The 72,089-nt window shown below is 34.0% G+C and overlaps 3 protein-coding genes across 3 annotated transcripts; all 3 read right to left on the minus strand.

Annotated features, from left to right (window-relative positions):
• Window positions 1-3,019: 3,019 nt before the first annotated feature.
• Window positions 3,020-10,606, minus strand: LOC142234585 (uncharacterized). The gene is made up of 2 exons (XM_075305750.1): window positions 10,385-10,606; window positions 3,020-4,221 (listed from the first exon to the last, which is right to left on the minus strand). The coding sequence occupies exon 2, from the start codon at window positions 4,202-4,204 to the stop codon at window positions 3,263-3,265; it is 942 nt and encodes a 313-aa protein (XP_075161865.1). The 5' UTR covers window positions 4,205-4,221; window positions 10,385-10,606; the 3' UTR covers window positions 3,020-3,262.
• LOC142236004 (uncharacterized) lies at window positions 4,287-9,359 on the minus strand. Its single transcript, XM_075307254.1, has 2 exons — window positions 5,816-9,359; window positions 4,287-5,575 (listed from the first exon to the last, which is right to left on the minus strand). The coding sequence occupies exons 1-2, from the start codon at window positions 9,357-9,359 to the stop codon at window positions 4,287-4,289; spliced, it is 4,833 nt and encodes a 1,610-aa protein (XP_075163369.1).
• Window positions 10,607-17,428: 6,822 nt separating the features above from the next.
• Window positions 17,429-37,386, minus strand: LOC142236352 (odorant receptor 67d-like). The gene is made up of 4 exons (XM_075307600.1): window positions 37,075-37,386; window positions 26,188-26,708; window positions 18,251-18,440; window positions 17,429-18,178 (listed from the first exon to the last, which is right to left on the minus strand). Exons 1-4 carry the CDS (start codon window positions 37,330-37,332, stop codon window positions 17,969-17,971), a joined length of 1,179 nt encoding a protein of 392 aa, XP_075163715.1. The 5' UTR covers window positions 37,333-37,386; the 3' UTR covers window positions 17,429-17,968.
• Window positions 37,387-72,089: the final 34,703 nt, after the last annotated feature.

Consider the following 72,089-nt stretch of genomic DNA (forward strand, 5'->3'; position numbering starts at 1 on the left):
ATTTCTCAAACAAGATCGGGGATGTTTGTTTTATTGTCAGCTGGAGATGGCCTTTTAAAAACCTACGTACAACGAACAAAACCAAATTTAGACATCAAAGGAGAAGAATCGCTAATCCGAAATTTACTACACAGAAACAAAAATTTATTTGCCACACAGACACTCTAACTTTCACATGCGGTAAAAATAAAAGTACGAGCAGCCCTGCCTGCAACCTCTACAATAGCCGTTTACAAGTATATACAACACGCTAATAAATTGCTCTAACGACGATGCATGCATCAACGGTTAATGATAAATTCTGTTCGGCACTACCCGTCTATATAGGCTCACTATTTAAAAATTTTTTCTATGTGTAATAGAACCAGCGTCGAGCGGAAGTGGGTAACTTTGAAAATCTCAAGTTTCTTCAAAATGCCAAACAAAAACAGAGAAAACTTTAAACACAAAAGACGTGCTCACAACTAAATTTTATTATTTTTGAACAAAAAGTGACACTTGAAGATAAACCAAAGAAGATGAATATTGTCAAGCACTTAATGGCATACATAAACTCAGCATTCAATAGATGAAGGGTGGTGGAGTGCCATAAAGGGATCACTTAAAAGCCAACTGCCCAAGTGAATTGTTTGGTCGCTTGTTTGGGGAATATCAGCAAAAGAAGTGAATGAATCAGAAGAAGAATTGAATGGAGTCCTGGAGAGAGCTTGTCACAAGTACCAAAGTGGCATTTGTTGCGGCAATGGCTAGGGTGCTTCCTGCATAAATTAAAAGGATATCCTCCGACAACATGGCACAATATGGTTATCTCTCAAATGGGACAACAGCAGCTAAAAGTATTGCAATTAAAACATAAATAGATTGGTGTGGTATCTTCACAACAAACATCACAGGTTTTTCGGCTAAGAAATGGGGAACTACATTTATGATGATAATGGCTTTTGCCTGAATTCGTTTTAGATAAAAGTAATAATTTACTTCGAACTTACACATAGACACATGTATATGTTCCCAATTATTTCTGATATCCTTGAATGACCTAGATTTAATCATATTATATAATAAAAATTTATATCATTTCGAATCAATTTAGTATGATTTAAGTGAACGGAACATTTTTCTAGTTTATATTTAAGTGATGGTCCAATGAAATTGGTAGAAGTTTATTATTTACAATATGACAATTTATTCTACTGTGGAGGGTTATAAAAATGTATACTTTGGTAAGAAACTAATATAAACTTCGAAATTAAAATGGGAGCTGGGAGTAGTAAACATCGGGAGATATGATCACAGAGTTCTGAGACCCTCCTAATGTGTGCACTATTGGCAGCAGCGAAATCTGTATGTGAAATCACACTAATATAATAATTCAAAATGCGATTTCACAATATGTTATTTTCAATGGCAATATCTGCTAGAGCGGGTGCTTATCGGGACTACGGATAGGTATAGCTCCTATATAGATCATTCCCCAGATTTCGATTCTACACACAAAAAAATAATACATTTATTTTATGAATAGTGTTCACAAAAATTTTCCAAACACGAGATTCATAAATTATATGAAAACAATTCATAAAATCAAAAATACAGGTTTTCATTGACTATGAATGTGTACATAATATGAATGGAATTTTAAATATTACTAATGATGTATACATATTTATGTCATTGAAAAATATGTACCTTTACATAATATATACTAAAAACGTCATGCATTATAAAGGGTGATTTGTTAAGAGCTTGATAACTTTTTAAAAAAAAAAAAACGCATAAAATTTGCAAAATCTCATCGGTTCTTTATTTGAAACGTTAGATTGGTCCATGACATTTACTTTTTGAAGATAATTTCATTTAAATGTTGACCGCGGCTGCGTCTTAGGTGGTCCATTCGGAAAGTCCAATTTTGGGCAACTTTTTCGAGCATTTCGGCCGGAATAGCCCGAATTTCTTCGGAAATGTTGTCTTCCAAAGCTGGAATAGTTGCTGGCTTATTTCTGTAGACTTTAGACTTGACGTAGCCCCACAAAAAATAGTCTAAAGGCGTCAAATCGCATGATCTTGGTGGCCAACTTACCGGTCCATTTCTTGAGATGAATTGTTCTCCGAAGTTTTCCCTCAAAATGGCCATAGAATCGCGAGCTGTGTGGCATGTAGCGCCATCTTGTTGAAACCACATGTCAACCAAGTTCAGTTCTTCCATTTTTGGCAACAAAAAGTTTGTTAGCATCGAACGATAGCGATCGCCATTCACCGTAACGTTGCGTCCAACAGCATCTTTGAAAAAATACGGTCCAATGATTCCACCAGCGTACAAACCACACCAAACAGTGAATTTTTCGGGATGCATGGGCAGTTCTTGAACGGCTTCTGGTTGCTCTTCACTCCAAATGCGGCAATTTTGCTTATTTACGTAGCCATTCAACCAGAAATGAGCCTCATCGCTGAACAAAATTTGTCGATAAAAAAGCGGATTTTCTGCCAACTTTTCTAGGGCCCATTCACTGAAAATTCGACGTTGTGGCAGATCGTTCGGCTTCAGTTCTTGCACGAGCTGTATTTTATACGGTTTTACACCAAGATCTTTGCGTAAAATCTTCCATCTGGTCGAATAACACAAACCCAATTGCTGCGAACGGCGACGAGTCGACATTTCACGGTCTTCAGCAACACTCTCAGAAACAGACGCAATATTCTCTTCTGTACGCACTGTACGCATTCGTGTGGTTGGTTTAATGTCCAATAAAGTAAACTGAGTGCGAAACTTGGTCACAATAGCATTAATTGTTTGCTCACTTGGTCGATTATGTAGACCATAAATCGGACGTAAAGCGCGAAACACATTTCGAACCGAACACTGATTGAAGAATTCTGGTGTATGGATCCCAGAATTCAGGGGGTTTAAAGATGATTTCCCAAAGAAATAAAACACTTTCAAAGATTTCCTTGGGAAGAACAATTTAAAGCTTCTTGCTTTATTGAGTACTATATTAGAACTAAATTAAATATGGCGGTTACAAACGCTCCAAGCGTTAAATACTTTTCTTCAAGACATACATATATATGACATTTATGATGTGTAAATGTATTAGTAAAAGTAACAAATTAAACATAAGAGAATTCATTAGAAGAGATCAAGAATATAAGAGGTACAAAATTCATATAAAAAAGGTACAAAAAATTCATGTTGTCTTGGTGACTTTACATTGTTGAACAGTGGGTTCAACATACTCCCGGGTATGAATTGGGAAATAAAGCTTTAGTTTCCAAATGGGCCATTTTCTCGACGCACAAGGGGAGCCAACGACTTCAAGAACGGTATGTTGCTTCTTGCTGCACTGCCACTCACCACTAGACCAAACACAGTCTTTGTGACCAATATTGATGGATTCTTTTCACATTTTGATGATTCACCTTGGATGATATACTCTTCCAAATCTTTACCGATTACACCATCAATTTGACCGTAGGAAAAACGTTGAGGATGAGCCATTTTGAGACCTTGAAAGTAGCTCATAAGCGATGGAATCCGTACAGCGGGTGGTACAAAAAATGGTATTCTACGTGCAATAACAAATCGGTGTCTAAGTGGCATTTCAGGAAGGTGAATGTAAAAAGAACCAAATGATATCTCGTGTTTCGTACGGTGTAGATGAGAAAATTTTTTCACACTCTCAAATATCAGAAAAGATTTAGCCACTCTTGTTTCTAGTAGAAATGTGAAAGATTTTTGTATTCCTCCACCCGATAACTCGCATTGGATTACAGGGGCTAGGCGACGGTATTCATTTGGAGTAGTCCAATCATGCGGCAATGCACCTGCATAAGTTATCATTTGCATATAAAATGGCATCGATTCAAATGATGCAATAATAGATGAATTGGCTGTCATGGAGACATGATCATTTTCTTTTTCATCAATAAAAGATGAGCTTTCGATGGGTTCTTCGAAGGTCGGGATTTCTTCAAAGTTATCGACATGGGTCATGGTATGATGTTTTTCATCGCAAAGTTGACATCTGTTGTCGGAAGGGCAATTCGATCGAGTATGTCCAAAGCCAAAACAATTAAGGCATACGTCTTGACCTTCTAATGCAGCTCGTCGTTCGCGAATGGTCATATTTCGGAATCTAAGGCAATACTTTAACGGTTGATTGCGGCCACAGAGGAAACATCTTGGTTTTATTACCCAGTGAGACATGTTGTTGACAACGGTATCTGAAATGGAAAGAGAAAAAGAGAACAGAATACATACAATGAAAAACTTGCATCGTTTGTTTTGATCATTGAGTTTTTGGTTTTAATGGTGTTTCTATTGGCGTTTTAGGAAGAGAAGTGTTTTCAGATGTAGGAAGAAGACATATCTTTACGATTGACCTTACAATTATGCCATCTTTGGTTTTAATTTCAGCTACTCTGACATTATTATCTTTTCCGCAAAACGTTTTCACAATTCGCCCAAGACACCATTCCGTTGGCGGCAATGATTCCTCTTTAACGATGACTACATCTCCTTCTTTGATGTTGTTTCTGCTCGATTTCCACTTATATCGCCTTTGCATTTCTGTCACATATTCTGATTTCCACCTTTGGCTGAATATGTGAAATAATGCCTTTAATCTCTGCCATCTATTTATATATGATAGAGATTTTAATGGAGGGGTGGCCGAAGACTCAGGGGGAGCTGTTAAGGAAGCTCCACGTAAAAAGTGACCTGGTGTCAGCGGCAGAAGTTCATCTGGGTCTTCTGAAATCGGACATAGTGGTCTTGAGTTTAAAACTGCTTCAACACGAACCAGCAAAGTCGTAAACTCTTCAAATGTAAAGTTCCAATTAGTTGTTACCTTTTTTAAGTGGGTTTTCATAGATTTGACGGCAGCCTCCCACAGGCCACCCATATGAGGAGCATATGGTGGTATAAAAGACCATGTAAACCCTTGTGGACTGTATATTTTGCCCAAGTTATCTCCCACTTCTTTGAGAAATAAGTTGTGCTCTTCTAGGAGTTTTCGATTAGCGCCTATGAAATTTCTCCCATTGTCGGAGAATAGAGTTTTTGGTAGCCCTCGACGACCAACAAATCTGCTAAATGTGGCCAGGAAGGCATCAGCTGACAGATCTGAGCAACACTCCAAGTGGACAGATCTCGTAGTAAAACATACAAATACCGCTGCATAACTTTTTAACACCTTAGCATTTTTGAGTGATGACGATTTGATGCTGAATGGGCCAGCAAAATCGACTCCAGTATAGGTGAATGGAGGAGAGAAATTAACTCTTTCTTGTGGTAATGATGCCATAAGTTGATTGTGGAATTTGTGTTTATAAATCGTACATTTTCGGCAATTGCGAATAGTTTTTCTGATAGCATTTCGAAGGCGAGGAATATAAAAACCCTGTCTTATATATCGTAGCATAACTCCATGTTCTGCATGCAAAAGTATTTCGTGTGCATAATTCACAAAAAGTACTGATAGATGAGATTTATCAGGTATGAGGACCGGATGTCGCTCTTCATAGCTAAATCCAGAATTATTGAGCCTTCCACCAACTCTTATTAATCCATTTTTGTCTAAGAATGGGGTCAACGTTAAAATTGTACTTTTCTTACTGAGAGGCAGTTTTGATTCAAGTTGCTCGTACTCCTGAGCATAATGTGCCTTCTATGCCATAATTATTAATCGATATTTTGCAAAAGTTATTTCATCTGTAGATAACGCTTCACCCTCTTGGTGAAGTTTATGTTGACATTTTTTGATGAACCGATATATTTGACACAAAACTCGAATAGCTTTATTAAATGATGAAAAACGATTTATGAAATCTTCATTTTGTATTTCGAGATGAAAATTTGATGTCTTTTTTGTTTCAATATCGGTAGGATCGAAAGTTCTTGGTTTGGGCCATTGTTCTTCTTGTGTCTGAAGCCAAGGAGGCCCATGCCACCATAGCATATTTTTTTGGAGTTCTTGCGGAGTACAACCACGCGTTCCTAAGTCTGCTGGGTTGTCTTCAGTAGAAACATGTCTCCAGCGATCCACATCTGACATTTCGTTAAGTTTTGTAACACGATTTGCTACAAAAGTTTTCAGTGATTGTGGCGATTTCTGCAACCATCCTAGGACTATAGATGAATCAGTCCAGTAGAATGTTTCAAAGTCATATTTTACGCTGAGAGATTTCATAAGTTTTGCCATCAAAAGAGCACCGCACAGTTCCAATTTTGGTATTGTTATGCTTTTCAAAGGAGCTATTTTGGTTTTTGCTATCAGCAAGTGGCTTGAAATAACACCTTCAGAATCTTGAACACGAATGTAAATAGCACCGCAGTAAGCTCTTTCCGAAGCATCGGAAAATCCATGTATTTGGATTCGCTTTCTTGGAGAAAATTCAACCCACCTTGGGATTCTCAAAGTCGAAACAACAGATAAATTGTCCACAAATTTATTCCAAGTTACTAGTAAATTTGAAGGTACTAGATCATTCCAATCAATCTTTTCTTGCCATAAACTTTGCATCAATAATTTAGCAATGATAATTATTGGACCAAGCCAACCAAGAGGATCATATATCTTTGCAATCACGGATAGGATAATTCTTTTTGTTGTCACTACATTCCTTTCTATAGACTCAACTTTGTAAAAGAATTCATCAGACTTGGCATTCCAGCGGATGCCCAAAGTTTTTGTTGTGCTGGATTCATCAAACTCCAAAAAATCTTCATCAAGAAGATCTTCCCGGGCCAAATGTTGAAGAAGTAGATCATTATTAGAAGTAATCTTCTTCAAGGGGAAGTTTGCAGATTTTAGAATCTGCATTAGCTGCAACTGCTTTGCTTTAGCTTCTTCGATGTCATGTCCTCCTGACAAAACATCATCCATGTAGGTTTCATTTCGTAGAACATGAGAACCTAATTCAAAATTTTCCTTACAATCTTCGCTGAGTTGAATCAATGACCTTATTGCCAAAAAAGGTGCGCAATTGATTCCAAAAGTCACTGTTTTTAATTGGTAAATTTTGACTTGATCATCTGAATTGGAGCGAAAGAAAATTAATTGATATTTTCTGTCTTCTGGGTGAAGCAAAACCTGTCGATACATCTTCTCGATGTCACCTGTGAAGACATATTGGTAAAATCTCCACCCTAGAATTATTTGGGTTAAATCAGCCAATAAAGTTGGTCCTTGAAGCAGCACATTATTAAGAGAAATTCCATTTGATGTTTTCTTCGACCCATTAAAAACCACCCTGACTTTTGTGGATTTTCTGTTCGGTTTCACTACCGCATGATGGGGTAAGAAAAATGACATCTGCTTTTCTCCACCTTCTTCTTGATGATTTACAGGCTCCATATGATCCAAATCTATATATTCCTGCAAAACTTTATTATATTCCTTCTTCAAATCAGGCGTTTTCTCCAAATTTTTATCCATTCTTAAGTATTGAGCCAACGCGCTCTTTTTGGAGACACCTAGGAATATTTCTTGGGGAAATTCTGGCCGGAAAGGAAGTCGCACCACATATCTACCATTTTCATCACGAATTGTAGTTCTTTTGAAGTATTCTTCGCAGTATGAATCATTATCATTTACAGGTGGACGAAATTCGGCTTCTTCAATTTCCCAAAATTTCTTTAATTGTTCATTTAGATCGGTATAGTCGTAATCACAAACTAAAGTAGAAAAAGAATTTATTTCCGAAATTGGCATGGGGCCGGACAAATACCAGCCGAATTTGGATTCTCTTACTTCCAATCCTTGGGCGATATCTAGACGAATGCCTTCCATATTGATTTGGGGTAAGTAATCACTTCCAATAATCACATCTATCGGTGATGGTTTATAAAAATATGGATCCGCCAGCTCAAAATTAGAAAGATCCCCTATATCTTGGACTTTCACTTGTTTTGCTGGAAGCAAATGAGCTAATTTTGGAACAATAATCATGTTAATTTTCATGGAGAAATTTGTATTCCTTGACTGGACTTCGACGTAACAAGTTCCATTGGAATTTCCAACTACAGTTCCTCCTAGACCTGATATTTGACTATTATGACGACGTATTGGAAGTTTTAATTGTTGTTGAATTCTTTTTGTTATAAAACTTCTTTCAGAACCCCCATCAAGAAGTGCACGAACCAAAAATTTTTCACCAGCATACACTAAATTAATTAAAGCGGTTGGTAAAACTGTTGCACCATTGTTCTGGGCGAAAAGGACTTGCACAGCATCATTTTGGTTGTTATTTCCTTCATTAGAAACATTTGATGAACTTGGAAGATCTAAATATCGATTGTCATTTGAATTATTGGTCGGAGAATTTTCTCGATGACTATTTCTATTGTTTCCATACTTTTCCACATGAAGCATTGTGTGATGTTTTTTCTTACATTTGACACATGACAAATTACTGGAACATTTCGACTTGAAATGATCTGGCGACAAACAATTTGCACAGTATTTATTCGCATATACAAATTTTAATCTCTCTTGAGGAGTTAACGATTTGAATTGTTTACAATGACGAAGACTATGATTTCGTTTACATTTCTTACATATTTTATTGTTTTCTCCTTCAGATTGCGAATAAAAAATTTGAGATTTTGAATTTTGATTTTCTTTGTGATTGGGCTTTTTAAAATCTGTTATAGTTTCCAAAATCTCTATTCTTTTTGATAAAAAAGCGTCCAATTGTGACCATGATGGCAACTCCTTATGGTCACTTAATGAATCTTCCCAAGCTCTGAGGGTCTCTTCTGGTAATTTAGTTGAGCATAAATGTATCAAGATAGGATCCCAATCGTCAGTTTTCACTTTAAAAGATTTGAAGATGGATACACTATCATTTATGCAACTTTGAATTTGACGGATTGATTTCGGTGTTTCACTGGAGGCGACTGGAGCACCAAAAAGCTTTTTCATCTGTTGATGAACGAGAATTCGTGTATTCTCATATCTATTTTTTAATGCTTCCCAAGCCAAAACGAAATTTGAATCCACTAGATCAAATCTTTGGACTATTTGTAATGCTTCACCTCTTGTTTTGCATCGCAAATGGTACAATTTTTGTGCTTGAGATAAACCTGGATGATTAATGAACACAGCTTGAAAAATATCCCTGAACGCTGGCCACTTTGAAAAACCTCCCTCAAATGGATGGGTATCACAAGGTGGAAGTTTCAAATTTGATACATTTTGATACGTCATGGAGACATCATTTCGGGTACTTTCATGTACCTTTGGTCGCAATTTGTTTTGAATTGTTTCAATAATTTTTACTTTGCAATCTTGATATTTCTCCGATGCTTCATCAAATTTTTGGATGTTTTCACCATCATCTTCATCTGTAGTGGTCATTAAACTTTCAAAACTTTCAAGAACTTTGTTCCACCTTCTCTCCAACTCGGAATGTTTTACTTCCAAAATTGCGTCATTATCATAATTTTCATGTTCACTTTTGAATTTATCACAAAATGAAACTAATTGTTTGTGATCAAAATTAAATTTACGTACCGACGACATTTTTGTTTTCTTTTTTGTCATAACGTGCCGGAAACAAATAAATAATTTTTACCAACTTTTCTGTAATTCTTGTAATTTTCGCGAACAAATATTTATTGGTTTTGTTTTATCAATTCACCGTTTAAAAATTTGAAGTTTCTTTGTTATATCTCAAAAAATCAATTTTCAATTATTTTGATACAAAATGTTTCGTGGAGAAATTTATAAATCCCACTTTTTTAAAAACATTTATCAAAACAATGGTAACATCTTTATGCCTTCAAAAAATTTCCTTTGATTTTGCTTTGGTTTTATTTTCCTCATGAGAAATTTGTTAACCGTTATGTCCAATATTATGTACCGAAATAGCACGAATTTTTTCTTCTTCTATTATCATTTTTTAACCTTGAAACAATTTCAAGGTTATTTTTTGGAAAAATACCGCAATGCAAAAATTACAATTCTTGGAGAAACTAATATTTGTCTTTGGGATGTTTAGTTGTTGTTGTGAATAAAAAATTCCAATCGGAAAAAATTATTTGAATGCCACTCATTTGTGTTTATTTTATATATTTCAAATATTTTCACGACGCGTGCATATTTTGGTTAAATTCACAATTATTCTTTAATTTTTCATTAACTTTCATTTAATTTTCGTTGCATTTCACTAAACTTTTAACTCCCACGATGGAAAATTTTATCCCGCAGTAATGTTGTTTCACTCCAATCTGGTAACTCCATCGATGTTAATGTAGGTCAGGTTTTTGTTTTGCACCGGTACTTTGATTCTTTCTTTTTCCTTTTATTTGCCTTTTTCGCGAATAATTTTTGCACCAAAAAACCATGAAATATTTGGAAAATAATCAATTAAAAACACTCACCCTCTTCCTTAATTGGTGTGGAATAATTTTATAGATAAATAATTTGTCAAGGAGACGGCTATTGCTTCTGCAAATTAATGTTTTTTATACTGTCTTTTTTAGTGGCTTTTCCAATTATTTTTCAGTTTGTGCCACATTCAATCGATAGAACACATTCACAAATAATTTCTTCTTATGTTTTTTAATTATAAAAACCACTTTTTATTACAATATTTTATAAAACAAAATCCGAATTAATTTTCCCGTTTGTTACCGATCACTTTTGTTAAATTTGTTGTTCTCTCTCCTTATTCTATGTCAGTGTTGGCATTTTATGATTTTGACATATCAGTGATGGCACTTTGGTACAATTAGTTCTAAACCGATTTTTCGTTTATCAGTGATGGTATTTGATGGCACGAATGGTATACAATGAATTGTTAGTACGAATGCTGACCAAATTATTTATTTCATTTAAATTTACGTTTATTAATAGTTTTAAACGATTTTTAATATCTTTTATAAATTTTCATGGGTTTTTTAATGAACATTAGCTTTCATTATATTTTTTCGAGGAGAATTCTTCCGTTTGATTTACCAATGATCAAAAAATTCAATGCAAGTTTTCATTGTACATACCTGCACTCTCCCCTCTGTCCATACCTGTTGGAACTCCTTTGCACTTTCCTCTTTTCTTTGGATTTGCAACTGTTCTCTCGTGGTGATGTATGTCTTTTCTTTTTTTCTTTGATAGCTTTTGAAGATAGAAGCAAATGTCTGGAAATTTCTTCTATCGGCTTATCCAACGTTCTGTCGTTGTTGTTGTTACTGACGTCTATCAGAGCGGGGATCAGCAACCATCAAGTCACGTAGGCTTTTCCTTTTGGGCAGTTGACGATCTGGACACGTCCACTGATTCCATCCAATCCTAGACTCCGCTAAGATTGTGAGAAGGACCATGAAGAATTCTGGTATATGGATCCCAGAATTCAGGGGGTTTAAAGATGATTTCCCAAAGAAATAAAACACTTTCAAAGATTTCCTTGGGAAGAACAATTTAAAGCTTCTTGCTATATTGAGTACTATATTAGAACTAAATTAAATATGGCGGTTACAAACGCTCCAAGCGTTAAATACTTTTCTTCAAGACATACATATATATGACATTTATGATGTGTAAATGTATTAGTAAAAGTAACAAATTAAACATAAGAGAATTCATTAGAAGAGATCAAGAATATAAGAGGTACAAAATTCATATAAAAAAGGTACAAAAAATTCATGTTGTCTTGGTGACTTTACATTGTTGAACAGTGGGTTCAACACTGATTTTGGTAATAAAATTCAATGATTTGCAAGCGTTGCTCGTTAGTAAGTCTATTCATGATGGAATGTCAAAGCATACTGAGCATCTTTCTCTTTGACACCATGTCTGAAATCCCACGTGATCTGTCAAATACTAATGCATGAAAATCCTAACCTCAAAAGAATCACCCTTTATGTAAGTTTTAAATTTTTCCCCTGATTCGTAATGACTGCATAATTGGTCAAAATGTATGAACCCGTTTATTAAAACCAACATTAAAGTCCAGCCAACAAAGAACATCATTTTATAATGTTTTATATTATTGATAAACATGAACACCAACGCTTCCAGTTAATATTGTTTTTTTCCTACATTTTGTTACAGCAATAAAAAAATCTTTAAATCGCGACTGCGACTCAAACTGTACTGAAAAACTCAAACACATCAAACTCACGTGTTGCCTTCAAAACGTTATGTTTCTTTTTTTTTCTCGTACTATATGCTTGTATTGTATACGCATGAGAGTAAATCTATGTTGTGGCTCTCTTACGCTAAGAAAAAACCAGTATTTTTTGATATATTAAGTAAAATTTCATTAATTTTATGAAACCGTCTCTATATATTATTAAAAGATTCATAATTTCATAACAAGTATTTATGAAAATAATATATTATGTATGTGTACACATTTTTTATGAAAAAGTCCATAAATTTATAAAAATGTACAAATTTATGTACAAATTCATATTTTATTTTTTTTGTGTGTAGAGCAATACGATTTCACTCGATCTGCCTAATATTCAGAGTGATTGAGGGGTTTGATTCCACGATTGTCAGACGATTTAAAAATAATGTATCGACATATTCAAAAAATTCTACCAGCATTCTACCAAATTTAATTGGAGGTTAGTATGAGGAAAATAATTTTCTTTCAAAAAAATATTTAATAAGGTCGTATGATGTTACAAAATTCTTATAAAAATTTTCACTTATTTACTTACATTGAAAAAAGAGTTTTCTTGTCTGAAGACACAAAACTTTATTTGAATACACCCTCAAAAAAAATCGCTTCTGTAACATATACTCCCAAACACATTTTGCTTCAAGCATATACATTTTTGGGTATTGCCCAAACATTTATATATTAGATTTCTTCCAATATATAATATGGTTGAAAGCATACTGGTCCAAACAATATAATATGTTTGGGTAGTCTAAGTTCCAAACATTATGAATTTTTCCATCCAAATTCAATAATGTTGAATACAATATGTTTGGAAACATTTTGAACCCAAAAATATTATATGCTTAGAATAATTTTCTCCCAAAGAAGATTGTGCTCAAAATTTTATTCTGTCTAATTGTATATTCCCTCACATTTTTCTAACTTCCACGAGTTTTTTTTAGTTCTTAGCACCTTTTTCTGTAATACAAACATTGTAGAAGAAATTATTCAATTTTATAATTTTTTTATAAAAAATTATAAAATTGGGCTACGTAGCTGTTATGGTCATCAAGAGATAATTATCGTTATAAGTTATACTTTTATATAGCATAGCTTGCGGCGCCCACGAGCCGATGAAAACATAACATTGTTTAACAACATAACATTGTTAAACATACATTTGTTGGCGACGTGAATCAGTGGTTGGTACGTGCGCCTTGCATGCCAAGTGTCCTGGGTTTAGATCCCTGCTTCGACCGACACCAATTTTTTTACATATATTCCAGATACGTTCGGAATATCCCGAAAAGGTGTTCAACATTACATACTACTATATCAAATTTTTACTACGAAACTGTAAAGTGTGTCTTATAAAAGACTTAAAGTCAGAGAAACAGTGCTTCATATAAACGAAATGATTGAGTTCAAATCATATATTATTTTTTTATTGCAAAAATAAAAATTTTGTAACAAAAAAAAAAAAAGGTTTTTGTATACAAGTTTGAAAATTTCGAAGAAATTCAAAAACTCTTACAAAAGAAGAACGTGAAGTAGAGTATATATAAATATTTTTCCATCGAATCCTAAGGTAACCGATAACCATTCAAAAGCACATTATATTTAAATTCTAAACAGTAATTTTACAACCAGCACATACATTTATTTTGGTGTGAACAATTGTTTGCTAGCATGTAGCACCATTAATTTAGAGATACAAATAAGTATGAATTTTTATTAACGAATAATTTTGTACTTAGTTTAATTCTTAAGGCCGGTCTAAAGTTGGCATTATCGCGTTAAAATGACCATGTTTACCCTTTTACTTTTCTTTAATAATTTCTTTTAAAGAAAATAAACTTATTCAATTGTTGCTTTGGATCATTCCCTACCATGTTACAATACAATTTACCGAAAAAAGTTATAATGTTATTCTGGTTTTACCGATTCGAGTTTTGCCGCTAAAATGAGAAATAATTTTAGCGGAAAAACTCGAACTCAATGCCCGCTTTTATTTTCGAAAAAATCCGTCAACTTTTCTTGGACTACTCATTAATAAAGAGGAACTAATCTTTGTTTTTATAGATCTTACTGTTTAATTTTTCACAACTCTAAAAAGAGTACACTGAAAAAATTATTGTCGTGAGGCCAAAGAGTTCATGTCCTTAAAATAAGAATAAAAAATGTCCATGTTCAAAAGTCGATAAGCTTTTCAATGAAGTCGTGTTTTCCTTATAATTAAGTGATTTGACTTGAAAATGGGTATCATAACATGAAAGAAAAAATTTTTGGACTGAGGTCAACTTGACTTTAATAATTCAGAAATATTCTTTAAAATTAATGAAATTGTCTTTAAATTTGTTGCATTTTTGCATCTTGACTACAAAGCAAAAATCGTTAAAAATAGGACATGTTTTTCAACACTTTATTTTAAAGACGTTTTTTACTTGAAACATATCATAATTTCTACTGGAAGTCTTGTTTTTAACGGACTTTGTATAGCATATGAAAAAAGCTGAAAAAGCGAAAAAAATTGCTTCATAGAGTCAAATGCACAAAACCCACATTTAAAAGAGAATTGTGTCTTATAAGTATTTTTACTTGAATTCTCGGCTTCATTGGCTCGGAATCAATACCAAAATTGTTAAAGTAGAGACACAATCTTTGGAACCGGGCATGTTTTTTTTCAGTGTATAGTGCCCTTTCGTTAGTTTTTATGAAGATCCCTTTACCTTTGTTTGAATATTTTGACTTACTCGTCCTACGTTCCGATTTGTTTTGACGAAAAAAAATTGTGCCCGTAATGCGAAAATGATAAACAAAACTCTTGCTCTTTTTATACCCTTCACCACTACTGTGGTATATGGTATCATAAGTTTGTGCATTTGTATGTAACGCCAAGAAATAGTGGTCATAGACCCATCTTTTAGTATACCGATCGGCTTCGAATTAAATTCTGAGTCGATTTAGCGATGTCCGTCTGTCTGTCCGTCCGTCTGTCTGTCTGTATATGTAATTTTGTGCACAAAGTACAGCTCGCAATTTAAGTCCGATCGTCCTCAAATTTGGCATAGGGCCGTTTCTTGGTACAGAGACAATCGCTATTGGTTTTGGAAAAAATCGGTTCAGATTTAGATATAACAGCCATATATATTTATCCCCGATGTGGTCATAGTTAGCGTGTTTATCAACCGATTTTCTTGAAATACCATACATCCAAATATTTTATGAATCTCGAAAATCATGCAAAATATCAGCCAAATCAGTTCAGATTTAGATATAGCTCCCATATATATCTTTCGTCCGATTTAGACTCATATGACCACAGAGGCCAAAGTTTACTAGCGATCTTCGTGAAATTTTGCACAGAGGGTAGAATTGACATTCTACCAATGCTTGGTAAATTTGATTGAAATCGGTTGAAATTTAGATACAGCTCCCATATATATCTTTTGTCCGATTTGAACTTATATGGCCACAAAAGCCAGAGTTTTGCCGTGATTTGCTTCAAATTTTGCACAAGGGTTACGTTTAATAGTATCGTTAAGTGTATCAAGTTTTGTTAAAATCGGTTCAGATTTAGATATAGCTCACATATATATCTTTCGCCCGATTTGGACTTATATGGTCTGAAAGCCAGAGTTTTGCCCTGACTTACTTCAAATTTTGCAAAAGCGGTACTTTTATTGATACTATTGTATGTGCCAAATATTGTCAAAATCGATTCAGATTTAGATATAGCTCCCATATATATCTTTCGTCCGATTTGAACTTATATGACCTCAAAATTCAGGGTTTTGCAGTGATTTGCTTCAAATTTCGCACAAGGAGTATGTTTAGTAGTATAGGTAATTGGGGCAAATTTGGTTGAAATCGGTTCAGATTTAGATATGGCTCCCATATATATCTCCAGTCCGATTTGCACTGCCCAGGGTGGCCAAAGTTATACTCCCATTTACGTGAAATTTCGCATAGATAGCATAATTATTATTCTAACTATGCATGTCCAATTTAGTCAAAATCAGATTGTATATAGCTCCCATATATACGTACACCAGAGTTGGGGAAATATGGTAGACTGTTTCATATTTTAGACCCATTTCTATGGGATTTTCCTCCAATTGACTGTATAGTTTCCACAGAGAATACAAATATGGCCAAAATTCTCACACTTTACACAAAATTCTGTGATGATATCCCCATATCTTAGCTATATCCTACACACTGCAATGCCAAAATTTCCACAGAACGGATGAGTTTTAAATAAGGCTCCAAGTCGCCCGACTAACCCAAATAATATATCACAATCCACACTTAACCACATATCTTGGCGAGATCTAACCAATATCCTTGTAAAATCGCCACTGCTGAGTAGCAAAAATTGTAAATATTACTCTAATTGCCCTATATCTCGAATTCGCCTGAAAAATCATAAATCTCTTTTGTACAATTGCATTAAAATTTCTCTCTCTTCATATTTCCCATATTTTTTACTAACATTGTGTTTCATCCCAGGGCGTTAGCCGATTTACATTTTAATTATAGAGTTTTTGTAGAAGTACAAGAAATTGTTTCCATTAAAAGTATTTGTATCTGGAAGTGCAAACCTTTATATAGCTCCCAGCAAATTTTAAGTAGTTGAGATGGTAACACAAATGTTAGTCTACATAGTGGTGAAGGGTATATATAGTCGGCTCCACCCGACTTTAGACTTTACTTACTTGTTGAAGTTTCCATTGGTTCCGTTGCTTGCACTGAAAAAAAAAGCATACTCGGTTCCAAAGATTTTGTCTTTACTTTAAAAAATTTGGTATTGATTCCGAGCCAAAGAAGCGGAGAATACAAGTAAGGATACTTTAAAGACACAATTCTCTTTTAAATTTAGGTTTTGTGTACTTGTTTCTAGGAAGCACATTTTAATTTTTCGCTTTATCGCCTTTTTTTCTTCATATGTTATTAAATTCCTTTAAAAGCGAGTTAACGACAACTTTATTTTACAAATTAAGACTCGACTTCCAGTAGAAATTATGCTACGTTTCAAGTAAAAAAGTCTTTAAAATAATGTGTTGAAAAACATGTCCTATATTTGAACGATTTTTTGCTTTGTAGTCAAGATGCAAAAAGACAACAAATTTAAAGACAATTTCATTAAAGAATTTAAAGAATTTTTCTGAATTATTAAAGTCAAGTTGACCTTAGCCCAAACATTTTCTTCTTTCATGTTATGATACCCATTTTTAAGTGAAATCACTTAATTATAAGGACAATACGACTTCATTGAAAAGTTTATCGACTTTTGTACAAGGAAAAAAAAAACTTTATATTAGAGAAATGCGTCTTCTATGCTAAGCAAAATTTGCATATGTATTTTAAAGACATGATATCTTTGATCTCACGACAATAGTTTTTTCAGTGTAGGTTAAATTATAAATTCCTTAACAAATTTACAATTAAATTTAAATCACTATTTTTTGGATTGAGTGTTGGTAAAATTTTCACATATTAGGAAATTCTGAGAAAATTGTATGCTGCATTTGTGTATGCACTTTTTTTTCTATTTTGGCTCAAAAACACTTGAGGTTATTTTAACGAACTCAATTGACTTTTGTGTCCCCTTTTTTGTTGACATTTTTAATAATCCTTCTTAAATCGTTTGGATACAGGTAAACTCGTTGTTTTTTCGTGTTCACTACTGGTGCTATAAACTAATTAAATATTTATTGAATTTATTTGATTTTTGTTTTTTGGTTTTTGGTTTTTAAATTGTGAATGTTTAGTGAAAATATTGATAAACTTTATATTAATCAATAGGTATTTATGCTAAGTAAATCATTCAATACCACTCAAACATAAATCCTTAATTCAAATTTTGATGCAACATCATGGCGATTGTGTAAATCGATTTCGCCAACTGTAATCCAGTGTTCATGGACAATGGGTAAAGACCACCGACAGAGAGACTGTTGGGTTTTTGCGATTGCCTCAACATCACTAGAACCATTTTTTGTTCCGATACAGAGAGTTCATACCACGAACTATCGTAAATAATCGTGAAAACATCTTCATTCTGAAATTAAAAGAAAAGAAAAAAATAAAAAGTACAACATAATTGGAAAGAATATAGACAACTGTACTTAACTGCAATTTCCACCATATTTCCCATGGCACAGTAACAAACGAGACAAACGGTTGACGATAGCAGGTACATTGGGGCCACAGGCCAAGTGCCAAGGAACATACAAACTACATTGCAAACGATACCCATAAAAGAAGATACAATTTGGGCAAATATGGACCAAAACAAACTCTTTATATTGTTGTTAGAAACGCTGCAAAATATTGTTGGTAAAAATTCAAATAAACAAAGTTAGACCGCAGTATAGAATGTTTTAAGAACATCAATAAAACCTTGGATGAGCCTACTGTTTTTCTACACTGAAAAAACAGTGAACCCTTTTCCATTGCAAAACAAGTAAGTAAAGTAGAAAGTCGGGCGGGCCGACTATATCATACCCTAAACCACCATTACAGAATTAGTAATCATAAGCATTTGTGGGGTAACATATAGGTCTGGGAAATAAACCGCAGTTGCATATTTAAGTAAATTAAGGGGTACATGTCTATGGGTGTTTTGTATCAATCTGACTATAGCTCATAGTCAATGTTGCCACGGAAAATGTTCGGTTTACCCTACAAGAAAAAAAAAAGTTCCTTACTTTCTTATACATTCCCAAACAATTTTCCCTACTATATTTTTCGTTAAATTTAAAAAATTTTACAAAACAAAAATGGTTCTAAGTACTTCATTATCTTAAAACATGAATATGCAACGTATAAAACATAGAATATAAATTTGTATTACCACCACGGTTGCCACAGTTGGTAGAATTCTACCCAAATTAGTAATCTTCTGTGTTAAATCTCTATAAAAATAAAATTTTGGAAAAAGTTTCTATAAACAAATTTTTGTGAGAAATTTTTCTATAGAATAAAATTTTGACAATAAATTCTGTAGAAATAAAATTTTGAGAAAAAAATTCCACAGAGATAAAATTTTGAGAAAATTTTTTATAGAAATAATATTTTGAAAAAAAATTCTATAGAAATACAATTTTGACAAAATGTTCTATAGAAATAAAATGTTGACAAAACTCTCCACTGGAATAAAGTTTACCACACATTGTTAAAGATCAAGCCTTTCCTCCTCTACAGCCACCAAAATGTAAAAATTATTACAAATTGTGTTGAGTGAGAATGCCCTATATTGTGGCCCTATGTCCCTACAAGACGCTAAATATTAGAAAAACCCTACATATAGGGAATTTCCCCTACTTCTAGCAACACTGGCTGTGTTAATATTGCATCTACGGAGTTAGTATGCCACTAATATTGAGCCCATTATTAAAAAAGAGAAAATCGTTAAATTAGTGTGGGTAATAAATACAAATTTGTAAAAATCGAGCAATATTCTTATGTAAGAGCTACAAGTACGTATAAGTACGATCGGCTAGTACATCAAAATTTGAAATTTGAGTAACATTGGTTAATAAATAAGAGTACTATGGCCAAATTTGGGAAAATCGAGCGATGCATATATATGGAAGCTATATCTAAATCTGAACCAATTTGCATAATATTTTGCGGGTTTGATTAATACCACAAAAGGTTAGCTTGTGCAAGATTTGAGTAAGATCAGTTAATAAATGAGGCCTGTATGGTCAAACATAAGGTTATTAGAGGCGAATTTTTCAAAAACGGGTGATACATATATGGGAGCTATATCTACATCTGAACCGATTTCGATGAAATTTTGCACATATTGTTAGTACTGGATCTAGCCAACTTTTAGTAAGATTGGTTAATAAATAAGGGTTCTATGGCAAAATTTGGGAAAATCGGGCTATACATATATATGGGAGCTATATCTAAATCTGAACCGATTTCGACGATTTTTTGCACATATAGTTAGCGCTATAGAAGACTACATTTAGCCAAATTTGGGTGAGATCGGTTGATAAATAAGAGTTTTATGGCCAAATTTAGAAAAATCGGGCGGTACATATATGTGGGAGCTATAGCTAAATCTGAACCGATTTCGATGATTTTTTGCACATATAGTTAGTGCTGTCGAAAATTATATTTAGCCAACTTTAAGTAAGATCGGTTGATAAATAAAGGTTTTGTGGCCAAATTTGGGAAAATCGGGCGATACATATATATGAGAGTTATATCTAAATCTGAACCGATTTGGATGAAATTTTGCAGACTTGAAGGGCGATGGAAAAGATTACCTTTTGCCAAATTTGGTGACGATCCGTTTGAAAAAACGCGCAACGTGACCCCATTTGTCGAAATCGGGCGATACATATATATGGGAGCTATATCTAAATTTGATCAGATTTCTTCCAAATTCAATAGCTTTCGTCCTTGTGCCCAAAAAACTCCCTGTACTAAATTTCATCAAAATCGGTTAATAATTGCGACCGGAATCCTGTGAACAACTAATACATGGACAGACGGACGGACACCAAGCGCTAGATCGACTCAGGAGGTGATTCTGAGTCAATCGGTATATATATTTATGGGGTCTAAAATCAATATTTATGGTAGGCACATTTTTTGGCCGATCAAACTTATATACAGAGAATACAGATTGGTTGTGACAATCGAATTTATTGCCAACCTCCTTTTGGCAGTTATAGCAACTACCAGTTGGCAGTTGTGTCACCCGACTCATTCGGTCGACACAACTAATATCTCATATGGTGGTTAGGTCTGCCGACGACATCGGTTGTTGCTACCTTCATCATTCGGTTGTTCTGCCCGACCTTAATAGTGCTCATGACCAAATTAAAGACCAATTTCTTCTCAATTAAATATTTTATTTTATTTTATTTTATTTAAAAATATATATAGTATAAATCGAAAAACAATGTATTTGATCAATGTCTTGTAATTACGCTACAGCCTTCAATAATGAAGTTATCGTGTTGAAATTCTTTTGTCTGCAGGTAGGTCAAGTTTGAAAATGGGCTATATCGGTCCATATTTTGCGTTCCTTATCATCGAGACATTGCAATTTCTATCCGATTTGCTTGAAAATTGAAATCTTAAGTTATTATAGGTTCGCAAATGTGTGTGTGGTATTAGAAGTGTATCGGTTTCGTCTAACCTCAATAAAGGCCGATCTTCCGATTTGAATTCTTGAATCTAGAAAACCAATATTTTTATCCGATTTGATTAAAATTTGAAATCTACATGTACTTTATTTTCCTGAAATTGTAAATATAGAACCATTAATTGATATATCAAATTTGCTTCATACCGATATGGGTTTGATATATTCCTCATTTACACCGCTCTCCCGTATTAACTTCAGTGAAAAAAGCGTACTAATCACCCAAATTGGATGTGACTAGAAGTAAAATTTCGGAGTTTAGTTTTGGTACTCATTCGATTAATGCGGGTAAAGTTATGTAGAATTTAGATTTGACATCATATTAAGTCCTGAATCTTATGGAGACAACATATGTATAAACTTTATATTTATCTTCGGGAAGCATACCATTTGAACCAATATCGTTGGGAGAGTACCGGAACCAGCAGGATTCAAGTTAAACCACTCCTCCATGTTTGTTTGCCATACATGCTAGAAATTCGGTACATGGAGTTATTTTGAGTTATCTAAAAAAAATATTTTCAATACAAACCAATGTTTTGTTTTTTGTCCACAGGAAACATCCCTTTCATTATGTGTTACGATCCCATCCATGGTGAAGATTCCACATTCCTCGATTTAAAATTTCGATATTAAATATGAACATTTTTCTTCTTCACTTAATTTTAATATCATCAAATGACATTTAAAAAGTATTTGAAATATCATTCGGCTGTAATTACTATATGAAAATGGTGGCTACTAACTGATACTTAAGAAATGTTTTTACGGTTGGACGTATCAACCAATTTGAATCAAAATTATTAAAAGGAGGTAGATTTGGTTGCCACAACCATTTATCTTGTGACACGACAGAAAATTTGTTGAAAATCTCACCAAATGGTTATAAGTACGAACAAATACATGTAAATACTGAAAATTGATATGAACAACTTATATATATTTCTAAATATAGAATGTTCCTAGCTACAACCGAATTCCAACCAATCTTTTCTCTGTGTGTGGTTTGGGGTATAAAAAATTCGTAAAAAAAATTAAATATAAGTAAAAATATTGTAAAAGTCTTCTTAAATTTACGAGACACTTTTTTTTCTGTGTAACAATAATATGACCTACTAAGAGCCTTTAATTGCAATGGAAGTTGCACCGACACTGATGGAATAGGCTTCTCATTTTTAACGAATTATTCCATTAAAATTGGGCCAGTGATGAAACTTTTCTTTATTGTAGCAATTGTTCTATTAACTAACGAAATATTCCAAATGGACTTTTTCCTTGTCTTTATTAAAACTTTTGTTATACCCTAAACCACATAGTGGTCAGGGAATAATAAGTTTGATCTGCCAAAAAATGTGCCTACCAGAAATATTGATTTTATATACCGATCGACACAGAATCGATCTAGCGCTTGGTGTCCGTCCGCCTGTCCATGTATTTGTTGTTCACAGGATTCCGGTCGCAATTATTAACCGATTTGAATGAAATTTGGTACAGGGTGTGTTTTGGGCACACGGACGAACGCTATGGAATTTGGAAGAAATCGGATCAAATTTAGATATAGCTCCCATATATATGTATCGCACGATTTCGACAAATGGAGTCACAAATGGCGCTTTTTTACAAACCGATCGTCATCAAATTTTGCACATAGTAAACTTTTTCATCGCCCTTTAAGTCTGCAAAATTTCATCGAAATCGGTTCCGATTTAGATATAGCTCCCATATATATGTATCGCCCGATTTGGCCAAATTTGGCCGTAAAACCCTTATTTATCAACCGATCGTAACCAAGGTTGGCTAAATGTAATCTTCTATAGCACTACCTGTATGTGCAAAATTCCATCGAAATCGGTGCAAATTTGGATATAGCTCCCATATATATGTATCGCCCGATTTTGAAAAATTCGCCTGATCGTACACTGAAAAAAAAAAAACATGCCCCGTTCCAAAGATTTTGTCTTTACTTTAAAAATTTTGGTATTGATTCTGAGCCAAAGACGCGGAGAATACAAGTAAGGATAATTTTAAGACACAATTCTCTTTTAAATTTGGGTTTTGTGTACTTGCTTCCAGGAAGCAAATTTTATTTTTTCGCCTTTTCAGCTTTTTTCGTCATATGCTATTAATGTCCTTTAAAAACGAGTTAGCGACAACTTTATTTTCCTAATTAAGACTCGACTTTCAGTAGAAATTATGCTATGTTTCAAGTAAAAAACGTCTTTAAAATAAAGTGTTGAAAAAAATGTCTTATATTTGAACGATTTTTTGCTTTGTAGTCAAGATGCAAAAAGACAACAAATTTAAAGACAACTTCATTAACTTTAAAGATATTTTCTGAATTATTAACGTCAAATTGACCTTAGCCCAAACATTTTTTCTTTCATGTTATGATACCCATTTTTGACTGAAATCACTTAATTATAAGGATAATACGACTTCAGTGAAAAGTTTATCGAAAATTTTATCAGAAAATTTTGAATATTTTTTGAAAATTTTAACTGAACAGTATTAAAAACGTTGACACTTCTCCAATATCACAAAAATAAGAAAATACTTTTCGACAAATTCAAGAAAATTTATTAGACATAATTATTTTTATACCCTCCACCATAGGATGGGGGGTATATTAACTTTGTCATTCCGTTTGTAACACATCGATGTAGGACAAATGGTATTGCAAATGGGTCATATCGGTCCACTTTTACGTATAGCCCCCATATAAACGGACCCCCAAATTTGACTTGCGAGGCCTCTAAGAGAAGCAAATTACATCCGATCCGGCTGAAATTTGGTACATGGTGTTAGTAGAGGGTCTCTAACAACCATGCAAAATTGGTCCACATCGGTCCATAATTATATATAGCCCCCATATAAACCGATCCCCCGATTTGGCTTGCGAGGCCTCTAAGAGAAGCAAATTTCATCCGATCCGGCTGAAATGTGGTACATGGTGTTAGTATATGGTCTCTAACAACCATGCAAAAATTGGTCCACATCGGTCCATAATTATATATAGCTCCCATATAAACCGATCCCCAGATTTGACCTCCGGAGCCTCGTGGAAGAGCAAAATTCATCCGAATCGGTTGAAATTAGCTTCGTGATGTTAGTATATGATATTAAACAACCATGCCAAAAGTGGTCCATATCAGTCCATAATCATATATAGTCCCCATATAAACCGATCCCGAGATTTGGTTTTGGAGCCACTTGGAGGTGCAAATTTCATCCGAGTCAGTTGAAATTTGGTACATTGTGCTGGTATATGGCCGTTAACAACCATGCCTAACTAAGTCCATATCGGTCTATAGTTATATATAGCCCTCAGATAAACCGATCCGCAATCACACACAAATTGGACCATATCAAGTTCATAATTTTATGTAGCCCCCGCTCTCTACGTACCGTGCAAAAGTCCATATCGATTCGTAATTATTTGTAGACTTACCTATACATACCTTTTTTGTCTAATATATATCACGTATGGACTAACTCACAATTAAGAAAACGCTGTTAAGAAGTTTTAAGATACCACAACCCAAGTAATTCGATTGTGGATGACAGCCTTTCGTAGAAGTTTCTACGCAATCCATGGTGGAGGGTACATTCGATTCGTCCTGGCCAAACTTACGGCCGTTTATACTTGTTTTTTTTTTTCACTTCTTAAAGAAAATTTTGTAGTTTGAAGGGGCAAAATTAGTGTTCAAAATTGCAAGAATGTCTTTAGTGCGATACAAAGTTCATGATGGTCGCATTATTGGTAAAATTTACAAATTTTAAGAAATTCTGAACTATTTTGTGGGATACACGAATTTAGTTAATCTTTATGCTTCCTTCGTGTATAATTTTTTCCTCTGCTTTAGTTTATTTAACTAAAGTAAGCAAAAAATATTAAAGTCATGGAAACTTTCTTAAAACGTAACGTATCAGCTTTAGTGAAATATAGGGTTCACATTTTTTTTGGAGTGTATGAATATATTAATTGGTAATGTAATTTTAGTGCAGTGTTGCCAGGTGAGGGTTTTCCATTTGGGGGATATTTAGGGGTAAAAAATATGTACATCTTATAAAGACTAAACAACTCAACTAAATTCGTAGAGATTCTCCTATGATTTTGGAAAAAATGCCAGGGAGGTCAACTCAAGTTCGTTAATATAAGCAAGTGTGCATTAACATAATTTTTGCGACCCTGTCCAAATTAAAAGTAAATCGTCTGTTAACTTCAACCGCTGGAGGAATTTTATGATTTCAATTTTCCATTTGTACAAAGTAATTGCAGAAGATTTAGAAACTTTGGAATTTTGTTGAGAATAATGGTGAAATATTTTTCTACATTACAAAAAAAGAAATATTTTAACTATTTTAATTAAATACATTTATACATTGAATTGTTTTGTTGTACGTGATTGTTTGGTTCTATTTTTGAAAAGTATTATTTCAGGATTTTTCTCACAAACTTTTTTGGATTGAAAAAATCAAGAGCAATTTATCGGTTTTGAGGGGAGGGTTAAAAATCACTTGGCAACACTGTTTTAGTATAAATATAAAATATATTCCATATTTTATTGGTATTTAAGGATCTATAAAAAAGAAATAAAATTGTCCAATGCGGGATTCCAACTCATAGCCCTTGGAATTAAAAATTAAATCATGATTACGAATTTATAGTAACCATTACGTTTTCATATCACTAACGTTGGTTGTTGTTTTGACAACGCATGGTTTTAGATTGATACCGACTGTTTTCCGTATGACACCATATGTGTGTTTATTCACCGCATCGTTTCAAAATGTGTTAATGATTTTTTTTCTATGGCTCTATAAGGAAATCTAACAAGGAATTTAGATGAGGCCATTAGCTTCTGCACACAATTTAAATAAAGTATTTATCTACTCACATTAAATATCTCTGGTGCCACAAAAATATATCCTTAAGCACTGGCTGGGTGTTCGTCTTTTGTACTGGAACTTGGCGCAATATGTCTTGCAAGTCTTCAAACTTGCACTTGAAAAGATCTTTCATCAATGGAATGTGGGCGATCGTAACAAAACATACGCAATCCGCAGCAAAATTACCGAATCCTGAAAAAATAATGCATGCCGCATTGTAAATCTGAAGAGTTGTAAAACCCCAGTCAGTGTCCTCTTTTATGCCAGGTATCAAAACTCGCATTATGTAAATGGTTTCGTTGTGAACCAATTTGTAGTAAACGGGTACGGATAACAGGCCCATAGTCAGCACGAAATAAATTTTGAATGTAACCAACATTATTCGCCTGACCCTAATAACCGATTCGTTCAAGACTGCAAGATAGTTTGCACTTTTGTGCTCAAAATGCTTGTACATATAGGTAATCTCGGAACAAACAAATCTCAGTTTCTTTTGGTGTATGATGCCATTTATAAGTTTTGAAGATCCCTAAGGAAGTAGAAAAAGAAAATAGTATACACAATGGAATATAAATAATATTCAGGTTTCGTTGCAAATTTAAATTGTTTGTAAACCCTACCTAAATATCATATTTTTCCCTGCACTTGATTTGACATTTCCCAATTCCTATCTAAAGTGGGGAGCAAAACTGAGTGCATATTTACCACTTACGAGCGTGCTATGTTTGCTTAATAAAAATGTCTATTTTGTCCAATTGGTAAAAAATATATATCGTTTATACTTTTTTTCCTGACAAACAAAACCGTACATCTAGATAAATTATATGCCTATACTACTGAATTTATTAAAAGAAATTACATTTTAAGCCTGCATCTACTTTTCTACTTTATGTAGTTAGTTAGTTAGTTAGTTATTCTTTATTTTTTCATAAACATTATAAATCTTACATTATCATATTAAATAATTATATAATGAAAACCAGGAAATATTTTCACCACCATTTAAATAAAAGGCTATCTCATCTTCATTTAATTCTTCCTTATGGAAATGTTTAACTCTCAACGAACTGAAAATTGGGCAACGACCAATTAAGTGTATAATGGTTTCTATTTCTTGTACACCCAAAGAAATTTGTTAGTGCACGGTTGAAAAAGACGGTTTTTCATATGATTGGCTATAAACATTATATGTTTGGAACACACATTGTTAAACACAATATTTTTGAGTGCAAGCATATAATGTTCATAAACTAGCATAACATGTTTGGGACATATATGTTAATATGTTAGAACATATTATGTTTGGGACATAAAATGTTTGTAAATATAATATGCTTGGATGCAAACATATATTAATTTAGAAATAGCCTATAAACATATATGTGTTTAGTAGCTTGGAGCGCTATTTAACAGGGAGCGATATTGAATTAAGTTGGTGGTTGTTGCTTGTTATTACAAAATTAACATTTTATTTTTCCTTGGGCAATTGATCAGCTACTTCTTTGATCCTTACAAACTGTGTGGTCCGCTGTTCGAATCCCCGTCCGGCAAAAGGTAAATTTAAAATAAAAAAATCATAAAATTGAATAATTTCTTCTACAATGTTTGTATTGCAGAAAAAGGTGCTAAGAACTAAAAAATCTCGTGGAAGTGAGAAAGATGTGGGGGAATATACAATTGGACAGAAACAAAATTTTGAGCATTCAGGTTGAAAACCTATGTTGTTAGCACCTATATTACCTGTTTATTTTCATAATTCATTATGATTGTAAATATATAAATAAATAAAATTTTGAGCACAATATTGTTTGGGAGATTTTTTTAAGCATATAATATTTTTGGGTGCAAAATGCTTCCAAACATATTATATGTTCACATAATAACATATTGTTTTTTGGAAGACAACATTATTGAATTTGGATGCAAAAATACAAAATGTTTGGAACTTAGACTACCCAAACATATATTGTTTAGACCAATATGCTTTCAAACATATTATATATTGGAAGAGATCAAACATATAAATGTAACAGCAGACATTGACTGCTCTTTTTAGCAGACTTTTTTCTATGAGTGTAGTTTGCATATCGAACAGAGCCTTTGATTTGATTCTCTGTAAATAGTCCCATTTAAAGCTAAAAGATCTCCTCTCGCACGCATTATGAGTGATGTTTGTGTTTGGGTATAGTCATTACTACAATATATCGGTCCCAGATAATAATTTAGTTTTTTATAAAACCTTTGTTCGCTCCCTTGAGCTTTGCTTGTATGATCCATGTAATTTTTAGTTTTGATATTTTGTATTAGCTGATTGCAACAATTGTACCAGGTTTCTTTTTTTTCACACATCCTACCCATTTCTACGTTGTGCACCGTCATCGTTGTCTGTAAATCTTTGTACCATATTTTTTTTTATAAAGGGTGATTTGTTAAGAGCTTGATAACTTTTTTTAAAAAAAAAACGCATAAAATTTGCAAAATCTCATCGGTTCTTTATTTGAAACGTTAGATTGGTCCATGACATTTACTTTTTGAAGATAATTTCATTTAAATGTTGACCGCGGCTGCGTCTTAGGTGGTCCATTCGGAAAGTCCAATTTTGGGCAACTTTTTCGAGCATTTCGGCCGGAATAGCCCGAATTTCTTCGGAAATGTTGTCTGGAATAGTTGCTGGCTTATTTCTGTAGACTTTAGACTTGACGTAGCCCCACAAAAAATAGTCTAAAGGCGTCAAATCGCATGATCTTGGTGGCCAACTTACCGGTCCATTTCTTGAGATGAATTGTTCTCCGAAGTTTTCCCTCAAAATGGCCATAGAATCGCGAGCTGTGTGGCATGTAGCGCCATCTTGTTGAAACCACATGTCAACCAAGTTCAGTTCTTCCATTTTTGGCAACAAAAAGTTTGTTAGCATCGAACGATAGCGATCGCCATTCACCGTAACGTTGCGTCCAACAGCATCTTTGAAAAAATACGGTCCAATGATTCCACCAGCGTACAAACCACACCAAACAGTGCATTTTTCGGGATGCATGGGCAGTTCTTGAACGGCTTCTGGTTGCTCTTCACTCCAAATGCGGCAATTTTGCTTATTTACGTAGCCATTCAACCAGAAATGAGCCTCATCGCTGAACAAAATTTGTCGATAAAAAAGCGGATTTTCTGCCACTGATTTTGGTAATAAAATTCAATGATTTGCAAGCGTTGCTCGTTAGTAAGTCTATTCATGATGAAATGTCAAAGCATACTGAGCATCTTTCTCTTTGACACCATGTCTGAAATCCCACGTGATCTGTCAAATACTAATGCATGAAAATCCTAACCTCAAAATCACCCTTTAATTGTCATAGCCAGTTTGTGAGGTAATCGGTTTATCTGCATATCAAATATAGATTTCGCTAGGTATTTCAAATGTAACGTATATGTATACATGTATCCCTTCTCGTATCCAGTTTCCAAAGCTAGTATATAATTCGGTGTATGATCAGGTAAATTCAGTATTCGCTTTAAAAAGTACCTGTATAGTTTGCCCACTTCATCAAAATATAAGTTTCCCCAAATTTGGGCCCATAGCTTTGTATAGATCTGCAAACTGAGACAAAAATTTTCCATTTCGCTTGTATACTTATATTGCTTTTCCCAATAAAATGTTTCCACGTTATATTTAAACAAGTTTTGGATGCATCATTTTTTCTATTCACATGTTTGGTAAAGGAGAGCCTAGGCGTTAAAGTGATTCCAAGATATTCATATTCATTAACTATTCTGAGGTTTTCCCCTTATATTTCCAGAACTGGCCTTCTGAAAATCTTAATCCTTCCGAAAGACCATAATTTCTGATTTCATCTGATTGACTTCCATCCCGCCCATATCACAATATTCCGATAGATTATTTATCATAACTTGTAAAGTTTCGGCCTCATCTGCAAGTGGAATTATATCGTCAGCATACATCAATAGACGAACGTTTATTCCATCTATATTTAATCCTCCTTCTAGCCAATCATGAAGATCATTTAATAATAGGCAGCCTTGTTTAACACCTGTTTTTGTTTGGAAATGATCCGACAATTCGGTACCAGTCCACACTGCTGACTTCGTTTCCGGGTACACATTCTCAATGAGCTTTACAATTTTTGTCGATAGACCAATTTCATGTATCCTGTAGACGAGATATTGTCTTGGACGTGTATCGAATGCTGCTTTAAAGTCTACAAAGAAGGCATAGACTTTCCTCTTCTTGTAAAATTTTAGATTAACGATTTGTACAAGATTAAATACATTGTCTACTGTCGAGTACCCTTTTCTTAATCCAGCCTGGAACTCATTTAATATCTCATATCTATTTACCCATTCAGTTATTCTTGTACTAATCATTCCCATCATCAATTTTGCCACTTTATGTATTATATAACTAAAATCGAATGTTTTAGTCCATAGTTCTTTGTTTCTAATGACGGCTTAACAACTCTTGATATACTACATTGTTAGAAAAATATGTTTTTCATATGTTCCGATATAAACAAAATGTGTTTCGGGCACAATTTTTAAACACAATACATTTAAGTGCAATCATGTAATGTTCCTAAACTAACACTAAATGTTTGGGACACATATGTTAATATGTTAGAATATATTATGTTTGGGGCATGAATGTTTCATAAAAATAATATGTGTGAATGTAAACGTATATAAATTTACAAATTTCGAGTAAACATATATATGTTGTGATATTTTATTCAGAGAGCGACAGAGAGAGAGAGAGAGTATGGAGAAAGAAATAGAGATGGAAACCGGAAGGATTGACGAAAGATATCAACATAACACAGCGAGAGAATCAAAAGAGAGAAATTGTATGTTGTCTCGGAAAACTGTTTTATGATAAGGCCAAAATTTTGATATGTTTAAGTCTAAATATTATTTAATTTGAATATTAGAATGAGTATTCGTAGTAAAGAGAATTGACATTCGGAACCAAGAGAATAGACATTTGAAAAAAAAAAGCATGCATTTTCGCCTGATTTGCTTCAAATTTTGCACAACAAGTACGTTTAATAGTGTCGTTAAGTGTGCTTAATTTGGTTAAAATCGGTTCAGATTTAGATATAGCTCCCATATATATGTTTTTCTGATTTCGACAAAAATGGTCAAAATACCAACATTTTCCTTGTAAAATCGCCACTGCTTAGTCGAAAAGTTGTAAAAATTGCTCTAATTTTCCTAAACTTCTAATAAACTTTTGCGAAATTTCCTTAAAAATGCATCAGATTTAAATGTTTCCCATATTTTTATACCCTCCACCATAGGATGGGGGGTATATTAACTTTGTCATTCCGTTTGTAACACATCGAAATATTGCTCTAAGACCCCATAAAGTATATATATTCTGGGTCGTGGTGAAATTCTGAGTCGATCTGAGCATGTCCGTCCGTCCGTCTGTTGAAATCACACAAACTTCCGAACGAAACAAGCTACAGACTTAGCACAAGTAGTTGTTATTGATGTAGGTCAGATGGTATTGCAAATGGGCCCTATCGGTCCACTTTTACGTATAGCCCCCATATAGGTTAAAGTGGCAGCCCGATTAAGATTCAGGCTCACTTAGACTATTCAGTCCATTGTGATAGCCCCCATATAAACGGACCCCCAAATTTGGCTTGCGAGGCCTCTAAGAGAAGCAACTTTGATCCGATCCGGCTGAAATTTGGTACATGATGTTAGTATATGGTCTCTAACAACCATGCAAAAATTGGTCCACATAGGTTTATAATTATATATAGCCCCCATAGAAACCGATCCCCCGATTTGGCTTGCAAGGCCTCTAAGAGAAGCAAATTTCATCCGATCCGGCTGAAATTTGGTATATGATGTTAGTATATGGTCTCTAACAACCATGCAAAAATTGGTCCACATCGGTTTATAATTATATATAGCCCCCATATAAACCGATCCCCCGATTTGGCTTGCGAGGCCTCTAAGAGAAGCAAATTTCATCCGATCCGGCTGAAATTTGGTACATGGTGTTAGTATATGGTCTCTAACAACCATGCAAAAATTGGTCCACATCGGTCCATAATTATATATAGCCCCTATATAAACCGATCACCAGATTTGACCTCCACATCCTCTTGGAAGACCAAAATTCATCTGATTCAGTTGAAATTTGGTACATTGTGCTAGTATATGGTCGTTAAAAACCATGCCTAACTAGGTCCATATCGGTCTATAGTTATATATATCCCTGAGATAAATCGATTTCCAATGACACAAAAATTGGTCCATATCAAGTTCATAATTGTATATAGCCCCCATATAAGTGGCCCCATATTTCAATTCTGGCTCTCTACGTACCGTGCAAAAAGTCCATATCGATTCGTAATTATTTGTAGACTTACCTATACATAACTTTTTTGTCTAATATATACCACGTATGGACTAACTCACAATTTAGAAAACGATGTTGAGAAGTTTTAAGATACCACACCCCAAGTATTTCGATTGTGGATGACAGTCTTTCGTAGAAGTTTCTACGCAATCCATGGTGGAGGGTACATAAGATTCGGCCTGGCCGAACTTACGGCCGTATATACTTGTTATACCCTGCGCCACACTGTGGAACAGGGTATTATAAGTTAGTGCATATGTTTGTAACACCCAGAAGGAGACGAGGTAGACATATTGTGTCTTTGGCAATAATGCTCAGGGTGGTTCCCTGAGACGATATAACCATGTCCGTCTGTCTGTCCGTCCGTCCGTCCGTCCGTGAACACATTTTTGTGATCAAAGTCTAGGTCGCAATATAAGTCCAATCGCCTTCAAATTTGGCACGTGTTCCTTTTTTGGGTCAGAATAGAACTCTATTGATTTTGGAAGAAATCGGTTCAGATTTAGATATAGCTCCCATATATATCTTTCGCCCGATATGGACTTATATGTCCCCAGAAGCCAGAGTTTTGGTCCAATTTGGTTGAAATTTTGCAGTAGGAGTACAATTAGTAGTATAGTCATGTGTGCCAAATTTGATTGAAATCGGTTCAGATTTAGATATAGCTCCCATATATATCTTTCGTCCGATATGGACTATTATGGTCCTAGAAGCCAGAGTTTTGGTTCAATTTGGTTCAAATTTTGCACACGAAGTACATTTCGTAGTATAGTCATGTGTGCCAAATTTAATTCAAATCGGTTCAGATTTAGATATAGCTCCCATATATAACTTTCGCCCGCTATGGACTAATTTGTTCCTAGAATCCAGAGTTTTGACCCAATTTGGTTGAAATTTTGCATTAGAAGCACAATTAGTAGTGTAGTTAATTGTACTTAATTTGATTGAAATCGATTCAGATTTAGATATAGCTCCAATATATATCTTTCGCCCGCTATGGACTAATATGGTCCTAGAAGCCAGAGTTTTGGCCCAATTTGGTTGAAATTTTGCGCTAGGAGTAAATTAGCAGTATAGTCAAGTGTACCAAATTTGATTGAAATCGGTTCAGATTTAGATATAGCTCCCATATATAGCTTTCGCCCGATTTACAGTCATATGACCACAGAGACCAATTTTTTACTCCGATTTAGTTGAAATTTTGCACAGGGAGTATAATTAGCATTGTAGCTATGCGTGCCAAATTTGGTTGGAATCGGTTCAGATTTAGATATATATGTTTTTCTGATTTCGACAAAAATGGTCAAAATACCAACCTTTTCCTTATAAAATCGCCTCTGCTTAGTCGAAAAGTTGTAAAACTGACTGTAATTTTCCTTAACTTCAAATACATATATATATCGAGCGATAACTCATAAATAAAATTTTGTGAAGTTTCCTTAAAATTGCTTCAGATTTAAATCTTTCCCATATTTTTTTTTACTAACTGCGTTTCACCCTAGTGCATTAGCCGACTTAAATTTTGAGTCTATAGAATTTGTAGAAGTCTATCAAATTCTGTCCAGATCGAGAGATATTAAAATGTATGTATCGAGAGATATTAAAATATATGTATTTTATATATAGCACCCAACACAATTGACGGATGTGGTATGGTATCGAAAATTTAGATCTGCAAAGTGGTGCAGGGTATAATATAGTCGGCTCCTCCTGACTTTAGACTTTCCTTACTTGTTTTTTTACTAACATTGTGTTCCACCCTAGCGCATTAGCCGACTTAAATTTTGAGTCTATAGATTTTGTAGAAGTCTATCAAATTCTGTCCAGATCGAGTGATATTTAAATGTATGTATTTGGGACAAACCTTTATATATAGCCCCCAACACATTTAACGGATGTGTTATGGTATCGAAAATTTAGATGTACAAAGTGGTGCAGGGTATAATATAGTCGGCCCCGCCCGACTTTAGACTTTCCTTACTTGTTTTATTTTGTAACAGATAGACATTGAAAATATTGTTACACTGAAAAAAACAGTGAACCCACCAGGAAGAAAACTTTCGGTTATTTTTAGAAAATTTTGAAAATTTGTAGAAAATTTTAACTAAACAGTATTACAAACGTTGGCATCACGTCGATGTCATAAAAATAAGTACATATTTTTCGACAAATTCAAGAAAATTTATTAGACATAACTAAGTTTTTTCACTTGTTAAAGAAAATTTTGTAGTTTGAAGGAAAAACTTGGAGTTCAAAATTGCAAGAATGTCTTTAGTGACATACGAAGTTCATGATGAACGCATTTTTGATAAAATTTACAAATTTATAGAAATTCTGAACTATTTTGTGGAAGACACGAATTTAGTTCATCTTTATACTTCATTGGAGTATATTTTTTTCCTCTAGTTTAGTTAATTTAACTAACGCACACAAAAAATTATTAGAGTAAAGAAAACTTTCTCTAAACATAATAATTCCATGAACTAAAATAAAGTTAAATTGGCTTTAGTGAAATAGAGAGTTCACTTTTTTTTTTGAGTGTAGTTATGTTAGTTGTCATAATTTTATTCACTCGAATCTTATTATAAAAAACAATAAAATATTGGCTACAATTAAAAAACTAACGGCCTACGAATCATTGGACACTCGCGAAACGTAGACCCTACACGGATGAAAAAGACTGTTTTTCATATGTTTGGCTATAAACATTATATGTTTGGAAAACAAATTTTTAAACACAATGTTTTTGAGTGCAAGCATATAATGTTCATAAACTAGCATAACATGTTTGGGACATATATGTTAATATGTTAGAACATATTATGTTTGGGACATAAAATGTTTGTAAATATAATATGCTTGGATGCAAACATATATTAATTTAGAAATAGCCTATAAACATATATGTGTTTAGTAGCTTGGAGCGCTATTTAACCGGGAGCGATATTGAATTAAGTTGGTGGTTGTTGCTTCTTATTACAAAATTAACATTTTATTTTTCCTTGGGCAATTGATCAGCTACTTCTTTGATCCTTACAAACTGTGTGGTCCGCTGTTCGAATCCCCGTCCGGCAAAAGGTAAAATTAAAATAAAAAAATCATAAAATTGAATAATTTCTTCTACAATGTTTGTATTACAGAAAAAGGTGCTAAGAACTAAAAAATCTCGTGGAAGTGAGAAAGATGTCGGGGAATATACAATTGGGCAGAAACAAAATTTTGAGCATTCAGGTCGAAAACCTATGTTGTTAGCACCTATATTACCTGTTTATTTTCATAATTCATTATGATTGTAAATAAATATATAAATAAATAAATAAAATTTTGAGCACAATATTGTTTGGGAGAATTTTTTAAGCATATAATATTTTTGGGTGCAAAATGCTTCCAAACATATTATATGGTCACATAATAACATATTGTTTTTTGGAAGACAACGTTATTGAATTTGGATGCAAAAATACAAAATGTTTGGAACTTAGACTACCCAAACATATATTGTTTAGACCAATATGCTTTCAAACATATTATATATTGGTAGAGATCAAACATATAAATATTTGGGCAATACCCAAAAATGTATATGCTTGAAGCAAAATATGTTTGGGAGTATATGTTACAGAAGCGATTTTTTGTGAGGGTGTAAGCACATACACTATATATGTTTCCGACCTTATTTTCCAATATAGATCTGGCTGGGGGGAAATTATTCCATTTGGGTCTTAATCGAGAACTTCTAATTGGGAAAGCCTACAGGAATTATCTACTTAGGAGTTTTTGTTTTACATATTTCGGTGTTTTTTGTAGGTACACAAAAAAAAAAAAAAATTTTTTCTGACTCAATCACAAAATTAATTCAAACACGAAAATGATAGTATTAATCACAGTTTTAATTGTGCATAAAAAAATACCTGGTTAAAAAATTAATTGGTTTCATTAGCAAATTTCAAATTCAATTAAAAGTTTTATTGATGTTTATTGCAAAACTCAATTAATTGTTTAATTAATAAATGTAACTATTTTCAATTACTTTCTGAATGGGCTTAATGTTTTTAGCTTAAAAGTGGCAGCCCGATTTTTGGTCAGGCTCACTTGGACTATTCAATCCATTGTGATTAACAATTGATTGTTTGACAAAAAAATAAATAATTAAAAATTAAAAAAATGTTCACAACTTTTTTAACTGACATAAAATTCGATAAAAAAGTTAATTGTATCAATTAATTTTTTAATTAAAAATTTAAACATTTTTCAATCATTGACTTAATTAACTTAATGTTTTTATCTTGATTAAAAAGTTAATTGTATCAATTAATTTATTAATTGAAAAAAAAATTGTAACTTCAATTAACTTTTAATTGGAAATATTTTAATGTTTTTATCTTGATTAAAAAGTTAATTGTATCAATTAATTTATTAATTGAAACAAATTGTAACTTCAATTAACTTTTTAATTGGAAATATTTTAGTGATATTTTATTCTGTGTAGATAAGTTTTATCTTCATTTACCTGTATGCCACTTCCTGCAACACATAGACTTTGTAGAACTACAGGGTAATCATGCTCGATTACAACACAAACGTAGATGGTGTATACATTGAAGAGAATAAATGTATTAACCAGAATCAAAATAAACCAAGTCATTGCAGTCATTCGAAAATTCACATCGAGGACATTTCCTCCACACATAGCGGCACATTTTTTGATAATGCCAAATAGCTTTAGAAACCGTTCTGATGGCGATGTAATTACTATTGGCTCAGACATTATTAACGGGCACTTTAAAGGACCGTATGTCGATTTGGTTTGGCCAACAAAGACTGAATGATTGATTTATTAACGGGCAATGTATATAAGTTATGTGCTATCACTTATACATTATGATATTATGGGACTACATGTTATTGTTTTTTTATATACACTGAAATAAAATAATAAATGTCATCGCTGTGCTAGTTTATATCTTGAGGGTATTTTCTCAGTTCATCTCTATAACCTACTGGCGTACAGATTGCACACAAAAATATCCTTTGTGTGCAAGAATTGACTGTAGTTGTCTATGTATTAAATTATGAACCAATTTGTACCAATTATTTTTTCACGAGCTACTTTAATAAAGGGTGATTCTTTTGAGGTTAGGATTTTCATGCATTAGTATTTGACAGATCACGTGGGATTTCAGACATGGTGTCAAAGAGAAAGATGCTCAGTATGCTTTGACATTTCATCATGAATAGACTTACGATCTGCCACAACGTCGAATTTTCAGTGAATGGGCCCTAGAAAAGTTGGCAGAAAATCCGCTTTTTTATCGACAAATTTTGTTCAGCGATGAGGCTCATTTCTGGTTGAATGGCTACGTAAATAAGCAAAATTGCCGCATTTGGAGTGAAGAGCAACCAGAAGCCGTTCAAGAACTGCCCATGCATCCCGAAAAATGCACTGTTTGGTGTGGTTTGTACGCTGGTGGAATCATTGGACCGTATTTTTTCAAAGATGCTGTTGGACGCAACGTTACGGTGAATGGCGATCGCTATCGTTCGATGCTAACAAACTTTTTGTTGCCAAAAATGGAAGAACTGAACTTGGTTGACATGTGGTTTCAACAAGATGGCGCTACATGCCACACAGCTCGCGATTCTATGGCCATTTTGAGGGAAAACTTCGGAGAACAATTCATCTCAAGAAATGGACCGGTAAGTTGGCCACCAAGATCATGCGATTTGACGCCTTTAGACTATTTTTTGTGGGGCTACGTCAAGTCTAAAGTCTACAGAAATAAGCCAGCAACTATTCCAGCTTTGGAAGACAACATTTCCGAAGAAATTCGGGCTATTCCGGCCGAAATGCTCGAAAAAGTTGCCCAAAATTGGACTTTCCGAATGGACCACCTAAGACGCAGCCGCGGTCAACATTTAAATGAAATTATCTTCAAAAAGTAAATGTCATGGACCAATCTAACGTTTCAAATAAAGAACCGATGAGATTTTGCAAATTTTATGCGTTTTTTTTTAAAAAAAAGTTATCAAGCTCTTAACAAATCACCCTTTATAACCAGATTTCAAAATATCTTGCTCTGTTAACGTTATTTATTAGTCGATTATATGATATCCGTTCATATTATATCTAATATTCTATTTTTGAAAGTGTATTTGCTTCCTTGCATAAAGATTAAAAATAATGAGTTGCAAATTACCTCGAGCGAATAAATTAATTGTAGTGGTAATTAAAATATACCTTTTAATTAGTAACTAAGATACTAAAAAAATTATAATTAGGGGGCAGCGTGTGGCTGTTAAGATATAACAATCGAATATATGGTGCTCGTAATAAGGAAAACTGTATAAAAATCTGCACTGAAAAAGACAGCTGGCACAGTTCCAGTTTTTCTCTATACTCTAATGACATTGATTGATTCCGCACCAAAAAGAGCTACATTTGAAGTGCACCATTCAGTTTTAAATTTAGCTTTAGCGTATTTGTTTGTGCTCTTAAGACATATTTGAGGTAATCATCTGCTTGAACAGATATATATATTTAATATGTAGGCATATTTATACCCTGCTCCACACTGTGGAACAGGGTATTATAAGTTAGTGCATATGTTTGCAACACCCAGAAGGAGACGAGATAGACACATGGTGTCTTTGGCAAAAATGCTCAGGGTGGGTTCCTGAGTCGAAATAGCGATGTCCGTCTGTCCGTCTGTCCGTGAACACATTTTTGTAATCAAAGTCTAGGTCGCAGTTTTAGTCCAATCGACTTCAAATTTGGCACAAGTATGTATTTTGGCTCAGAACAGATCCCTATTGATTTTGGAAGAAATCGGTTCAGATTTAGATATAGCTCCCATATATATATTTCGCCCGATATGGACTTATATGGCCCCAGAATCCAGAGTTTTACCCTAATTTGCTTAAAATTTTGCACAAGAAGAACAATTAGTACTACAGTCAAGTATGCCAAATTTTATTGAAATCGGTTCAGATTTAGATATAGCTCCCATATATATCTTTCGCCCGATATGCACTAATATGGACCCAGCAGCCAGAGTTTTATACCGATTTGCTTGAAATTTTGTATTAGCATAACACTTAGTCGTATAGTCAAGTGTGCAAAATTTGATTGAAATCGGTTCAGATTTAGATATAGCTCCCATATATATCTTTCGCCCGATATGGACTAATATGGTCCTAAAAGCTAGAGTTTTGACCCAATTTGGTTGAAATTTTGCATAGGGAGTAGATTTAGCATTCTAGCTATGCGTGCCAAATTTGATTGAAATCGGTTCAGATTTATATATAGCTCCCATATATAGCTTTCGCCCGATTTACACTCATATGACCACAGAGGCCAATTTTTTGCTCCGATTTAGTTGAAATTTTGCACAAGAAGTAGATTTAGCATTGTAGCTATGTGTGCCAAATTTGGTTGAAATCGATTCAGATTTAGATATAGCTTCCATATATATTTTTCGCCCGATATGGACTTATATGGCCCCAGAAGCCCGAGTTTTGGCCCAATTTGGTTGAAATTTTGCACAGGGAGTATATTTAGCATTCTAGCTATGCCTGCCAAATTTGATTGAATTCGGTTCAGATTTATATATAGCTCCCATATATAGCTTTCGCCCGATTTACACTCATATGACCACAGAGGCCAATTTTTTGCTCCGATTTAGTTGAAATTTTGCACATGGAATAGAATTAGCATTGTAGCTATGCCTGCCAAATTTGGTTGAAATCGGTTAAGATTTAGATATAGCTCCCATATATATGTTTTTCTGATTTCGACAAAAATGGTCAAAATACCAACATTTTCCTTGTTAAATCGCCACTGCTTAGTCGAAAAGTTGTAAAAATGCCTCTAATGTTTCCTAAACTTCTAATACATATATATTGAGCTATAAATCATAAATAAACTTTTGCGAAGTTTCCTTAAAATTGCTTCAGATTTAAATGTTTCCCATATTTTTTACTAAAATTGTGTTCCATCCTAGCCAACTTAAATTTTGAGTCTATAGATTTTGTAAAAGTCTATCAAATTCTGTCCAAATCAAGTGATATTTAAATGTATGTATTTGGGACGAACCTTTATATAGCACCCAACACATTTGACGGATGTGATATGGTATCGAAAATTTAGATCTACAAAGTGGTGCAGGGTATAATATAGTCGGTCCCGCCCGACTTTAGACTTTCCTTACTTGTTTTACTTTAAAATATGCCTACATATCTATCTATATATATAAAATTCAATCTATGTTTGCTTGTTTGTATGTTCCGAGTTGGCTCCGAAACGGCTGAACCGATTTACTTGAAACTTTCAGAGATCGTAGGGGGCGTTCATGTAGTGAAAATAGGGTACCTCATTTTTTGACACTTGGCCGCGGAGGGGGACCTCCCCGTTGTCGGACTTTTTGAAAATTGGACCAAAGTTGACCGGTTTGCTTGAAATTTTCATTGAAGGTTGGGGTTGGCATCTAGATAAAGATCCGCTACTTTATATTTCGATATTTGGTGGCGGAGGGGGACCTCACCTTTGTTCGACTTTTACAGTGAAAAAAAACTAAAATCCTTTAAATTATCTGAGATTTACAGAGGACATGCGGTGAGGTTATGGAATTAATACGGGGTACTTGATGATTTCATATGTGGACGGGGAGGGGGACCTCCCCCTTGCCCTACTTTTTGAATTTTGGAACAAAATTTGCTTCAAATTTTCATTGAATGTTCGGGTTGACATCTAGACATAAATCCGCTACATTATTTTTCGATACTTGGTCGGGGAGGGGGACCACCCCTTTGCCCGACTTTTTTTTAAGTACAGTGAAAACAAAACTAAACTCCCCCGACTGAAATTTTACGGAAAAAATGGGTGAGGCTATGAAGTTTATATCAAGTTCCTGATTTTTTAATAAAAATAAAAGGTCATAGGGAGACATCCGCTTCCCTTAAGTACATACAGAGAAGCAAACTTTACCGCGTTACTTGAAATTTACAGAGGACTGGGGAGAGGTTACGATATTAATAGTTGATACCTGATTTTGTGATATTTGGACGGAAGAGAGGCCGCCCCTTTAGGCTTATAATTTGCTTGACATTTTCTGGGACGTTTACAAAAGATGCGCTACATCACTTTTCGATATTTGGTCGGGGAGGAGGTCCTCCTCTAAAACTGCAAAAAAAAAAAAACAAAAATTCTTAAATTTTCTCGAAATTTACAAAGACAGTGGGGGAAGGTTATGAAAAAAGAGGCAACCTTCCTTGCCCCACACTTGAAAGAAAGTTTCAAGAATTTTCAGTGAAGGTTAGGGGTGCTATTCACTATGCTGTTTGTCGATATTGTATCGGGGAAAGTGACGTCCCTTTAGAACATCTCCAATCTACTTGAAATTTACAGGGAACATGGGAGGAGGTGATTAAATTTATACATGATTATACCCTTCACCACTACTGTGGGACAGGGTATAATAAGTTTGTGCATTTGTATGTAACGCCAAGAAATAGTGGTCATTGACCCATCTTTTAGTATACCGATCGGCTTAGAATTAAATTCTGAGTCGATTTAGCGATGTCCGTCTGTTTGTCTGTCTGTCTGTCCGTCCGTCCGTCTGTCTGTATATGTAATTTTGTGCACAAAGTACAGCTCGCAATTTAAGTCCGATCGTCCACAAATTTTGCATAGGGCTGTTTCTTGGGACAGAGACAATCGCTATTGGTTTTGGAAAAAATCGGTTCAGATTTAGATATAGCTGCCATATATATTTATCCCCGATTTGGTCATAGTTAGCGTGTTTATCAACCGATTTTCTTGAAATACCGTACATCCAAATATTTTATGATTCTCGAAAATCCTGCAAAATATCAGTCAAATTCAGATTTAGATTTAGCTCCCATATATATCTTTCGTTCGATTTAGACTCATATGACCACAGATGCCAAAGTTTACTACCGATCATCGTGAAATTTTGCACAGAGGGTAGAATTGACATTATACCAATGTTTGGTAAATTTGATCGAAATCGGTTTAAATTTAGATATAGATCCCATATATATATCTTTCGTCCGATTTGAACTTATATGGCCTTAAAAGCCAGAGTTTTGCCGTGATTTGCTTCAAATTTTGCACAAGGGGTACATTTAATAGTATCGTTAAGTGTGTCAAAATTTGTTAAAATCGGTTCAGATTTAGATATAGCTCACATATATATCTTTCGCCCGATTTGGACTTATATGGTCTCAAAAGCCACAGTTTTGCCCTGACTTACTTCAAATTTTGCACAAGCGGTACTTTTAACGATACTATTGTATGTGCCAAATATGGTCAAAATCGATTCAGATTTAGATATAGCTCCCATATATATCTTTCGTCCGATTTGAACTTATATGGCCTCAAAATCCAGGGTTTTGCCGTGATTTGCTTCAAATTTCGCACAAGAAGTACGTTTAGTAGTATCGGTAATTGTGCCAATTTTGGTTGAAATCAGTTCAGATTAAGATATAGCTCCCATATATATCTTCCGTCCGATTTGCACTCATATGACCAGGGAGGCCAAAGTTATACTCCCATTTACGTGAAATTTCGCATAGATAGCAGAATTATTATTCTACCTATACATGCCAAATTTAGTCAAAATCCGTTCAGATTATATATGTATAGCTCCCACATATACGTACACCAGAGTTGGGGAAATATGGTATACTGAAATAAATATTGTCTTGAGACCAAAGATTTCATGGCCTTAAAATACGAATGCAAATTTTGCTTAGCATAAAAGACGCATTTCTGTAATATAAAGTTTTTTTCTTTGTCCAAAAGTCGATAAACTTTTCAATGAAGTCGTATTGTCCTTATAATTAAGTGATTTGACTTAAAAATGGGTATCATAACATGAAAGAAAAATTTTTTGGTGTAAGGTCAACTTGACTTTAAAAATTCAGAAAAAATCTTTAAAACTAATGAAATTGTCTTTAAATTTGTTGTCTTTTTGCATCTTGACTACAAAGCAAAAAATCGTTCAAAAATAGGACATGTTTTTCAACACTTTATTTTATAGACGTTTTCTACTTGAAACATAGCATAATTTCTACTGGAAGTCGATCTGAATTTAGAAAATAAAGTTGTCGTTAATTCGTTTTTAAAGGACTTTGATATCATATGAAAAAATAAAGCTGAAAAAAAACGAAAAATTAAAATTTGTTTCCTAGAAGCAAGAACACAAAACCTAAATTTCAAAGAGAATTGTGTCTTAAAAGTATCCTTACTTTTTTTCTCCGCTTCTTTGGCTCGGAATCAATACCAACATTTTTAAAGTAAAGACAAACTCTTTGGTAACGGACATGTTTTTTTTTCAGTGTAGACTGTTACACATTTTAGACCCATTTTCAATGGATGTTTCCTCCTATTAACTGGATAGCGTTAGCCGATTTAAATTTTAATTCTAGAGATTTTGTAGAAGTAAAAAATTGTCTCCTTTATATAGCTTCCAGCAAATGTGAAGTAGTTGAAATGGTAACACAAATTTTGGCCTACATAGGGGTGAAGGGTATAATATAGTCGGCCCCGCCCGACTTTAGACTTTACTTACTTGTTTTTAAATTAGTATATGATTTTTCGATATCTGGTTGGGTAAGGGAAAAATTTAAATAAACTTTGTCGATATACTTCGATAGAATTTATGGGGACCATTTAGTAGTTGTGAAATTAATATAGGTTACGTGATAGTCCGATATCAGGTCGGAGTGGGGAGAGGGTTCCCTTTTGTCCGTTTTTTTTTTTCTTAAATTGAAAGTAGAGGGTTGTGCGTAAATGGTAACTCGGTAAATAATTTTATGATTTTTGCACAGGCTTCTGCCATACTTCTTTTTAGTAAGGAACTTAAATTTACATGAAATTGGCAGCCAACGTAGAGGGTGCATCATTTTCCAACATTTTAGCAAATGTTAATGTGGTAAATTTTTTACTATTTTTGCTTTTTCCGATTTATTGAATGGGAAACAGTAATTCTTTGTATGTTATTATAATATAGTACTTTATGTTCAGATAAGTTGAGGAGAAGGAGACCTTTCCTTGACAAACCACAATTAAAATTCACAAGATTGTCCAACTACTTGAATACAGAACATTATTTAAAAAATTTGGAGGAAAGGGTACATCCTATCCCCGACATTTTTTACGACGAACAGTTTTACATATGCATATCCGCGGTATTTGTACCTACACTGAAAAAACAGTGAACCCACCAGGAAGAAAACTTTCGGTTAATTTTAGAAAATTTTGAATATTTGTAGAAAATTTTAACTAAACACTATTACAAACGTTGGCATCACGCCAATGTCATAAAAATAAGTAAATATTTTTCGACAAATTCAAGAAAATTTATTAGACATAACTAAGTTTTTTTTACTTGTTAAAGAAAATTTTGTAGTTTGAAGGAAAAACTTGGAGTACAAAATTGCAAGAAAGTCTTTAGTGACATATGAAGTTCATGATGGACGCCTTTTTGATAAAATTTACAAATTTAAAGAAATTTTGAACCATTTTGTGGAAGACACGAATTTAGTTAATCTTTATGCTTCATTTGAGTATATTCTTTTCGTCGGTTTTCGTTAATTTAACTAACGTAAACAAAAAATTATTACAATAAAGGAAACTTTCTCCAAACATAATTATTTCATAAACTAAAATAAAGTTAAATTGCCTTTGGTGAAATAGAGAGTTCACTTTTTTTTAGTGTATAAACGAAAAAGCAAGTAGTCCGATTTGTTTGAAAGAATTCAAATCTTTTCGAATTTATTTTCAGCACGAAGAATCTGGTTGACTAAGTTAACGCAAAATGTTCCTACACGCTCACAAAAAATGGCTTCTGTAACATATACTCCCAAACATATTTTGCTTCAAGCATATACATTTTTGGCTATTGCCCAAACATTTATATGTTTGATCTCTTCCAATATATAATATTCCAATTTGAAAGCATATTGGTCTAAACAATATATGTTTGGGTAGTCAATTTCCAAACATTTTGTATTTTTGCATCCAAATTCAATAATGTTGTCTTCCAAAAAACAATATGTTATTATGTGAACATATAATATGTTTGGAAGCATTTTGCACCCAAAAATATTATATGCTTAAAAAAATTCTCCCAAACAATATTGTGCTCAAAATTTTATTTATTTATTTATATATTTACAATCATAATGAATTATGAAAATAAACAGGTAATATAGGTGCTAACAACATAGGTTTTCGACCTGAATGCTCAAAATTTTGTTTCTGCCCAATTGTATATTCCCCCACATCTTTCTCACTTCCACGAGATTTTTTAGTTCTTAGCACCTTTTTCTGTAATACAAACATTATGGAAGAAATTATTCAATTGTAAGATTTTTTTTATTTTAATTTTACCTTTTGCCAGACGGGGATTCGAACAGCGGACCACACAGTTTGTAAGGATCAAAGAAGTAGCTGATCAATTGCCCAAAGAAAAATAATATGTTAATTTTGTAATAACAAGCAACAACCACCAACTTAATTCAATATCGCTCCCTGTTAAATAGCGCTCCAAGCTACTAAACACATATATGTTTATAGGCTATTTCTAAATTAATATATGTTTGCATCCAAGAATATTATATATAAAAACATTTTATATCCCAAACATAATATGTTCTAACATATTAACATATATGTCCCAAACATGTTATGCTAGTTTATGAACATTATATGCTTGCACTCAAAAATATTGTGTTTAAAAATTTGTGTTCCAAACATATAATGTTTATAGCCAAACATATGAAAAACAGTCTTTTTCATCCGTGTACAAATACTCTTCGGAAGGCGCAGCGAAGCGGGCCGGGTTACGCTAGTTTAATATATATCTGTAGGTTAGGTTAGGTGGCAGCCCGATGTATCAGGCTCACTTAGACTATTCAGTCCATTGTGATACCACAGTGGTGAACTTCTCTCTTATCACTGAGTGCTGCCCGATTCCATGTTATGCGCAATGGCAAGGAACCCCCTTTTTAAGGCCGAGTTGGAACGGCGTTCTACATTGCAGTGAAACCATTTAGAGAAGCTTGGAAATACTCAGAAATGTCACAAGCATTACCGAGGTGGGATAATCCACCGCCGACAAACTTTTTGGCGTTCGGTCGAAGCAAGAATCGAACCCACGACCTTGTGTATGTAAGGCGGGCATGCTAACCATTGCACCACGGTGGCTCCCTATATATATCAAATTTTTAAAATTTGCCGTTTCAAAAAAATAGAAAATTTGAAGACTCAGTAAATCGATCATAGCAAATTCTGAACAAGACAAAAATTTAATTTTAACCACAGCAAAAAGCATGTCCGATGGATTCTGAGGCAAAGAAGCGGAGAATCGGAGTAAGGCACAATTCTCTTTTATGTTTGTTGTTTCGTTTTTTATACCCTTCACCACTACTGTGGTACAGGGTATAATAAGTTTGTGCATTTGTATGTAACGCCAAGAAGGAAAAGTCTGAGACCCATCGTTTAGTATACCGATCGTCTTAGAATTAAATTCTGAGTCGATTTAGCGATGTCCGTCTGTCTGTCTGTCTGTCCGTCTGTCTGTCTGTCTGTCTGTTGATGTATTTTTGTGTGCAAAGTACAGCTCGCAGTTTTAGTCCGATTGTCCTAAAATTTGGTATAGGGTCCTGTTTCAGCTCAAAGACGATCCCTATTGATTTTGGAAAAAATCGGTTCAGATTTAGATATAGCTGCCATATATATTTTTCACCGATTTGGTCATAATTGGCGTGTATATCAACCGATCTTCCTCAAATTCCGTACATCCGAATATTTTGTGAGTCTCGAAAAACTTGCAAAATATCAGCCAAATCGGTTCAGATTTAGATATAGCTCCCATATATAGCTTTCGCCCGAGTTTTTGCTCCGATTTAGTTGAAATTTTGCACAGGGAGTAGAATTAGCATTATTGCTATACGTGTCAAATTTGGTTCAAATCGGTTCAGATTTAGATATAGCTCCCATATATAGTTTTCGCCCGATTTACACTCAAATTACCACAGAGGCCAACTTTTTGCTCCGAATTCGTTGAAATTTTGCACAGGAAGTAGAATTAGTATTGTAGCTATGCGTGCCAAATTTGGTTGAAATCGGTTCAGATTTTGATATAGCTTCCATATATGTTTTTCTGATTGCGACAAAAATGGTCAAAATACCAACATCTTCCTTGTAAAATCGCCACTGCTTAGTCGAAAAGTTGTAAAAATTACTCTAATTTTCCTAAACTTCTAATACATTTATATCGAGGGATAAATCATAAATAAACTTTTGCGAAGTTTCCTTAAAATTGCTTCAGATTTAATTGTTTCCCATATTTTTTACTAAAATTGTGTTCCACCCTAGTGCATTAGCCGACTTAAATTTTGAGTCTATAGATTTTGTAAAAGTCTATCAAATTCTGTCCAGATCGAGTGATATTTAAATGTATGTATTTGGGAACAAACCTTTATATATAGCCCCCAACACAGTTGACGGATGTGATATGGTATCGAAAATTTAGATCTACAAAGTGGTGCAGGGTATAATATAGTCGGCCCCGCCCGACTTTAGACTTTTCTTACTTGTTTTTTTTTTTGGCTTTTTTCTTCATATGCTATTAACGTCCTTTAAAAACGTTTCAAATTCATACTCGACTTAATAAAAAATGGTTTTACAATAAAGTATTGAAAAACATTTCCTACAATCAAACAAAGGTTTACATGGATCCAAATATTTTGAACTTTCCTTAAGGATTTTGATTGATTCCGAGCAAAGATGCTGCTTCCTTAAAATAAAGAAGTTTTTGAGGGACGTAAGTAGCTTTAAATCTAGGGTCAATAAAATTAAAATTAGGATACAAATCTTGTTTATAGAATTGTCATTCTCTTTTTGTGATATATTAATATAGCTGTTCACGCACAAATACATACCAGCTTAGAATAGATACTTCAAAATACAAAGAATTTTCTTAATTCCAAAAGACTTTAAGCGAAAGATGAAAAAATCCTCAAAATAAGACTATATTCGAAGAGTTTTTGTCTTAAATCTAAAAATTCGTTACTTCAGTTAATTTAAGGACGATTTCTTTAAATAAAAAATGTTTTTTTTTTTACTTTAAGAAATATGTCCTTACATACCTTAAAAATTTCTCTCCGTTGCACATTGGTTTGGACCCAAATTTTGTATGAATTTATTTTTGATTTTTAATATCAATTATTCATTTAAAATAAACATAATTCCGCGTCATACGTAAAAATATGACAGTCCTAAGTTATATAGTTATAACGATATTCTTTATAGGGAGAGAAAACCATTTTCGTTTACAAATAAATATGACACAGAATAATCGCATATATACGAAGTCGTTCAGATATCCATACATGCATAAACAGGAGATTAGAACCCAGATAGATAAGATGTTGGAGCTCCCCAGTAGACAAAATACCTAGAAAGATGGACGTACATGGTAATGGGAAATGGAGGTTATAGATTATAGAAAGGTCAACGACAAGAAAAAAATCTTAAGGGCCAAATCATGGTCAATTTTATTACAGTTTAGTTAATTTTGTAATAGGAAAAGGATTATTGTTTCTTCAGTGCATATCAACATACGTGTCCCAAAAATACCGTGTTAACAAACAAACACTGTATATACTTTATTTGAATAACTTTTGACTTAAAAAGTTAGGGTGCAAATATTTCAAACTTTAGTTATATGGTGACCAAGAAATAAAACTTTAAATATCAAGTAAATGTTTAAGCTTAAGTTAGGTTAGGTTAGATTAGGTGTCAGCCCGATGTATCAGGCTCACTTAGACTATTCAGTCCATTGTGATACCACATCTCTCTTATCACTGAGTGCTGGCCGATTCCATTTTAAGCTCAATGACAAGGGACCTCCTTTTTATAGCCGAGTCCGAACGACGTTCCACATTGCAGTGAAACCACTTAGAGAAGCTCTGAAACCCTCAGAAATGCCACCAGAAATGTTTAAGCTTAGAAGCCGTATCTGAATTTTATAGTAAATTTCATCAATAAATTCTTAATTAATATATTGATTTAACATCATAGCAATTGTGTAAATCGATTTCGTTAACTGCAATCCCGTATTTAATGATAATGCACAGATAATTCATACCAAGAACTATCATAAATAATAGTACAAACTTCATCATTCTGCAAAATATTGGGTGATTTTGATAAAAACAAGTATATACAGCAGTAAGTTCGGCCGGGCCGAATCTTAAATACCCGCCACCATGAACCAAATTTTAGGGTTTCCTTTGAAATTTCAGGAGGGCTTGAGGACTTGAGGCCACTTCCCGAAAATAAATTTAGAGATTTCACCTATGAGGACTATATCAGATTCTGGATTTATAAGAACCATTTTTGTTTGAGCTTTAGAGTAATCATTAACATCTCTTTTAAGTGTGGAAGATAATGATGAAATTACGCCTTGATTTTAAATCTAAAATCTGTAGATTTTCATCCCAATTATTTAAATGATTACGAGAAGTAAAATCTGGAAATTTTACACTGAGTTTCAAGCAATTTTCATGATCATTGCGCCTTCTATACCCTCCAGAAGTGAAGTCGGTCTATATGGAGGCATTACCAAATGGACCGATAGAAACTTAATCCGATACACGTTTTTGTGAGCCTAAAATACCAGAATATTTACAATTTCAGGCAAATCGGATAAAAACTACGGTTTCTAGAAACCCAAGGAGTTAAATCGGGAGATCGTTCTTATGGGGGCTATACTAAAATATGGACCGATACTCACCGTTTTCGGCACACCGCTTTATGGCCCGAAAATACCTATAGATTTCCAATTTCAGGCAAATTGGATAAAAACTTCGGATTCTAGAAGCCCAAGAAGTAAAATCGGGATATCGGTCTATATGGGGGCTATACCAAAACATGGACAGATACTCACCATTTGTGGCACACTTCTTTATGGTCCTAAAATACCAATAAATTTCCAATTTCAGGCAAAATGTATATAAACTACGGATTCTATAAACCCAAGATGTAAAATCGGGAGATTGGTCTATGTGGGGGCTTTACCAAAACATGGAACGATATGGTCCATTTTCGGCACACCTTTTGATGGTCCTCAAGTACCTCTAGATTTTCAATTTCAGGCAAATTGGATAAAAACTACGGTTTCTATAAGCCCAAGACCCCAAATCGGGTGGTCGGTTTATATGGGGACCATATCAAAACATGGACCGATGCTCACCATTTTTGGCACACCTCTTTACGGTTCTAAAGTACCTCTCTATTTCCAATTGGATAAAAACTGCGGTTTCTATAAGCCCAAGAAGTATAATCGAGAGATCGGTCTATATGGGGGCTATACCAAAACATGGACCGATACTCACCATTTTTGCCACACCTCCTTAGAAGTATAATCGAGAGATCGGTCTATATGGGGCCTATACCAAAACATGGACAGATACTCACCATTTTTGGCACACCTCTTTACGGTTCTAAAGTACTTCTCGATTTCCAATTTCAGGTAAATTGGATAAAAACTACGGTTTCTATAAGCCCAAGAAGTAAAATCGGGATATCGGTCTATATGGGGGCTATACCAAAACATGGACCGATACTCACCATTTTTGGCACACGTATTTGTGGTCCTACAATACCACTAGATTTACAGTTTCATGCAAATTGGATAAAAGCTACGATTTCTATAAGCCCAAGACCCCAAATCGGGAGGTAGGTTTATATGGGGACTATATCAAAACCTGGATATAGCCCATCTTCGAACTTGACCTGCCTGCAGACAAAAGACGAGTTTGTGCAAAATTTCAGCACGATTGCTTCATTATTGAAGACTGTAGCGTGATTAAAACAGACAGACAGACAGACGGACCTTGTTATATCGTCTTAGAATTTCTCCCTGATCAAGAATATATATACTTTATATAGTCGGAAATCGATATTTCGATGTGTTACAAACGGAATGACAAACTTATTATACCCCCGTCACCATTCTATGGTGGTGGGTATAAAAAAGAAAACACCACACCCAGAAAAAAGTGTCTTCGAAAGTAAAGGAAAAAATTTTCATCAATTTAGTTTAGCCATTTTATTTCCATTCAGTTAAATTTTTGTGTCAAATAATAAAATTTACTTGTTTCAGTAAAAATATCCTAAACTGAAAGCAGTTAGGAATAGTTCATTAACCAGAATAAAGCATGGAATTTTACTAATACTGTTTTCTTCGCTGGGTATAAGAATTTACTACTGAACAAGAAAATTTTATTCGCTGATAACAAAGTATTCGTAAAAACAAACAAAAACCGAACTAAAACCAAGTTTCCTCAAATTTAGTAAAGTTTCTTATAAAATGATAAATTAATTTACTTATTTTATTTATTTATCTTCCTACTACGAAGTATTCAATCTTTTCAAAACTTAAGGGAATACACTTATTAGAATATAGGAAAATTTCCTACATTTCTTTTATCTACCTGTAATCGATACCTGTCATCGATATGTTTGCGCGTGGGTTGTTTTTAGTTGGAATCGCGTTGTTGTGGTATACGGAGAGATTGTTAAAAAATAATATAATAAAAAACAAATAAAATATATAAAATATTTGTTATTTTAAATTAGTGAGAAAAAATTTCGTTTTTTGAAAATTAGTTTATAACAAGTATATACGGTCGTAAGTTCGGCCAGGCCGAAGCTTATGTACCCTCCATCATGGATTGCGTAGAAACTTCATCTAAACACTGCCATCCACAATCGAATTACTTAAGTTGCGGTAACGCTTGCCGATGGCAAGGTATCTTAAAACCTCCTAACACCATCTTCTAAATTGTATGTAAGTCCATACGTGGTATATATTAAATCAAAAAAGATCGATCCAATACGTATATAATTCAGTTTGACAAAGTAGACATAAAATTTTGACAAAATTTTCTACAGAAATAAAATTTTAAAAAAATTTTCTATAGAAATACAATTTTAACAAAAATTTCTACAGAAATAAAATTTTCACAAAATTTTCTATAGAAATAAAAATTTTGACAAAATTTTCTATAGAAAGAAAATTTTCACAAAAATTTCTACAGAAATAAAATTTTAACAAAATTTTCTACAGAAATAAACTTTTGATAAAATTTTCTATAGAAAGTAAATCTTGGTAAATTATTTTTGGCTCGAGTGGCAACCATGGTTATGAACCGAATAAAATTTGAACAAAATTTTCTATAGAAATAAAATTTTGACAAAATTTTCTATAGAAATAAAATGTTGACAATGATGAAAATTTTATTATGAACCGAATAAAATTTTAACAAAATTTTCTCTAGAAATAACATTTTGACAAAATTTTCTATAGAAATAAAATTTTGGTAGACTATTTTTGGCTCTAGTGGCAACCACGATTATGAACCGATATGGACCAATTTTTGTGTGATTGGACCAATTTTGGTATGGTTGTTAGCGACCATATACTAACACCATGTGCCTAATTTTAACCGGATCGGATGAATTTTGCTCCTCCAAGAGGCTCCGGAGGTCAAATCTGGGGGCTATATATAATTATAGACCCATATGGACCAATTCTGGCACGGTTGTTAAAGATCATATACTAACACCATGTTCCAAATTACAACCGGATCGGATGCTATTTGCTCCTCTTTGAGGCTTCGCAAGCCAAATCTGGAGATCGGTTTATATGGGGTCTATATATAATTATGGACCGATGTGGACCAATTTTTGCATGGTTGTTAGAGACCATATACCAACATCATGTACCAAATTTCAGCCGGATCGGATGAAATTTGCTTCTCTTTGAGGCTCCGCAAGCCAAATCTGGGGATCGGTTTATATGGGGTCTATATATAATTATGGACCGATGTGGACCAATTTTTGCATGATTGTTAGAGACCATATACCAACACCATGTACCAAATTTCAGCCGGATCGGATGAAATATGCTTCTCTTAGAGGCTCCATAAGCCAAATATGGGGATCGGTTTATATGGGGGCTATATATAATTAAGGACCGATATGGACCACTTTTTGCACGGTTATTAGAGACCATATACCAACACCATGTACCAAATTTCAGCCGGATCGGATGAAATATGCTTCTCTTAGAGGCTCCATAAGCAAAATCTGGGGATCGGTTTATATGGGGGCTATATATAATTAAGGACCGATATGAACCAATTTTTGCATGGTTATTAGAGACCATATACCAACACCATACACCAAATTTCAGCCGGATCGGATGAAATATGCTTCTGTTAGAGGCTCCACAATCCAAATCTGAGGGTCCCTTTATATGGGGACTATACGTAAAAGTGGACCGATATGGCCCATTTTCAATACCTCTGACCTACATCGATAACAACTACTTATGCCAAGTCGATAGCTTGTTTGGTTCGGAAGTTAGCGTGATTTCAACAGACGGACGGACGGACGGACATGCTTAGATCGACTCAGAATTTCACCACGACCCACACCCAGAAAAAAGTGCCTTCGAAACTAAAGGAAAAATTTTTCATCAATATAGTTTATCCATTTTATTTCCATTAAGGTAAATTTTTGTGAGAAATAATAAAATTTACTCGTTTCAGTAAAAAAATCCTAAACTGTAAGCAGTTAGGAATAGTTCATTAACTAGAATAAGGCATGGAATTTTACTCATACTATTTTCTTCGCTGGGTATAAGGATTTACTACTGAACAAGAAAATTTTATTCACCGATAACAAAGCATTCGTAAAAATTAACAAAAACCGAACTAAAACCAAGTTTCCTCAAAATTAGTAAAATTTCTTATAAAATGATAATTGCAACTTCCTTTATAATAGAAAGTTTTTCATACATACGAACAACACTTGGCATAGAAAAATATTTTAGTTCATTCGTACTAAGAAGTATGCAATCCTTTCAAAACTTAAGGAAACACACTTGTTAGAATGTAGGAAATTTTCCTATATTTCTATTGTCTACCTGTAATCGATACCTGTCATCGCAATCGATGTGTTTGCGCGTGGGTGTAATCGATATGTTTGCGCGTGGGTTGTTTTTTTTAGTTGGAATCGCGTTGTTGTGGTATACGGAAAGATTGTTAAAAAATAATATGGTAAAATAATATAATAAATAAAAAATAAAATATATAAAATATTTATTATTTTAAAATAGTGAGAAAAATTTTCTTTTTTTTAAAATAAATCTATCAATGTTCGTGATGGTATATAAAGAAAGAAAACACCAGCAGAATAACAACCCTTTCATTTGTCTTCATTTTGGAATCTTCAATTATCAGGTAATATTCAGTGACGCTAACCTTTTGTAACAAAAATGGTTTATGATTTTTTATATTTGTAGGTATTGAAATTGTAAAAGGAGGACAAAATCGTTAGGCAGCAACTTATTAAAAATGAAAAGTACAAGAAGAAGAAAAAGTGCGTTTTACAGTTGATAGTATCACATGGAAATTGGAAACAGCGGAATAATAAACTAATATTTCAAGGAGATTCGATGCCGTTGATTCTTAATAAATATATTCAATATATTAATAAAACATGAATATAAAATTGCTTATATAAATAAATAAAATTGTATTTAAAAACGAAGGTAAGCAGTTCTAATTATGAAGTAAAAGTTTTACCACAAATGTGTAAGATTTGTCCATGTGAATGAAAAAATTTCAATAAAATCATTCCATATATGAATTCAAATCAGTTAAATTTTTTCATTCTGTAGTATAGTGGTACATAAATATAGGAAAATGTTAACTAATATATGGAATGCATTATACATAATTTCTACGAAAATCACATCGTTCAAACAAATAAAAATGTCTTTGGCGCTATACGAAGTTCAACTTTCTTCACAATGAGTTCATTTTAACTTAAAGAAGGGGTCACTTTTTTCTGGGTGCAGAATATATATACTTTATGGGGTCTTAGAGCAATATTTCGATGTGTTACAAACGGAATGACAAAGTTAATATACACTGAAAAAACAGTGAACCCACCAGGAAGAAAACTTTCGGTTAATTTTAGGAAATTTTTAATATTTGTAGAAAATTTTAACTAAACAGTATTACAAACGTTGGCATCACGCCGATGTCATAAAAATAAGTAAATATTTTTCGACAAATTCAAGAAAATTTATTAGATATAACTAAGTTTTTTCACTTGTTAAAGAAAATTTTGTAGTTTGAAGGAAAAACTTGGAGTTCAAAATTGCAAGAATGTCTTTAGTGACATACGAAGTTCATGATGGACTCATTTTTGGTAAAATTTACAAATTTAAAGAAATTCTGAACTATTTTGTGGAAGACACGAATTTAGTTAATCTTTATGCTTCAGTTGAGTATATTTTTTTCCTCGGGTTTAATTAATTTAACTAACGCACACAAAAAATTATTAGAGTAAAGAAAATTTTCTCCAAACATAATAATTCCATGAACTAAAATAAAGTTAAATTGGCTTTAGTGAAATAGAGAGTTCACTTTTTTTTGAGTGTACCCGCATCCTATGATGGAGGGTATAAAAAGAGAAAACACCAGCAGAATAACAACCCCTTCATTCGACTTCATTTTGGAATCTTCAATTATCGGGTAATATTCAGTGACGCTAACCTTTTGTGAAAAAATTGGTTTAGGATTTTTTGTTTATATTTGTAGGTATTGAAATTGTAAAAGGTGGATAAAATTACTATGCAGCAACTTATTCAAAGTGAAAGGTACTAGAAGGTACTAATATTTCAAGGCCAGTCGATGCTGTTGATTCTAAATAAATATATTTAATATATTAATAAAACATGTCTTTTATTGAAGAAAAATTGCCTATATAAATAAATAAAATTCTATTTAAAAACGAAGATAAGCAGTTCTAATTTTGAAGTAAAAGGTTTACCACAAATATGTAAGATTTGTCCAAATGAATGAAAAAAGTTCAATAAAATCATTCCATATATGAATTCAATTCAGTTAAATTTGTTCATTCTTTAGTATAGCGGTACATAAATATAGGAAAATGTTAACTAATATATGGAATGCATTCTACCTAATTTCTACGAAAATCATATCGTGTAAACAAATAAAAATGTCTTTGGCGCTATACGAAGTTAAATTTTCTTCACAATAAGTTCATTTTAACTTAAAGAAGAGGTCACTTTTTTCTTGGTGTAGGCCTAAAATAATTCTACATCATCTTCAATTTTGCTTCAACCTACAAAACTCTGCATTGTCTTGTGTACTAGCATGAGTGAATATGTGTTTTGCAATGCACTTCTTGCATAAATACCAACACATTTCTTGAATTAACTCTAGACCATCGAAGTAGTCATCTAAAAGAAATGAACTAGCAATATAAGCTGAAGTAGTTGCTTAAAGTATCGTCAAGACAAAGAGCGAATGGATGATAGTTTTCCGATGGAATGGGGGATTATTGCAATAAGATAAAGGGTACCGAATTTTCAAGGCATCTGCTACTAAATTGATGAGCATACTTATGACTGGCATTAACTCATTCTCCAACTACTGTACGTTATGACTGTAGAGTAAATACATTAATATTAGAACTTGTATAGCGTATTCTCCTTATTGTGAACTGTTGGAACAGCAGGAAAGACGATGGCGTTTGGTCATCTCGCAGGATTAATATGAACATTTGTATAGCAAAGCTCGCATAATTATTCAACAGAAATATGTTGGTTGCAGAATGAAATATGGCTATTATTCCATACCGTTGACTGATAACCAATAGTCTTGGCATAATAGGATTTTATCTAGAATCCTTGTATCTGTAGGAAATGCTCTAGAAACGTAATATTTGTGCCACAAGTACTAAGCCTATAAAATACGTCAAAGTTTGTCGCATAAAATATATAGTATATTTGTGTTATTTGTTATACCCTCCACCATAGGATGGGGGGTATATTAACTTTGTCATTCCGTTTGTAACACATCGAAATATTGCTCTAAGACCCCATAAAGTATATATAGTCTGGGTCGTGGTGAAATTATGAGTCGATCTGAGCATGTCCGTCCGTCCGTCTGTTGAAATCACGCTAACTTGCGAACAAAACAAGCTATCGACTTGAAACTTGGCACAAGAAGTTGCTAGTGACGTAGGTCAGATGGTATTGCAAATGGGCCATATCGGTCCACTTTTACGTATAGCCCCCATATAAACGGACCCCCAAATTTGGCTTGCGAGGCCTCTAAGAGAAGCAAATTTCATCCGATCCCGCTGGAATTTGGTACATGGTGTTAGTATATGGTCTCTAACAACCATGCTAAAATTGGTCCATATCAGTCCATAATTATATATAGCCCCCATATAAACCGATCCCCCGATTTGGCTTGCGAGGCCTCTAAGAGAAGTAAATTTCATCCGATCCGGCTGAAATTTGGTACATGGTGTTAGTATATGGCCTCTAACAACCATGCAAAAATTGGTCCACAGCGGTCCATAATTATATATAGCCCCCATATAAACCGATCCCCCGATTTGGCTTGCGGAGCCTCTAAGAGAAGCAAATTTCATCCGATCCGGCTGAAATTTGGTACATGATGTTAGTATATGGTTTCTAACAACCATGCAAAAATTGGTCCACATCGGTCCATAATTATATATAGCCCCCATATAAACCGATCACTAGATTTGACCTCCGGAGCCTCTTGGAAGGCCAAAATTCATCTGATTCAGTTGAAATTTGGTACGTGGTGCTAAAATATGGCCTCAAACTCCCATGCAAAAATTGGTCCATATCGGTCCATAATTATATATGGCCCCCATATAAACCGATCCCCAGATATGACCTCCAGAGCCCCTTGGAAGAGCAAAATTCTTCCCATTCGGTAGAAATTTGGTACGTGATGTTAGTATATGGTATCCAACAACCATGCAGGAATTGGTTCCTATCAGTCCATAATGGTATATAGCTCCCATATAAACCGATCCCCAGATTTGACCTCCGGTGCCTTATGAAGAAGCAAAATTCATCCGATCTGCTTGAAATTTGGTACGTGGTGGTAGTATATGATATTTAACAACCATGCCAAAAGTGGTCCATATCAGTCCATAATCATACAAAGCCCCATATGAACCGATCCCGAGATTTGGTTTTGGAGCCTCTTGGAGGAGCAAATTTCATCCGAGTGAGTTGAAATTTTGTACATTGTGCTAGTATATGGTCGTTAACAACCATGCCTAACTAGGTCCATATCGGTCTATAGTTATATTTGGCCCTCAGATAAATCGATCCCCAATCACATAAAAATTGGTCCATATCAAGTTCATAATTGTATAAAGCCCCCATATAAGCGACCCCCATATTTCAATTCTGGCTCTCTACGTACCGTGCAAAAAGTCCATATCGATTCGTAATTATGTGTAGAATGGTACTTCAAATGGGCCATATCGAACCATTCTAGGTACAGACCCTAGGATATTTTCTCCTACGAGCAGCGATTTGGAGGGCATACATAAAAAATACTTGAATATCGAGCCAAAGACGCTGGTTCTTTAAAATAAGGACATTTTAGGGATCTATGTGATTTTTAAAATTGTTTAAAATTGTTTGGCGTGTCAATACCTATGTGTGTCACTGTATATATTTATAGGCAATTTTTAAATTAATTTATGTTTGCATCCCCACATATTACCTTAAAAAAGGAGTTACGAGTATGTTCCATATGTCGAAAATATGTTATGCTAGTTTACGAACATTATATGCCTGCACGTAAAAATAATATGTTAAAGATTTAAATTCCAAACGTATAATTTTTACACCCAAACATATGAAAAAGAGTCTTTTTTTCGACCATGCAGGAAGTTCTTTTAATTAAGTTGTAACCCGCTTTTTCATATTTTCAATGGGTAATTTATACTTTTTTTTCAAATAGATTAAAAACAGGATACGATAAATAAATATGACAAATTATTTCAATTTTGTTCCCAAATTATGTAAAGCATCACCACCTGCTATATCATAATGGGCCAAATTGTATATGTAACCAACCAGAATTTTATAATCACGATTTAGCATTTATATCTCTTCCTCATTAGATCGTTTTATCTTATCAATGAGTGAACCCCAAGCCTATTTCATTATCGATCATAAGAAACATCCTCCTTAGCAATCATCATGCTATAAAAATAATAGGGATGTTGTTTTCTTTTAGTACTGGGTACACAAGCCATGATGGACTAAAAGAAATGATATGTTCTGGATAGCTCATGTTGCATCCAGTACTAAAAGTGAACAGGCCTAATATGTATATCAAGGTAATCTCAATTTAATTCTAGTCGATAATTTAAAATATTACTGTCTAGAGTTTTTTAAATATTTGTATTTGTGGGAATTTGCTGTTTTGTGCATATGGTTCAGAAGGCCCAGTAGTGTTTGTGTTGGTGTGGTGTTTTGTAGTTGTTCGAGTTTCAGATCTCGATTCTAGAGTACATTAAGAATCACTAAAAAAGTCTACATTGTCAATCTTTTCAATAAGGTAATATAATTATAACTTTAACCACTACTGTGGTACAGGGTATAATTGACTCATATGACTGTGTCTCGAATCTCGAATATAATTTTGTAGCCAAAACCACTACGTTATAAGGTAAACAATTTTTTCTACCAGAAATGCAATCACAGGTTGGCTTATAAGTCCCCGGTCTAACAAAGAAAAACACATTTTTTTGTCAGAATTCGATTTTATTATTCAACATAGTTCCCTTCAAGAGCGATACAACGATTATAACGACCTTCCAATTTTTTGATAGTACTCCTTCGGTTTTGCCTCAAAATAGGCCTCAGTTTCGGCGATCACCTCTTCATTGCAGCAATTTTTTTTCCCCTGCGAGCATCCTTTTGAGGTCTGAGAACAAGAAAAAATCGATGGGGCCAGATCTGGCGAATACGGTGGGTGGGGAAGCAATTCGAAGCCCAATTCATGAATTTTTGCCATCGTTCTCAATGACTTGTGGCACGGTGCGTTGTCTTGGTGGAACAACACTTTTTTCTTCTTCATATGGGGCCGCTTTGCCGCGATTTCGACCTTCAAACGCTCCAATAACGCCATATAATAGTCACTGTTGATAGTTTTTCCCTTCTCAAGATAATCGATAAAAATTATTCCATGCACATCCCAAAAAACAGAGGCCATTACTTTGCCAGCGGACTTTTGAGTCTTTCCACGCTTCGGAGACGGTTCATCGGTCGCTGTCCACTCAGGCGACTGTCGATTGGACTCAGGAGTATAGTGATGGAGCCATGTTTCATCCATTGTCACATATCGACGGAAAAACTCGGGTGTGTTACGAGTTAACAGCTGCAAACACCGATCATAAATAATCATCAACAACTTGTTTTTCATCAAATGTGAGCTCGCGCGGCTTCCATTTTGCACAGAGCTTCCGCATATCCAAATATTGATGAAGGATATGACCAACACGTTCCTTTGATATCTTTAAGGCCTCTGCTATCTCGATAAACTTCATTTTACGGTCATTCAAAATCATTTTGTGGATTTTTTTGATGTTTTTGTCGGTAAGCACCTCTTTCGGGCGTCCACTGCGTTCACCGTCCTCCGTGCTCATTTCACCATGCTTGAATTTTGAATACCAATCAATTATTGTTGATTTCCCTGGGGCAGAGTCCGGAAACTCATTATCAAGCTAAGTTTTTGCTTCCACCGTATTTTTTCCCTTCAGAAAACAGTATTTTATCAAAACACGAAATTCCTGTTTTTCCATTTTTTTTCACAATAACAAAAGTTGCTTCACAAAAGACGCTCTATCTCACAAACTAATTGACTTACAGACTTCAAATTTTGACACAAATCATTTGAAGGTTGGTACTATATATAATATATATAATAATATGCATTTACTACTAGCGACGCCATCTATGTGTCAGACCGGGGACTTATCAGCCAATCTGTTAAAAAAACAACAAGAAATGAAATCATAAAAAAACAACAAATCAAACCCAAGACATCTTTAGTATCCTCTGTGGTGTTTTTTTTACCGTCCACCATTAGAATTGGGGTGTATTCGCATTGTGATTCTATTAGTAATGCATCGTAATATTGGTCGTGGCGAAAATCTAAGTTTATCTAGCGATATCCGTCCTATGTCCTCCACCATATACCAAAATTATCCATGATTATAGGAGGATAGCTAACATATGTATGTGTCTCCAATTTTTATACCCTTCACCACTACTGTGGTACAGGGTATAATTAGTTTGTGCATTTGTATGTAACGCCAAGAAGGAAAAGTCTGAGACCCATCGTTTAGTATACCGATCGTCTTAGAATTAAATTCTGAGTCGATTTAGCGATGTCCGTCTGTCTGTCTGTTGACGTATTTTTGTGTGCAAAGTACAGCTCGCAGTTTTAGTCCGATTGCCCTAAAATTTGGTATAGGGTCCTGTTTCGGCTCAAAGACGATCCCTATTGATTTTGGAAAAAATCGGTTCAGATTTAGATATAGCTGCCATATATATTTTTCACCGATTTGGTCATAATTGTATATCAACCGATCTTCCTCAAATTCCGTACATCCGAATATTTTGTGAGTCTCGAAAAACTTGCAAAATATCAGCCAAATCGGTTCAGATTTAGATCTAGCTCCCATATATAGCTTTCGCCCGATTTACACTCATTTGCCCACAGAGGCCAAGTTTTTGCTCCGATTTAGTTGAAATTTTGCACAGGGAGTAGAATTAGCATTATTGCTATACGTGTGAAATTTGGTTGAAATCGGTTCAGATTTAGATATAGCTCCCATATATAGTTTTCGCCCGATTTACACTCAAATTACCACAGAGGCCAACTTTTTGCTCCGAATTCGTTGAAATTTTGCACAGGAAGTAGAATTAGTATTGTAGCTATGTGTGCCAAATTTGGTTGAAATCGGTGCAGATTTAGATATAGCTCCCATATATAGCTTTCGCCCGATTTACACTCATATGACCACAGAGGCCAATTTTTTGCTACGATTTAATTGAAATTTTGCACAGGGAGTAGAATTAGCATTGTAGCTATGCGTGCCAAATTTGGTTGAAATCGGTTCAGATTTAGATATAGCTCCCATATATAGCTTTCGCCCGATTTACACTCATTTGCCCACAGAGGCCAAGTTTTTGCTCCGATTTAGTTGAAATTTTGCACAGGGAATAGAATTAGCATTATTGCTATACGTGTCAAATTTGGTTGAAATCGGTTCAGATTTAGATATAGCTCCCATATATAGTTTTCGCCCGATTTACACTCAAATTACCACAGAGGCCAACTTTTTGCTCCGAATTCGTTGAAATTTTGCACAGGGAGTAGAATTAGCATTGTAGCTATGCGTGCCAAATTTGGTTGAAATCGGTTCACATTTAGATATAGCTTCCATATATATGTTTTTCTGATTGCGACAAAAATGGTCAAAATACCAACATCTTCCTTGTAAAATCGCCACTGCTTAGTCGAAAAGTTGTAAAAATTACTCTAATTTTCCTAAACTTCTAATACATTTATATCGAGGGATAAATCATAAATAAACTTTTGCGAAGTTTCCTTAAAATTGCTTCAGATTTAATTGTTTCCCATATTTTTTACTAAAATTGTGTTCCACCCTAGTGCATTAGCCGACTTAAATTTTGAGTCTATAGATTTTGTAAAAGTCTATCAAATTCTGTCCAGATCGAGTGATATTTAAATGTATGTATTTGGGACAAACCTTTATATATAGCCCCCAACACATTTGACGAATGTGATATGGTATCGAAAATTTAGATCTACAAAGTGGTGCAGGGTATAATATAGTCGGCCCCGCCCGACTTTACACTTTCCTTACTTGTTTACAAATAAATAGTGATTTTTTTTTAAGAACTATAGGAACATTTGTCAAAAGCAACAAAACAAAACTATAAAATTCAGGAAAATGCATTAAAATGTATGAACACTTACTATTTTACTATTTTAGTGTACGGTCCATATAATTTAATGCAAATACTACCCGCGCCTCAAATTGTTCATCCGCTAAGGCCAGTTTTGGCATATTCTTTGCAACATTTTGGCCGATATCTCACCAATAAATATTTAAATGTTGTCTTCCAGAAACTGGCTATAGACATGAACTTTAACATAGCCACACAAAAAATAGACTAATGGCGGCCATTTGCTAGCTCCCGAAGGTGAAATAAAATATTTAACGAACTCGAACCACATGCTTTTTGGGTAAAGAGTTGGATATCACCTCACGTAGCGCTCGTCATTCACAGTTACCTTACACTGAAAAACCAGTGAACCCACCAGGAAGAAAAATTTCGGTTAATTTTAGAAAATTTTGAATATTTTTAGAAAATTTTAACTAAACAGTGTAAAAAACGCTGGCATCACGCCGATGTCATAAAAATAAGTAAATATTTTTCGACAAATTCAAGAAAATTTATTAGACATAATTAAGTTGTTTCACTTATTAAAGGAAATTTTGTAGTTTGAAGGAAAGCAATTGGAGTTCAAAGTTGCAAGAATGTCTTTAGTGACATACGAAGTTCATGATGAACGCATTTGTAGTAAAATTTAAAAATTTAAAGAAATATTGAACTATTTTGTGGGATACACGAATTTAGTTAATCGTTATGCTTCCTTTGTGTATAATTTTTTCCTCTGCTTTAATAAATTTAACTAACGTACACAAAAAATTATTAGAGTAGAGGAAACTTTCTCCAAACATAATAAATTGGCTTTAGTGAAATAGAGAGTTCACTTTTTTTACGGCCTGGATGTCACGGTAGGTTTTGCAATGATTCTAGCTGATCTACACTCTAAAATCGACAATCCATTGAACCAGAAACGATCTTTATCCCTGAGCACAATTTTTCGATAAGAAGCGCGCGATGAACTTTCTTAACAGAGAACGCATTTCGATAATGAAATTCAAAAATTTTCAAGCGTTGTTCGTTTGTAAAACGATTCACAATTAAAAAGAAATCAAATATATATGAATAATATTAAAACATCGTCGAAAAATTACATACCATTTAAAATAATACCATTTTAAAATAATTTAAAATAAAACAAGTATATACGGCCGTAAGTTTGGCCAGGCCGAATCTTATGTACCCTCCACCATGGATTGCGTAGAAACTTCTTCGAAAGACTGTTATCCACAATCGAATTATTTGGGTTGTGGTATCTTAAAACTTCTTAACATCGTTTTCTAAATTTTGAGTTAGTCCATACGTGGTATATATTAGACAAATAAGTTATGTATAGCTCAGTCTACAAATAATTACGAATCGACGTGGAAATTGAAATATGGGTGTCGCTTATATGCGGGCTATATAGATTTATGAACTTGATACGGACCAATTTTTGTGTGATTGGGTATCGATTTATCTAAGGGCTGGTTGTTAATGTCCATATACTAGCACAATGTACCAAATTTCAACTGACTCGGATGAAATTTGCTCCTCCAAGAGACTCCAAAACCAAATCTTCGGATCGGTTTATATGGGGCTATATATGATTATGGACTGATATGGATCACTTTTGGCATGGTTGTTAAATATCATATAGTAAAACCACGTACCAAATTTCAACCAAATCGGATGAATTTTGCTTCTCCAAAAGACACCGAAGGTCAAATCTGGGGATCGGTTTATACACTGTTAGAAAAATATGTTTTTCATATGTACCGATATAAACAAAATGTGTTTCGGGCACAATTTTTAAACACACTATATTTATGTGCAAACATGTAATGTTCCTGAACTAACACTAAATGTTTGGGACACATATGTTAATATGTTAGAATATATTATGTTTGGGGCATGAATGTTTCATAAAAATAATATATGTGAATGTAAACGTATATAAATTTACAAATTTCGAGTAAACATATATATGTTGTGATATTTTATTCAGAGAGCGACAGAGAGAGAGAGAGTATAGAGAAAGAAATAGAGATGGAAACCGGGAGGGTTGACGAAAGATATCAACATAACACAGCGAGAGAATCAAAAGAGAGCAATTTCTGTGAGACTGTTTGTATGTTGTTTCGGAAAGTCTAAATATTATTTAATTTGAATACTCGTGTAAAGAGAATAGACATTCGGAAGCGGGCATTAAGTTCGAGTTTTGCTAAAAAATTGAAAATGGTTATTTTCTTTAAAATGAATTATTAAAGAAAAGTAAAAGGCAAAACAGGGTCATTTTAGAACGATAATGCCAACTTAATACCGGCCTTAAGGGTAAAAATGAAATTAAGTACAAAACACGATAAGTTTTAAATGCATTTGAAATGGTGTTAAATGCTAGTAAAAAACTGTTCACGGCTAACTAAATTTATGTGTATATTATTCTTCTTTTGTTAGAGTTTTTGAATTCCTTTCAACATTTCAAACTTTTATACCAAAAACAGTTTTTTGCTACAAAAATGTTATTTTTGCAATAAAAAAAAATTATCCAAAAGCTCAGTCCATTTCGTTTATATCAAGCACTGTTCTTTTCTGACTGTAAATCTTTAATAACACACATTTCGAAGTTTCATTTTAAAAATTTCATTTAATAATATAAAAATATAAATACAAAAATTAAAAAAAAAAATTTGTGTTCGGTCGGAGTAGGGATTGAACCCAGGACCTTTTGCATGCAAGGCGGACATGCTAACCACTGCTCCACGTGGCCAACAAATATATGTTTCTGTTGAATAATGTTTTGTTTGCATCGGCTCGTGGGCGCTGCAAACTATGCTATATATATATATATATATATATATATATATATATATATATATATATATATATATATATATATATATATATATATATATATATATATATATATATATATATATATATATATATATATATATATATATATATATATATATATATATATATATATATATATATAAATGTAACTTATAACGATATTTGTCTATTGGTAACTATAACAGCTACGTAGCCCAGTGGTAGTGTGTTGGTTTACAAATTGCATGGTTCCCGGTTCGATTCTCAGTCCAGGCGAAAGGTAAAATTATAAAATTGAATAATTTCTTCAACATTATTTGTATTACAGAAAAAGGTGCCAAGAACTAAAAAAATTCGTGGAAGTGAAAATTATGTGAAGGAATGAGCACAATCTTCTTTGGGTAAAATTCTTCCAAGCATATAATATTTTTGGGCTCAAAATGCTTCACAACATATATGTTCACATAAAACAAACATATTAATGTTTCGGCAGTATCCACTAATATATGTGCTTCCTGCAAAATATGTTTGGAACATATGTTAGAGAAGCGATTTTTATATTTGGGCTATATATAATTACCGACCGATGTGGACCAATTTTTGAATTGTTGTTGGAGACCATATACTAACACCATGTACCAAATTTTAGGCGGATCGGATGAAATTTGCTTCTTTTAGAGGCTCCGCAAGCCAAATCGGGGGATCGGTTTATATGGGGGCTATATGTAATTATGGACCGATGTGGACCAATTCTTGCATGGTTGTTAGAGACCATATACTAACATCGTGCATCAAATTTCAACCGGATCGGATGAAATTTGCTTCTCTTAGAGGGTCTGCAAGCCAAATTTGGGGGTCCGTTTATATGGGGGCTATACGTAAAAGTGGACCGATATGGCCCATTTGCAATACCATCCGACCTATATCGATAACAACTACTTGTGCCAAGTTTCAAGTCGATAGCTTGTTTCGTTCGGAAGTTTGCGTGATTTCAGATCGACTCAGAATTTCACCACGACCCAGAATATATATACTTTATGGGGTCTTGGAGCAATATTTCGATGTGTTACAAACGGAATGACAAAGTTAATATACCCCCATGGTGGAGGGTATAAAAAATTTAACAAAACTGATATACCTCCTCTAGACGACTTTTAAGAAGTTGAACTCAGACCAAACTGAAGTTGTTTGAAAGAGAAACAAAGCACTAAACGTGCGTCAGCTGTTCAAATCGGTGTTTCTAAATAGATAATAACTAAAAAATTAAAGGGTAACCTTGATCTCATTTTTTAACGGGTATTAGTCAGTCATTAGTCATTATTTTAATGTTCTATATCCACTGAAAACTATAAGCTGGGTACTTAAACATACGATCAGCACTGTTACTCTGTTTGGAATACTTATACTGGTCGTTTTGTTTGTACGCCTGAGTATATGTGGTCTTAAAAGCGCTTACAAAATTGCAAGAGTATTTGGGCAAATTGCCAAAGTTCTAAAGATGTTCTGCTGCTGTTTGGAGCAATGAAAAAAAAACTACAAAGAAACCCCGAATGAAATTTTATCTTGCCTAATGCCTCCAACAAGTTCTTTTGAGACACATAAACACACACACAACCACTCACACCAGCACACCATTTCCCTCTTATATGGCAATATACCCCGGGCTATGTTCTTACAAATCAAGGACTTTGTACAGATGTTCATGAATATCTTTTGCTCTTTTTTTGCTTTTCTCTCCGTTAATAACATAGCTAAGTTTACAAGTGGTCATTGTTGTTGTTGCATTGGCATCCACTTCCTAGTTTTTTTTTTTGATATTCTTAATTTTTTATTTGTTAAGCTTTCTATTAAGATTGGGGTGGTAAATGCATGCGGGTCGGTGGGATCCCCATTTATAGTTGCTTGCATAAATTACGCTGTGGATATCAACGCACAATGCATTCGATGAACATTTTAAGAACGCATGTCAACAAATAAGTACCAAGGAAGTAAACAAATTACAAAACCAACAACCACAATAAGATTCGTGAGTTCTCCCCAAATGGGGAGAAAAATGAGAGAAAAAAAAACATCTGAGACATGCATAATAATGTACCAACATCAACGACTACGCAAAAAATACATGTCAAATGCAAGCCACTAAAGTGTCATTTTTCTTTCTTGCTGTTGCTTAAAATTATGCCAGAAAAGCTTTTTTTGTCATTGGACACAGTGTTCAAGGCAGAAAAATTGAGAACATTAATGCTTGAGCAATAAAATTTGAGTACCAACCTTCCAAAAACAAGAGCTTCTAAAAACGTAGTTGGGATTCCCAACGTGTAGTCCGGAAATGGTGCAAATTTGGATGGCCTTAGATTTATTTTCCATGGCGTTGTCATAGGATGTAAGTACTCCATTGTCAGATTCTTATTGTAGCAATTATCCTTTGGAAGATCAATTTAATAAAGCAAATATTGAAAAAAAAAATCACTATCACACAAAAATTTCCTTCAGCGACTAAGCTCGTTTTTTTTTTTGGTAAATTAGCAGAATATCGATCTTTGAGTGGCCGCCTAGATCGTGCGATGTTAAAGCTCATATTTATACAGATAATTTAATATGCCCCTAAGACATAACATTGCAACTAACTTCTCGAAACGATCGTTTTACTATGAATAATGAATATTTTCAGCATATATTTTTGTATAAATAAATGGTAGAAAAGCACGTAAGTAAGTCGTCGCATACAACGACAATAAACTTGAGGTAGATAGGAAATGGGTTTGCGTCATACCAAATGTTGCATTTACCAAGTTAGTTCCATACATGTTTGTATTTTTATACCCTCCACCATAGGATGGGGGTGTATTAACTTTGTCATTCCGTTTGTAACACATCAAAATATTGCTCTAAGACCCCATGTATATATATTCTGGGTCGTGGTGAAATTCTGAGTCGATCTGAGCATGTCCGTACGTCCGTCTGTTGAAATCACGCTAACTTCCGAACGGAACAAGCTATCGACTTGAAACTTGGCACAAGTAGTTATTATCGATGTAGGTCGCACGGTATTGCAAATGGGCCACATCGGTCCACTTTTACGTATAGCCCCCATATAAACGGACCCCCAAATTTGGCTTGTGATTGCTCTAAGAGAAGCAAGTTTCATCCGATCCGGCTGAAATTTAGTACATGGTGTTAGTATATGGTCTCTAACAACCATGCAAAAATTGGTCCATATCGGTCCACTTTTACGTTTAGCCCCCATATAAACGGACCCCCAAATTTGGCTTGCGATTGTTCTAAGAGAAGCAAATTTCATCCGATCCGGGTGAAATTTGGTACATGGTGTTAGTATATGGTCTCTAACAACCGTGCAAAAATTGGTCCATATCGGTCCACTTTTACGTATAACCCTCATATAAACGGACCCCCAAATTTGGCTTGCGATTGCTCTAAGAGAAGCAAGTTTCATCCGATCCGGCTGAAATTTAGTACATGGTGTTAGTATATGGTCTCTAACAACCATGCAAAAATTGGTCCATATCGGTCCACTTTTACGTTTAGCCCCCATATAAACGGACCCCCAAATTTGGCTTGCGATTGCTCTAAGAGAAGCAAATTTCATCCGATCCGGCTGAAATTTGGTACATGGTGTTAGTATATGGTCTCTAATAACCGTGCAAAAATTGGTCCATATTGGTCCACTTTTACGTATAGCCCTCATATAAACGGACCCCCAAATTTGGCTTGCGATTGTTCTAAGAGAAGTAAATCTCATCCGATCCGGCTAAAATTTGGTGCATGGTGTTAGTATATGGTCTCTAACAACCATGCAAAATTTGGCCCATATCGGTCCACTTTTACGTATAGCCCTCATATAAACGGACCCCCAAATTTGGCTTGCGATTGCTCTAAGAGAAGCAAATTTCGTCCGATCCGGCTGAAATTTGATACATAGTGTTAGTATATGGTCTCTAACAACCATGCAAAAGTCCATATTGGTCCACTTTTACGTATAGCCCCCATATAAACGGACTCCCAAATTTGGCTTGCGATTGTTCTAAGAGAAGCAAATTTCATCCGATCCGGCTGAAATTTGGTACGTAGTGTTAGTATATGGTCTCTACCAACCATGCAAAAACTGGTCCATATCGGTCCATAATTATATATAGCCCCCATATAAACCGATCCCCAGATTTGAACTCCGGAGCCTCTTAGAGGAGCAAAATTCATCCGATCCGGTTGAAATTTGGTACGTGGTGTTAGTATCGGTCCATAATTATATATAGCCCCCATATAAACCGATCCCCAGATTTGAACTCCGGAGCCTCTTAGAGGAGCAAAATTCGTCCGATCCGGTTGAAATTTGGTACGTGGTGTTAGTATATGGTCTCTAAGAACCATTCAAAAATTGGTCCCCTATATAAACCGATCCCCAGATTTGAAATCTGGAGCCACCTGGACGAGCAAAATTCATCCGATCCGGTTGAAATTTGCAACGTGGTGTTAATATATGGCCGCTAATAACCATGACAAAATTGGTCCATATCGGTCTAAAGTTATATATAGCCGATCTCCAATCACACAAAAATTGGTCCATATCGGTTCATAATCATGCTTGCCACTCGGGCAAATATAATCTAGCAAAATTTGTCGAAATTGTATTCCTATAGAAAATTTTGTTAAATTTTATTTCTATAGAAAAGTTGGCAAAATTTTATTTCTGTAGAAAATGTTGTCAAAATTTTAATTCTATAGATAATGTTGTCAAAATTTTAAATCTTTAGAAAATTTAGTAAAAATTTTATTTCTATAGAAACTTTTTTCCAAATTTTACTTCTATAGAAAATGTTGTCAAAATTTTATTTTGTCAAAATTTTATTTCTATAGAAAATTTTGTCAAACTTAATTATATACGTATTTAATCGGCCATTTAAGTTTAATATATACCACGTGGTATATATTACGGTATTAGGAAGTTTTAAGATACCTTGTCATCGGCAAAAGTTACCGCAACCCAAGTAATTCGATTGTGAATGACAGTCTTCAGTAGAAGTTTCTACGCAATCCATGGTGGAGGGTACATAAGCTTCGGCCTGACCGAACTTACGGCCGTATATACTTGTTTTATTTTTTATTTGTTTTTCGTTTTTATTTTTTAAATGAAAAACTTAATTTTCTTAATGAAACAATGTTATATTTTAGGCAAAAAAAAAAAAAAAAAAAACAAGTATAAACGGCCGTAAGTTCGGCCAGGCCGAATCTTATGTACCCTCCACCATGGATTGCGTAGAAACTTCTACGAAAGACTGTCATTCACAATAGAATTACTTGGGTTGTGGTATCTTAAATCGTGTTCTAAATTGTGAGTTAGTCCATACGTGGTATACATTAGACAAAAAAGTATGTGTAGGTAAGTCTACAAATAATTACGAATCGATATGGACTTTTGCACGGTACGTAGGGAACCGGAATTGAAATATGGGGGTCGTTTATATGGGGGCTATATACAATTATTGATATGGACAAATTTTTGTGTGATTGGGGATCGATTTATATGAGGACTATATATAACTATAGACCGATATGGACCTAGTTTGGCATGGTTGTAACTGCCATATACTAGCACAATGTACCAAATTTCAACTGACTCGGATGAAATTTGGACTGATATGGACCACTTTTGGCATGGTTGTTAAATATCATATACTACCACCACGTACAAAATTTCAACCATATCGGATGAATTTTGCTTCTCCAA

Source organism: Haematobia irritans, chromosome 4 (assembly GCF_050003625.1).
Source record: "Haematobia irritans isolate KBUSLIRL chromosome 4, ASM5000362v1, whole genome shotgun sequence".
NCBI classification, from domain to species: domain Eukaryota; kingdom Metazoa; phylum Arthropoda; class Insecta; order Diptera; family Muscidae; genus Haematobia; species Haematobia irritans.

Bases quoted from the DNA above. Each gene is read 5' to 3' on its own strand.
- LOC142234585 (XM_075305750.1), bottom strand. From the start codon at position 4,204: ATGTCTCACTGGGTAATAAAACCAAGATGTTTCCTCTGTGGCCGCAAT.
- LOC142236004 (XM_075307254.1), bottom strand. From the start codon at position 9,359: ATGACCACTACAGATGAAGATGATGGTGAAAACATCCAAAAATTTGAT. The intron at 5,576-5,815 runs GTTTTTCATCAT...CCCCATTCTTAG, and splicing joins AAATGAAGATTTCATAAATC to ACAAAAATGGATTAATAAGA.
- LOC142236352 (XM_075307600.1), bottom strand. From the start codon at position 37,332: ATGTCTGAGCCAATAGTAATTACATCGCCATCAGAACGGTTTCTAAAG. The intron at 26,709-37,074 runs GTAAATGAAGAT...CTACTTCCTTAG, and splicing joins TTGCAGGAAGTGGCATACAG to GGATCTTCAAAACTTATAAA. The intron at 18,441-26,187 runs GTGAGTAGATAA...AATATTTTGCAG, and splicing joins TGGCACCAGAGATATTTAAT to CGTTTCTAACAACAATATAA.